Raw genomic sequence first — 72,089 nt, 5'->3', positions numbered from 1 at the left:
GTTTTAGAAAATGCTTTTGAAAATGTTTAAGTGTAAGATTGGCACTAAGTGTAAGTTTCTAAAGCACTGTTGGGAATGTTTTATGTGCATTTTATGGTCGTGAAGCATTCAGAAGAAGATTTCATACGGTTTGTAATTACAATGTAAATTGGTCTCGATTTTATCAGGACAGTTACTTCTGAATAAGAGTATAAGTAGTAAAACCAATTATTTCTGTGGACTGGAGAAGATTGTTCCTATTCCTCTCCATCCAATGTATTTCTTGGTGAACACCATTGTCATAAGAAAAGGGCATTATGAAGTCTACATCCACAGGTACTGGAGGAAAAACCTGGTAAGAAAAAGAGTATGTAAATAAAGCCCCCAGTACCTGAGTATTCCTAGAAGGAAAGCCATTACCTTTGCAATTCTGACTTAGTAGAAAGCTATCTAATCTAATCACCCTGCTACCCAAATGGTTTATCAATCCTACCAGAATGTGACTATATTTCAGAGGCATTGTGATGGCCACTGTCATTTGCATTTTGGATACCTAACGGCAGCATTAGCCAAATAAGCCTTAGTGAGAAGAAGACAATCTTGATGATCCCACTCCAGCTGCTATGGCCACTTTGTACAAGGTCCCACTGAACATGAACTGTGGTGTGTGGGGAAAGAGGCTGAGGGGCATTCACAGAGCCTGATGCCTCTCCTCCTCCTGACTCTTGAGAGCCTCCCAATGTATGCAGGTGTGGCTAGAATTAGTACATATGCATGAACGTAAAGGTTTATGACACTGTCTGGATAGTTTATGACTTTGTAGTTTCAGTAAAATGTGAGAGTCTCTCAGCCTCCTCTGCTAGCTGAGTGACCTCAAAATGCATTGTTTATCCCTGCTTAACCTTAGTGTGAGCCACTTACTTCAATAGTAGTCTTTGGGGGTATATAAGTCTGTTTTTATTCCAAACTCACTCTATTTTATTTCCCAAGATGAAAGTTCCTAATCCTGCACACTTTCTTCAATATCTCTGCCTGATAAGTTTCACACATGACCTCCACTTTGAAGAGCGCAAACTTTTCCCCTCAGACAAATAGATTAAAGTCGATGAGTTGGGATCCCTACTTTGGCATCTTTTTTTTTTTTGATTTTCAAAATATTTTTGTTTAATTAATTTCATCCTGTGAAATATAAAACTTTAATTGATATATATTTATGTTGCTGGTTATTGTCTATCTTGGTGAACATACTATGTGCACTTGAAAAAAAATGTACTCTGCAGTTGCTGAGGGGAGTGTTCTCTAAATAGTCATTAATCCCCATTGGTGGATGGTATTAAGCCTTCTATATGCTTGTTATCTATACATTCTATCAATTACTGAGGAACACTGAAATCTCCACTAAAAACAGTGATTTAGTAGTGGCTTTGGAATTCTCATATTTTTTAACTTATGTACTTTGTTATTTTTTTCATTTTGTTAAAGTTATATTGAAGTGTCATCCATTTACAGTGATGTGATACTTTTTGCTACACAACAAAGTGATTCAGCCATACATATACTCCACCATCTTTAAGTTTCAATGAAAACACTCACCTTACATCGTCCCCCGGAGAATGTAATATTGCACTTTGTTCCTGTCTCAGCGGAGAATATCAGGGGAGAGTAATTTATATCTGGTCACACCTTTGAACACTAATCCTAATTCCAAGTGGCAGGGACAGGGGACTGAAATGAGGCTTCGGTTTTATTCTGTATATCTATACCCAATACGATTTCTGGGTCTGGGGAAGGTGTGACCAGCTATATGACTGGTCTTTTTGGTCCTACTGAGAGATACACACTGGGAAAATTATCTTCCATGTGGTTTCCCTGGCAAGTGTGTACCTCTGGTGCATTTCCATTTCTGGAGATGTGTCAGGTCAGAGCCAGGATCCAATAATCTACAGAAGATCTGGGTACTTCCCTTTTCTCAAAGTGGGATTACCTTCATAGCTGGCTGTTAAGCCATCCACAAGAAGCCTTAGAGAAAGACACTATAAACACTGGTTGAGGTTCAGGATCCTTCCTAAAAGGGCACTTGAACCACCATCAGTCTGTGGCTGTAAACTGGCTTAGATCAGAGAATTATATAAAAGGTTGGAATCTCCTACTAGAACACCGTCAGCAAGTTTTTATCTGTCCCCCCCCCAAAAAATGATAAAAATTATTTTTAAAAGCGGTATTTTTTTCCTCACAAGATTCATATCACCTTGGCTGCTTTCTTGTCTACTTCATTCCTCAGAAATCACATAATCCATGAGACATTTCCACCAATATCTGAGTAATAAAATATTCTGTTACCTTTTAGGTTGTCTGGTGTTTGGGTAATTTCTTCCATCTAATCTCTGAGAGTTCTGTTCTACAATATGTCTTTCTTACTGCCTGTTTGTTTATTCTGCTGAATAGTCCAGGTTTAAATTTCAGCAAAAGACAACTCACAACATGCTATTTGTAACCTCTATTAGCATGAATCTCTGCCAAAAAAAAAAAAAATAATGCCACTCAATGCTTTGATCTCCACCGGCCCTTCATGTTGTGATGCCCTTATTGACCATTAAAGTAAAACAGATGCCATGAATGCATAGGTTACCCCTGTCGCATTTATCACAATGATGGGTTTGTATTTCTAGCCTTCATTTATAAGAATAATTAAGTTCCATTGCAGTGTTTCTCTCTGGGACTACTTCTAAGACCAGCATCCCTTATGAATCTGGCAGATAGCAGAAGGCTACTTAAACTGGTAACTTTAGGAAGGGTTTAATAAAGGGGTTATGACAAAGGAATGTGTGTAGCTTAGGGAATTCTCAAGGAACAGTGTGATAACTCTGGAACTAAGAACTTCTGAGAGCTGTTGCCTCCTCTTTCCTGAAGGTGTGAGAAGAGGGAGAGGTTATGAGCACTGAAGGGAGAGTTTTGAAATGGGTCACCCAGCTGTATCTATGGTGTTGGTCCAGAGATGTGACATCTCTGCAAGAAAGGAGAGGGAAAAACCCCTCTGGCCTCACTCTCCTCCCTGCCAGTGACAGCCACGGGCTAAACAACATACTAAGCTGATCAAAAGGAGCCCAAGATGCAGTTAATAAAGCTGAGCATCCTGGAGCAAAGAGAAGGTTAAAAGGGCGGAGAATGGCTTTGGAAGGACCAATGAAAGGTATTCAACATATGACAAAAATGTCAGTGTCACTGAGCATTTGTGCTTTAATACTGGGAACTAGAGATTGGCATTTGCCATCTGCCTCTACATGGATTGAATTCGGAGCCACGGCAGCTGCCAACCCTCAACGCCTCCTCAAAGAGCTCAAGGTGGAGATCAGGAGTGAGGCATTCTGTGCACTGGGAAAACTGGAGTGTTTTCACCTCCTCATATCTAGAAAAGCACTAAAATACCTCACAACAACAACTGTTCCTTGTGACTAGCAGTAAGCTTCTCTAGCAGCAATCTTATGCACAATGCATGTTTGATTTCACCAAAGTCCTCCTTCACCAAAGTCTCATACATACTGATATTGCCCCCTTACCGCTTTGGAGTGCTGTTTTCAGAGCTATCTAAAATGCTGCCTCCCAGGCTGTAGTCCTCATTTTGCATCAAATAAAACTTAACTCTCAACTTTTAGGTTGTGCTCATTTGGTTTGGGTGATTTTGGGGGATTTTTTTTTAATCTTTTTGTCTTTAGGGCCACACCCAGGGCATTTGGAGATTTCCAGGATAGGGGTCAAATTGGAGCTGTTGATGCCAGCGTACAATACACCACAGCCATAGCAAGGCAGGATCCGAGCTGCACTTGCAGCCTGTATCACAGCTCACAGAAATGACGGATCCTTAACCCACTGAGGGATGCCAGAGATCAAACCCACATCCACATGGATACTAGTCAGGTTTGTTAACCATTGAACCACGATGGGAACTCCCTTGTGCATGTCGTTTAGGTCAACAACACAAAAATTCATACATATGAATATATATATATATGGTATATATAATGTGTGCACATTCCTGTTTTGTTAAACTCCTGTACAATCCTACAGGGAATGAGAATAAAAATTCTGACTGATTAATTTTCACCTGGGATTTGTAGTCTCAAAAAAAAAATTCTCTAATGCTAAATCATACCCAATTGTCAACATAAAGTTTGATTTAATTGTCTCATTAGTTATTTCCCAAGATCATGAAATCCTGATGGGGTTGTAAGGCTTTATAAGACTAGGAATCCAGAACTGATATAAAACATTCTGAGACAGAGCGGTTTGAATTCTCTTGAATTTTACTGGTGATGGTGTTGCTGAGAACTTTAGGTAAGTTGTCACATTCCGATGTTAAAAGTTAATGGAAAGTCATTCGAAGTGATTGTGGGAGAAAAAGAGAATGGATTCAAAGGCTGAGTCTGGGCTTTCCAAACTTCAAAGCTGGGGTATCACTGACAACACGCAGCTGTAGAAGGAGAGGAAACCAGGCATGTCAGATGAGCTGGAAACCTAGTGAAGAGAGGGTTTCCAGCAGGAACCACTGATGAACTATTTCAAATGCTGCTGATAGATCAAATCAGATGAGGAGCTAAGGGAATTTTTGGATTTGACTTTTGTGTAGACATTGACCCTACTGGGGGGAAACATTCGTGGAGTAATCCTATCAAAGCCTAAGTGGAACATCTTATATTGCTCAATATTCTACTCAGAAATAATTTATTAGGATAGCATTTTTGACACTAATACTGATAGTCTTGTAAAATTTAATGTTTTCCTAGATTCCAAAACCATGAGATATGAATAATCATGTTGTCCATGATTTTTATTGAACTGTAAAAGGAGTTAGGTTGATGGGAAGCTAGTGTGACCAGAATTGTCCCTGAAGTGTAATATGGGTGTGCAGTCACTAGATATGTTCTTGTCCATCATTTCAACTCTGAAAAGAAGAAAATGTCCATGTAATTGCACACAATATTAAGTCTCATTGTCATATTCTAACACATATATTTTTTGCCTAATTATTATCATTAAGAAAAAAACTCTTTAATAAAATATTATAAAAAATAAAAATCTAAAATAATACAAGAGTCTCTAGTACTATATTGCTTATGTAGTACACATGAACTACTTACTTCTTTTTTCTTTTTTAATATTTTTTGGCTGCACCTGTGGCATATGGACGATCCCAGGCCTGGGATGAACCTGCACCAACTGTGCCACAGCAACAGCAATGCCAGATCCTTAACCCACTGCACCACATGAGAACTTCCTGAATTAATTACATTTAAAATTGACCCTTTAGATTATTGTTGCTAATGTTTTTGGTAGAACATGCATGAAAAAGCTGATCCTATATAGACTTTTCCCCAAAAGTTTGTGTATATTCCCTTTTTTACTTAATCTTGTATTTTCTTCCACATTATATACTGTGATGAGATAAATTTATAATGGCTCTAGTTTGGCCTACTATATGGAAGCACTAAAAGAAAACTCCTAATTCTTTAAAAACATATGTTAAAAATAGGTAACATTCAGTATTTCAGATACAAATAAGGAATCATGCCATTAGCATAAAAGAAAACTGTGATTATGAAGACCAAAGTACGAGAAAATACATATTAAGTCCATCTTTCCTTTAGTTGAACAATCATTCTTTTTTTTTTGTCTTTTTGTCATTTCTTGGGCCGCTCCTGCAGCATATGGAGGTTCCCAGGCTAGGGGTCGAATCGGAGCTACAGTCGCCAGCCCACGCCAGAGCCACAGCAACTTGGGATCCAAGCCATGTCTGCAACCTACACCACAGCTCACAGCAATGCCAGATCCTTAACCCACTGAGCAAGGCCAGGGATCGAACCCGCAACCTCATGGTTCCTAGTCAGATTTAACCACTGAGCCATGATGGGAACTCCTGAACAACCATTCTTAAGAGGAAAAAATAATCAACCAAAGACAGAAATTTAGAATTGAATATTTTAAAGTCACTAAACAAGGAAACCATCAGCCTCAGATATCTTTATCTATTGGTAGACTGTGTGAGCAATCTTACAAAACTAAAGACAGACTCAATTTACTTGAACCTGAGAAAATGAAACCTAAGAACAGCCATCACAAACAGCCTGCTAGGTTTTCCTAATAAGGCAACCACTTAAGCTATGGCCAATCAGATAATTTCCTTGTTTTGCCTCGACATCTTCTCTACCAAGTCCTGTCCCCTACTTCCTGTCTATAAACAACTCCTCATCACATTTGGTTTAGAGCTGCCTGATTCAAATTGAAGTTTGATCAAAGAAACACTTGAAAATTATAATGTACAAACTCTATCTTTTAACAACATATAGTAAAATCTGAGTGGTTTTGTAGCAAAACGAAAATTCTTTCAAAAATGGACACTTACATTGCTGCATCCTAGACTTCAAGGTTTGGCAGTAATGAAATGTCCTTTGCTATGTTTTCAGCATAGAGATTCAAGCTCAACTCATTTTCTCTCCTCCTAGGTGAGATTCCCTATAGCCATGGAGAGAAGCAACCACACAGTGACTGAATTCATCCTGGTGGGATTCACGACAGACCCTGTGATGCAGCTGGTCCTGTTCGTGGTCTTCCTTTGTGTCTACTCTGTGACCATGGTAGGAAATACCACCCTCATGGTGCTGATCTGTTATGACTCCAGGCTGCACACACCCATGTATTTTTTCATTGGGAATCTGTCTTTTCTGGATCTCTGGTATTCTTCTGTCTACACCCCAAAGATCCCAGTGACCTGTATCTCTGAAGACAAAACCATCTCCTTTGCTGGCTGTGTAGCCCAGTTCTTCTTCTCTGCCGGACTGGCCTACAGTGAGTGCTACCTGTTGGCTGCCATGGCTTATGACCGTTACATGGCCATTTCAAAGCCACTGTTTTATGCTCAGGCTATGCCCATAAAACTATGTGCATTCTTGGTAGCAGCCTCATATCTTGGTGGCTTTATTAATGCTTTCATTGTTACCAAAGGGACTTTTGCCTTGAACTTCTGTAGCAACAACATTATTGATGACTTTTTCTGTGATATCCCACCCCTGGTGAAGTTGGCTTGTGGAAGAAAGGACAGCTACCAGACTGTGCTCTACTTTGTCCTGGCCTCCAACGTCATCACTCCCACTGCACTTATAATTGCTTCCTACCTCTTCATCATCACCACCGTCCTGAGGATCCGCTCCACCCAGGGCCGCCTCAAAGCCTTCTCCACCTGCTCCTCCCACCTCATCTCTGTCACCTTGTACTATGGCTCCATCCTCTACATCTACTCTCGTCCACAATCAAGCTATTCTTTGGATAGGGACAAAATAGTTTCTACATTTTACACCGTGGTGTTCCCCATGTTGAATCCCCTGATCTACAGCCTGAGGAATAAGGATGTGAAAGAGGCTCTGAATAAACTCCTCAAATAAGTCAAGATTCTTGCCTTCTCAGGACAGGCAAAGATAATTATTGATCAGGTTATTATATCTCAAGAAGAGCTCCATTGTCTTCCATTAAGATCATGAGTTCTTGGAGTTCCCTTTGTGGTTTGGCAGGTCAAGAACCTGACAGTATCCATGAAGATATGGGTTCAATTCCTGGCCTTGCTCAGTGGATTAAGGATCTGGTGTTGCTGCAAACTGCAGTGTAGGTTACAGACACGGCTCTGATCTGGTGTTACTGTGGCTGCGGCATGTGCTGGCGCAGCTCCAATCGGACCCCTAGGCTGGGATAGCAGACCCCTGGGGCCATAAAGAAAAAAAAAAGAATTCTTGCAACATAAATTAAAGAATTTGCACTCTTGATACCTGTCCATTCAAGAGACCTAAGGTGAGAAAATGGCAGCAATTTAGGAGATAAAATTTAAGGTAAAATTATAAGGATTTGAATTAAATTTCTGTTACTCTAGATTAAAAACAAAGAACATAACACCAACCTCTCTCTTCTTCCTTCATAAAGTGATAGAATAACACACTCCTTTAGCATGGGAATCTTTTGGTTGCATAGAATAATATCTATATAGTTTTTCCTAGAAATGGAAAAAAAGCTGAATTAAGTTTTTTAATATTTTACCATGACTATAAACTAGTTTAAATCATTGCTTTACATTCCTATAAAAGAATTTCTTAAGCATTTTCTATGCACTTTTTCTCCCCAGAAGCATTAACATGAAACCCAGAGTTATCTGTGAAATAATCAGTACGACTAGATTCAGCAATCACGGTATCTTCAATCTATGTCTTTTACATATGTTACTCTATTAAGAAAAAAATCAGTCAATATGATTGTAGATATGATTTGGGGAATCACTGTATAACTCCCTGGGTTCCTTTTTCAACGTAGTGAATCCACAAGGACATTTAGTTCCAAATTGTGACATTTTGAGCATCAAAACACAGTTACTATAATAGGTAATAACAATAACTATAGTGAGATGAACAACTTGAGAAATAAAAGTCTATGAGTACACATTATCCTGAAGGGAAAAATTCATAAAAGGAGTACATAAAAGTAGTGATCAAGCAGGAGAGGAGATGCAATAAGATACATATAGTTTTGCTTTTTAAATGTGAGACGTTAACGTAATTCACTTCAATAAACCTGAATATGTCCTTATTTCTATAGAGATAACCAGAAAAAAAAAAAAGGCAAGAAAGTAAAATGTAAGCAAGCAGTCCCACAAGTAGTTCCCCAAAATGTAGCAGTTCCACTCAGCAGAAAAGACTGAGCAGCAGATCAATGATACATATTAACCTGAAAATTAAATGCAATATAATATAATCACTATTAGTTTAACACAAAGTAACCCAGCAAAGACTAGGCCCAACAGTAAAATTCCAAGATGCTTGATTTAGAAAAAAATTTTTTTTTGACTTTTTAGGGCCACACTCACAGCCTATGGAGGTTCCTGGGCTAGGGGTCGAATGAAGCTGTAGCCGCTGGCCTACAACACTGCCACAGCAATGCCAGATCTGAGCCATGTCTACAAACTACACCGCAGCTCACTGCAAAGCCAGATCCTTAACCCAATGAGCAAGGCCAGGGATTGAATCTGTGTCCTCATGGATACTAGTCAGATTCATTTCCACTGAGCCACGACGGGAACTTCTGATTTAGACAATATTCTAAAAACAAAATTTATTTATGCCAACTCAGACTCTCATTTTCTGAAAGTTATCTATTACCCACTAATAATTTTTTCTATAAAATAGATTCTTTTTAAGTAATGTTAATAGATATAATTGGTGTATTACAGTGGCAGAAAAACAGTTATTTGATATCATTAAGTGAAACTAGAAAATATATCATTCCACAGGAAAATATCAGTGACAAAAAGTTAAGCTGGTATAATAAATTTATTCTTAAAACATCTTAGTATCATAAATCTTGATTTTAACAGAAAGAATACTCAAACTACTGGTCAAGAATTCTTATTTTAATCATTTTAGAAGAGGCGATCAAGCAAAACCCGTTCTCCCAATAATTATCACTATATACCCAGGTAATATAACCTTCTCTGACCCAAGTGTATAGTCATATTTTGTATATGGAAAAGTAATCTCAACTCCAAAACCAAGTCTAAATCACATTATCACAACCCTAGTAAGATGAGAAAGTATGGCTAATCTTAGGAAGACATAAAAATACATAAGAATGTAATAAAACTTTAATTAATTAAATATGTGGAATTGTTGGTTTAGAATAGGTTTCAGTATGAGTTTGGCAGTAAGTTTCTAACTGCTGGAAGTATTCCATCTTAGCTTGCAGTTGTGAAGGATTCAGAAGAATATTCAACATTAATTTGAAATTACAGTACAAATTTCCAAAGGAATTTTCTTAATTCAAATTGCAAGTGAAATCTGAAGTCCTAAAAGAAAGTAGTTTCTAACTTGTGTCTTTTAGATATATGAGTTTTAATAAACATTTCTGTAAGTACAAATGTTTGTGTTTTCCATGCAATAAAAATCTCTTGAACTTATATGATTGATTTTAAAAAATGAACTCTTGGTGGTCTTTCACAGTATAGACAATAGCAGTGGACACTTCCCAATAATAGGACTTGTGGTACCCTCAAAAGCATACTATATTAGTTTCCAATTCAGTCTTGTGCCTGGTTTAAAAAAAAAGAAGAAGAAGAAGAAGTGGATAACTGGATTTATAGAGCTGAAATTTACAAAATTATCTATTACCGTAACTTTCTACTGCTGTGGTTATAAAACAAACACTTCACTACCTCCCTTGTTGCAGGACTCTGGTCCATTCACTCTTTATCAGCACCTCAGTTGAATGAGTTACCAGTAAATTCTCCAAATTTACTTACTATTAGATCTGAATCTTCAATTATCTTGTTTTTATTTGTTTGTGGTACTACTTTGAAAGTGAAGGCCAAGTTGATGCTAAGGAATATACTAAGTCCCCTGAGTTCCAAGGATAAATCTTCTTGACCTCACTTTGTAGTACCATTCATTCCTTCTGGTCACTAGGATCAACTGCCCCTCCCAGCACAGTGATCACTGTCACATCAATGCATGAAGAGTCCAACATGGCACAGTGCAGTGCCAAACTCCAATTAATCAGAACCTTGAGGTGTTTCTTTGGAGAGCATGCCATCCCTGTGCACTTAAATTTCCAGATATACTGAGTACAAGGTAATGGGTAGGGAAATTAAATTGCCATGGGCTATTTCATGTTGCAATAGTTAAACAAGCTGGGTTACTCAGAGTTCTCCAAAAATCAGACACCAAAGTGGAATTAAATGTGCAAAACTTTTATTAGGGCAAATACTCTGCCTGTATCAGAGAAAATGGAGAGGGAGCCAGAAAAAAAAGAAAAAAAAAAAAAAGGAGTGTCATCAACATGATGCAAATCTGACCACAAGTGAAGAAGAGATGGAGGAAGGATGGAATGTTTTTTTCTTTACAAGAGAAATATCAACTTGGTTGTTTTCTCATCTACGTCATTCCATAAGAACCACCTAATCTATGAGACATTGCCACAAACACCTGAACAATAAAATACTTCGTTACGATCTAGAGTTTGTGGTATATTAGGAAATTGTTTCTATCTTTTCTCTGAGACAGAAAAATCTGGCTTTCTGGCTTCTTTGTTTCGTTTTGTTTAGTTTTTTTTCAGTTGGATAGTCCAGGTTTAAATGTAAACAAAAGCCACCTTATCATGTGATGTTTATAATGTCTATTTGGATCCAAAGAAACAGTGTAATAAGTCTAGAATTAAGAACTTCTAAGAGCTGTTATCTCCTCTGTCCCTGAAGGTGTAAGTACAGAGTGAGGTTATGAACACTGGAGAGAGGGCTTGGAAATGGGTGACCTGGTGGGAGTTATGGTCTAGGTGCAGGAATGCAGCCATCTGAGGTATCTTTGCAAGAAAGAGGAAAAGGAAAACTACTCTGACCTCACATCCTTTCCTGCCATTGGCAACCACTGGATAAACCTCTTAAGTAGGCAGAGTGCAAAGGAGCCCATTGATACCATTGATACAGCTGAGCATCCTGAAGAAGCAAAGAGGAGGTTAAAACTGTAGAGAATGGATTTGGAAGGACAAAGGAAAGATATTCAATAGAAGTAAAAATATCAATATCACCAAACATAAGTGCTTTAATCTGAAATATGTGCATATGAATATATGCAGTATATAAAATAAATGTGTGCACTTAGATATATTTTGAATTCTATGCAATTTGAGAGAGTGAGAATTAGAATTCTGATTATATTTCACTAGGGAATTGTAGTCTCAAAAAATAAAGATTCTCCATCATTAAATAGTAACTAATTGGTCAACATACAAATTTATTTAATTGTCTTGTTAGTTATTTCCCAAGCCTATGAAATCCTAAGAAGCTGCAGGAATCTAAGACTCTGGAGATTCAGAAACGGATTTAAAAAAAAAAAAAAAGATTCTGGGGCAGGAAAATTTGAACTCTGTTGAAGTGATGGCGTTGCTGAGAATTTTATGTAAGTTGCCTAATTAAGATGTTAGATGTAGATGAAAAATTTTATTTGTTCCTCAAAATCAGTCTTAAGGTCATTTAAATACTAAGATATAATATGTCGATTAAAATTGCCTCTTTGGAAATAACTCTCCATTTTCCTATTGCAATTTCTGAAACTGCTAAGAGTTCACATGAAAAATAAGTTTTCTATTAGAGACAAAAAAGAAAAACTAATATACAAAAAAGGACAAGGGATGGGGGAAACCCTAAATGCACACACCCACACCCACACACATGCATGTGCACATACACACACACACACACACAACAAACCAGCAAGCTACCATCAGGAGCCACTTACGAAAAACCCAGCATTGGTAATATCCTGAGAGCAACTAAGGTAACTGGATAAAGTAGCAGTGATTACTAGAAATTATTATTCTAAAGACCAAAAGACATAAAAAATGTATTAACTTCTTTCAGTTTAATATGCCTTAAGGAAGCACAAAGTCATATGGTATTTTTGAGAAGAATTCCAGATAAGAGGAACTTATTTCTAAACACAAAATGTTATATTTTAATAATTTTGGTAGGAAATGTATTATTTATCCTAAAACAAAAATATATGTCCTGATGTTCAACATCCATAATTATTAAAGAAATGCAAATCAAAACTACTATGAGGTGCCACTTTATACCAGCCAGAATGGCCATCATCAAAATGTCTACAAACAATAAGTTCTGGAGAGGGTGTGGAGAAAAAGGAACACTGTGACACTGTTGGTTGGACTGTAAATTGGTACAACCACTGTGGAAAACAGTATGGAGATTCCTCAAAAAACTAAAAATACAATTACCATATGCTCCAGCAACACCAGTCCTGGGCATCCATCCAGAGAAAAACATGACTCAAAAGGATACATGTACCCCAATATTCACTGCAGCACTATATACAATAACCAAGACATGGAGGCAACTGAAATGTCCATTGACAGAGGAGTGGATAAAGATGTGATACATATACCCAATGGGATATTACTCAGCCATAAAAAGGAATGAAATAATGGCATTTGCAACAACATGGATGGATCTAGAAATTATCATGCTAAGTGAAATTAGTCAAACAGTGAGACACAAATGACATATGCTATCACTTATATGGAATCTTAAAAAAGGATACAATGAACTTATTTGCAGAACAGAAACTGACTCACAGATTTTTTGAAAAACTCATGGTAACCAAAGGTTGTGGGGGAGGGATAGGCTGGGGGATTAGGATGGAAATGTTGTAAAATTAGTTTGTGATGATGGTTGTACAACTATAAATATAATAAAATTCATTGAATTTAAAATATATATATATATATAAGTCCTAAGGAAGAATAACATGTTTGCTGGTTATTAAGTACAGCCAATTTACCATAGTGTTATGCTTCTGATTAAAAATACAGAAACCATTTCTTCAAGGGTATCTCTGCTCAAGGAAATGTGTGAGCCATCTTGTTTAGAATTGGCATTAGGTTTTAAAATAGACCTATTGATAGTTCCTCTTTTTAAATACAAACATTATTTTGTATTTTTTTTCCTTTTTTAGGGCCATAACCACAGCATATGGAAATTTCCAGACCAGGGGTTGAATTGGAGCTGGGAAGAAGGATAAAGACACAACTGACACTTATTGTAGCATTTTTCAAACTTGATCCTCAGACAACCTGCATAACAACCACTTGGGCTGCTTTATATAAGCTGGTTCCTGGACCCCACATCTAGCCTCCTGAATTAGGAACTCTGAGTTGGTCCAGCTGAGTCTTTTATGCACCACTGGTTATTTGAGAATTTATGATGTGCCAGGCTCTGTGCTTAGTCTTTTCTTAAGTTATCTCCTTTACAACAACACTAAGGAGAGATGAGTTATCATTGTTTTGCAATTAAAGAAGTGTAGCTTTTACAATGTGGACTAGTAATGGAGAAGTTGAATTCTTGTTAATTCCCTGAAAATTAAATGCTTTTTCCATGACACCGCAGCCATCTTTGGTTTGAGCAGTCAGTTCAATTTCTGAGACCTGCTTCCTACCCATCATGACATATAATGCCAGAAAATCTGTGCTGTCATGAAAAACATCTTCTTCACTGATGACAGAAATAAAAACACACAACATGAGAGCTATGAGTTTCATTTTTATCAGGGGGGTACATACTAGGACTATAGCCTGGGAGATGCCCTGTCAGATAGCTCTGAGGAACAGCTCTGAGGAACTGCTCTGAAGAGGTAAAGGACAGCAGGGTCAGCACATATTTGATTTTGGAGAAGTGGTACAGGCAATTAAACATACAGCTTGGCAGAAAGTTTGTGATATTCATGAGGCACAGATCTCTTAGTCAATGATTTCAGTGCTCTTCCAAATATGAGTTGGAAGAAATTGTGTTCATAAAATTTTCTCCAGAAAATACCACACTATCAGAAGGCCTGTTCTGCCAGAGCACAGAGCACAGAGTGCCTCACTCCCAATCTTCACCCTGAGCTCCTCAGCATGTGTTGAAGGACAGTGATAGCAGTGGCTGATGACTCAATCCTTGTAGAGCCAGATGTGGAGTGACATTCTTTAGCAGGCATCACAGATGCACTCCTTCTGGATGAATAATTACTTGGTAAAGCTATCTTGCAGGCAGATTTCTTTGTTCCTTCCTATTCCTATCTACAGGGAACACAAATGACCTGGGATTACTAGTGTCAGGAAAAACATATGAGATATTAGACACTTCTGACAATTTAAGGATAAAGTGACATCATTAAAAGCCACCTAAAAAATTGATATTATTGGCTTGTTTCTCTTCCCAACTCATTCATTCATTCTTGTTTATTCTTTCATTCATTAAATATGTATGTATGCCTACTATAACCCAGGTAATATTCTAGGCACAGGGTATATATAGTAATGAATGGAACAAAAATTCTTACTCTCATGGAGTTTACTTCCTAGTTGGTTCCTATCTCTGTGTGACTCTAGAGACCCAATAAAGCCATAAAAAGCTGAATGGAGGACCACATTACCACGGGTAATCTTACCACTCAGGGGTATTCTCCAGTTATTTTATGTTGTATTTCTTCACATAATTCCTAGAAGAATTTAATGAAGAGTCACAAACTAAAATACAAAGTTGTGGAGTTTCTCAAAGAAGTGATAACATCCTTTTTTTTAAAAAAAAAAAAAACTTTTAAGACCTCACCCATGGCATATGGAAGTTACCAGGCTAGGGCCTTAATTGCAGCTGTAGCTGCTGGCCTACACCACAGCACACAGCAATGCTGGATCCTTAACCCACTGAGAGAGGTCAGGGATCAAACCTGAGTCCTCATGGATTCGTCTGATTCACTTCCACTCAGCCGCTATGGGAACACCAGATAATATCCTTTAAGAAACATTTTTTTTTAAATAAGCAGTTGGATTTTTAACAGTCACAAATATCAGGGACCCTCCTGACCATAGTATGTAGTAGGCAAGGATGAAAATGTTTTGCATCCATGGAATAGTCCCACCCAAAGAAAAATGTCCCACCCTCTAAATCCAGGGTCTAGGACATTTATGATTGGAAAAAAGGTCTTTATAATTATGTGTTTACCACTTTACAAATAGACACAATTTATACTTTGCAAGGTTTTGCTATATATCTACTAGTCTAGGAATTCAAAACTGAGGGAAGATTGTCATTTTTTTTGTTTTGTTTTGGCCTTTATCAAGAATTATTCACCTTGTCAGAAATCTCATCAACAATATAAATGCAATGCTTGATATCTGAGTTACTAACACATTCATAATGATTTTATGTATATGTGTATCCATTGCACTAAGTGTTCCAGAATTTACATGTTGAAATTCATGTTATTTTATAGTAATCTTATCATTATTACCATGTAATAATGGTGCTATAAGCTATCTTTCTGTCTTACCACCTTTATATTAGATTTAAGATATATATATATATGCATATATATTATTGAGGCAGGTAATTGCAAAATTGTGATTTAAAATGAAAATATTTTTGGTCATCCAGATGACCAAATATATTTTTCCTACATATTTTGTCTTTTTCCAGAGTTCCTGGCTCACAGCTCTTAAAACTCTGGGAACTATCTAAGTGTTGAGAGTGATTTTTTTTAACTCTGGGAACTATCTAAGTGTTGAGAGTGATTTTTTTTTTAAAGTGTCTTTTGTTTATGTTAATGAGGTGACTTCTGGAAATGACTTAAAGATAGGGGCTGGTTGTCAAGGAAGCCAGTCTTGTGACCTCCAGGGAGGGGAAAGAAGCAAAAGGTTAAATTCATCACCAGTGGCCAGTGATTTGAACAATCTTTCCTATGTAATGAAGTCTCTATAAAAACCCAAAAGGACAGGATTCAGAGTGCTTCTGCGTTCATGATCAAAAGGAGGTGTGGGAAGGGTGGCATTCCTGGACATGGCATGAAAGCTCTGGGCCCTTTCCCCAGGCCTTGCCCTGTTCATCTCTTCTGTCCACCTGTATCTGAGTTCTACCCTTTTATAGTGAACTGGTGATCTAGCAAGTAAAACATTTCTCTGAGTTTTGTGAGTTGCTCTAGCAATTTAATCAAACCTAAGAAGAGACTCTGGAAACCTCTGATAAGCAAGTTGGTCAGAAGTACAGGTAACAAACTGGGCTTGCAAGTGGTATCTGAAGTTCTGTTGTGGGGTTGAACCTTTTCCTGTGGAACCTGACACTATCTTTGGGTAGAAAGTGTCAGAATTGAGGTGAATTCTTGGAGATTAGACAGCAAAAGACCTACAGTTACTTCCTTTTTTAATTTGACATAACCAGATGTATTAATTTGTTGGTCTTCACTCTGACACTTCACCCTGATTCTTAATTTGGTTTTATCTCTGGAATTTGTGATAAATGTGCCAAAGCCTTATGGTAAAAACACCTGCAGAATAACCAAGGGATGAATTTCTTCCATGACTGTGGAGGAAAACTGTGAAGGGGGGCAAAATTTTACCTTAAGAGTGTTTGGCTGAGCCTGAGAATTAAATTGACATAAAACAGATCCACAGGAGAAAAGCATGCAAATTTATTTAATACAAGTTTTACATTACATGGAAGCCCTCATAAGGAAATAAAGACCCAAAATGGAAAAATCGAAATGCATTTATACGGGTTGTACAAGGAGAAGCAATTTTGGAAAAATAACAGAAATACAGGAGGAAGAGAAAGGAAGACAATATTATTTTACAAAGCAGAGCAGGAGTTCCCATTGTGGCTCAGTGGGTTAAGAACCGAATGTGGTGTCCATGAGGATGCAGGTTTGATTCCTGGTCTCACATAATGGATTAAGGATATGGAGTCGCTGCAAACTGCAGCGCAGGTCACAGATGGGGCTCCAATCCGGTGTTGCTGTGGCTGTGGCATAGGCCTGTAGCTTCAACTCCAATTCAGCCCTTAGTGCAGGAACTTCTATACATCACAGGTGCACCATAAAAAGAAAAAAAAATTAAAAGTTAGAATAAATGAATTAATTAAGGACAAAGTTGAAGGACTCACACATTCCAATTTTAAAATTTACTACAAAGCTACAGTAATTAAAACAGAAAGGTACTGGCATAAGGATAGATGTAAAGATCAATGACCTAATGGACAATCCAAAAATAAACCCTTAGGTTCATGGTTTTGGTAGGTAGGCTAATGCCTTCAAAAATGTTCACATTCTAATCTAATATTATTCCAAAGAAGAAAAACAAATAGTCAATAAATATACGAAAAGATGCTTAACATTATTAGTCATTAAAAATCCATCAAAAACACAATATTATGACGTTTTAAACACAAAAGCATCAATAAAATCAAAAAGATAGACAATTTGTTTTGAAGAGAGTAAAAGAAAATTGGAATCCTCATGCCTTGCTAGTGGGATCGAAAAATAGTACAGCTAACGTGGATGGTAGTTTTCAGTTCCTCAAAATGTTAAATAGAGATTCACCATATGACTCAGCAATTCAATTCCTAGTGTCTACACAGGGCAAATGAAAACACATCTCCACACAAAACTTGTAAAAGAATGTTCACTGAGGTACTGTTCATAATTGCCAAAAAGTAGAAGAAACAAAAAACCCTTCAACTGATGAATGATGAATGAATGGGTAAACAAAATATGGCATAACTATATAGAGGAATATTAATAGGCAATAAAAAGGAATGCAGTAATGATACATGCTGCAATGTAGATGGAAAGGAGGAAAAATAATTGTTTTAACAAGGTCTCTTTTTGTAGAATTCTTCTGGTCTCATTTTCCTGTCTTTGAAAAAATATTTCTTTTTTCCTGGTTTTGGGAGGACAGCTCTCACACAGGAATTTTATCTCCTATTTTCAGGAAGAAAGGGGGGGTTCAGAGTGTTCTTTAGGTTTCTGCTGGGTTTTTATGCTTTTAGTTCAAAATAATTCTTATGTCAAAGTGGCATATGTTAGGGTGGGCTATTCTACCGCCTTTCACATGTCGCCACCTTCCAAACCATGGGGACGTATCCACATCTCTGGGCTCTGAACAACTTTTTCATTTGTAGCTAGAAAATGGGAAATAGATTTTTCTTCTCTGTCTAAATTTAACTAGCTCCTTTCCCAGTTTCTCTTCATCTAGTTTTCATTTCTTAATATCAGCCAACATGAACTCAAAATATTTATATACTTATACATTTATTTATTATGTAGTTTCCTTTCTAAATAAAGGCTTCATAGAATAACAGTCAGCTCTGTTAGCCTCACTGCCATATCCCAATGCCTGGACATCAAGGGCTCAAGAAATATTTCCTTAGTAAATGACTAAATCCCCAAACAGCATTAAGGTTTCATATTACTAAATGCATTTTGTTGGAATAAATATGGAAAGACTCAAGAAACTTCCATCACCGGCCCAAATCACACAAGCTTCCTGCCCAGATCTTTCTTACTCTAATAACAATAGCCTTGACCATATCTCATAGTCTTGTAGAAGAGAATGCCCTTTGGTATTGGTTGAGATAATTAAAGACATTGCTCTTCCATTTGTAGGTGAGGTCTCTTTAAACCATGGAAAGAAGCAATCACACTGTCACTGAGTTCATCCTGGTGGGCTTCACAACAGACCCTGTGATGCAGCTGGTCCTGTCTGTGGTCTTCGTTGGTATCTATTCTGTGACCCTGATAGGAAATACCACCCTCATGGTGTTGATATGTAATGACTCCAGGCTGCACACACCCATGTATTTTTTCATTGGGAATCTGTCTTTTCTGGATCTCTGGTATTCCTCAGTCTACACCCCCAAGATCTTAGTGACCTGCATCTCTGAAGACAAAAGCATCTCCTTTGCTGGCTGTGTAGCCCAGTTCTTCTTCTCTGCTGGGCTTGGGTACAGTGAGTGTTACCTGTTGGCTGCCATGGCTTATGACCGCTATGTGGCCGTTTCCAACCCCCTGCTTTATGCTCAGGCCATGTCAAGGACACTGTGTTGCTCTCTGGTTACATATTCCTATGTTGGAGGTCTTGTCAATGCAATAATACTCACCAGCAACACATTCACCCTGAATTTTTGTGGTGACAATGTGATCGACGACTTTTTCTGTGATGTCCCGCCCCTGGTCAAGTTGGCATGTGATGTGAAAGACACCTACCAGGACGTGCTCTACTTCCTCCTGGCCTCCAATGTCATCACCCCTGCCGTGCTCATCCTGGCCTCCTACCTCTTCATCATCACCACCATCCTGAGGATCCGCTCCACCCAGAGCCGCCTCAAAGCCTTCTCCACCTGCTCCTCCCACCTCATCTCTGTCACCTTGTACTATGGCTCCGTCCTCTACATCTACTCCCGCCCGAGTTCCAGCTATTCTCTTGAGCGGGACAAGGTGGTGTCTACATTTTACACTGTGCTCTTCCCTATGTTGAACCCCATGATCTACAGTCTGAGGAATAAAGACGTGAAAGGAGCCCTGAAAAAACTCTTCAGGATTATACAAACTGAAGGGTAAATTGACATCTCTCTCTCAAATCAATGCTCCGTGAAAGCAGACTACTTCAGGGGAAGCTTGAGGAAAAGTATTTTAAAACACTTGTTCTTCTATTTAAAGAAATCCAATGAGAAATATAATGTTTCTTACATTCATCTATTTTGCTTTAGGGATAGTGCTATAATATGCTCTACATGATAGATTCAAATTAATAGTAACATAGTTTTTTAAAAAACAATATAAGGGTTTAAGGCAGTATGAACAGTTTATATCACTTCTGGAATACCAAATGATTAAATTTTACTTTACTATCTCTCTTAGATAGATCCAATGTTTTTTTCCCTATAGATAAGCATTAAAGAATTGGGAAGAAACTCTTCCATGGTAATGGAAAAATGAGGAATGTGAAGAATTTTGTGATGGAACAAGAGAGGGTGTCGAGACATTAGAATATAAACAGAGATGATAAATAAAATTTGAAATGACGGAGCTAGTACAAATGGTGAACCGGCTACAACTATGGGTTCTACAATTTTTATTTAATTCCATTTTATAAAAGTGCTCGTGACAACAATAGCTATAATTGTTCAATAACAAATTCTAATTTATGAGGTACAAGCTGCTTATTTGTCACATGTAGCTAATATTCCATAATTTTTAGTGTTGTTATAAAGAATGTTTTCAAACATTAACCATTTCTAAGTGTTTAAAAGGTACAAAGGAAATAAAGAATGAAAAAAATTCAATGTGCATTTTCAATGCCATTTCAAACTATTTTCCTTGCAATACTTATCAAGGGATGTGTTTTAACTTATGTTCACAAGAAAAAGGGAGTGCCTCACTTTCTCTGGTTTTCCTCCCTCTTTCTTCATCCAATTATTGACTGTTGGAAGAAAATTTCCCACTAGCTAATGATCTCATGGTATAGTCCATAAATACAGATCTACATATACCACTTTCAAAATATTTTAAAAGCTACTTTTGTGAATATACTGTGTATGGGGAGGGGAGCAGAGCAATCAACCAGAAAGTTTGAGCCAACACCAGGACATGCTCAAATTTAGGGTAATATCCAGAGGTGGATGCTACCAATAAATTACCTTTTGCTTGTCATGCAAATTCACATTGGGGTGGAAGTCTGATTTGGACTTACTCTCTTTTTTCAAGGTACAACATAAACTATTTAATGCAAATACCAAAGATTGAAAGAAAAAAAAAGGTCAGGATAAGAGTGTAATTTAATAACCTACGTCAGATGCTTACGACTCCAGGTAAGAATCATAGTTTCTTTTTTGCACTTCTCTAGCTATCATTTATGCATATAAGTGGAAATGAAAACAGACATTCAAGGATCTTCTATAACAAATGACTTCGTATGTCTCAGAAACATTATATGCAATTTATAGTTTATAGTGTCTATAAACTATGTTTATAGACATGAAAGTATTTTTGAGAGTCAACATCAGATTAGAAGCAATAAAAGTAAATATCTGGGGACCAAATGTCCACTACCTTTGTCATGAATATAGATGAATCCCTACTCTTCCAAAAGAAATGAAGCTTGTCATTCCTTACAATGATTTAAAGTACTATATATGACAGGCAGACTCAATTTTCAAAAAGAACTGTACATTACACACAAGTTATGAAAAAAGATCAACTAAACCTGCCATGTTTTACATATGGAGCTGTAAGTTTCTTGGTGGTTAAAATCTTCCATGCATGTCTATAGGAGTGAGAACAAGCATTGAATCTAGAAAATGAAGGGGCTTTTGTTGGTTGGTTGGTTTGTTTCAGTTTGTCCCACCCGATGATATAAATGTCCCACCTGAGAAATAAATGGTGTGTGACCAAGGGCTGGCATGGCAGACTCTTCATTCTACATTAAGTGATTGCTCTTTTAAGGTGACATGCAATCCTGAAGTCACATTTTAGCTATAGATTTAAAAAGGTTTTTTTTTTCATAATCTAAAAAACTTAAACAGTTTGCCTAATATTACATTGCTGTAGAAGATACAAAATTTCCAAGGAAATAATATACTCAGTTAGAGCTTTATGAAGGAGTTTGAAAGAATGCCTTATTAAAAATAAATAATTGTCAAGTTCTGAGTAAATTTCCAGTAGCTTAACAATTCTAAATCTTATTTCTCAATTAATGAAGTTTGCTCAACAAGAGACAAAGCCAAACCATGTACATGAAAGCCATCCAAATCCACTTTTTCTTTTAAAGACCTCCCCAAAAACAAACAAATAAGTTTTATGTAAACCTCATACCGAAAAGTAGTAAAATACAATATTGTAGAACATAAAACAACCCAATATTATAGGTTTAAAATAGTTCGAACAATAAAAATGGTTTGGTCAAGTTTTCGTTATGTACAATATGTTGCATTTACTTGAAAGGTTGCAATGTTATAAACTTATTTATAAGCCACTAATTCAGAAAATGCAACGAAAGCATTCTGCCAAAAGGTAGCCTTCATCTCTGAGGTCTTATGATCTGAGTTGTTTTCCAGAAGGCCTTTTTGACATCTTCATTTCTCACACTATAGATGAGAGGGTTGAGCAGTGGGTTGACCACAGTGTAGAACAGGGCAGCCACTTTGTCCCTCCCCAGGGAATAGGCGGAACTTGGCCTTGAATACATGAAGAGCAAGGACCCATAGAAGAGCATGACCGAGATGAGGTGTGAAGCACAAGTGGAGAAGGCCTTACGTCTTCCTGAGGCTGTGCGGATCCTCAGAATAGCCAGAAGGATGTTGAAATAGGAGATCAGGATGGCAAGAATGCTGGAGAGGACCGTGAAACCCACCAGGCACATGAGGATCTTTTCATAAATGTGGGTGTCTGTACAAGACATCTTTACCAGTGGTGGTGCATCACAGAAAAAGTGGTCAATGATATTTCTGCCACAGAAACTCAGGCGAAAAGTATTGGCAATGTGGGCTGTGGCATTCAAGAACCCACCTATGTAGGAGCCAGCAGCAAGTCTAGTACAGAGAGAACTGGACATGGTACTTGAATAAAGTAAAGGGTTGCAAATTGCCATGTGGCGGTCATAGGCCATGGCTGCTAGGAGATAGCACTCAGTGTAGGCTACAGTACAGGAAAAGAAAAGCTGGGAAGCACATCCAGCCAGGGACATACGCTGATTTCCTGAGACACAATTGGCCAGGATTTGGGGGTTGTACACAGAGGTGTACCAGAAATCTAGGAAAGACAGATTGCCAGTGAAAAAATACATGGGTGTGTGTAGGTGAGAATCAATATAGATTAAGACAACAAGGGTCATATTCCCTCATAAGGTGAGCAAATAGAACACTAGAAATATTCCAAACAGAATCAACCTCCACTTGGGATCTGTAGAGAGACCCACTAGGATGAATTCTGTCAGGATGGTATGATTTCCAACTTTCATGTCCACAGAGTAGAAAGCCTAATAAATATCATGAGGGGAAAAAAAATCTCTTAATAATGTTTTGTTGAAATAAATTAAGGAACAATTAAATCAGCAATTGCTAGGAGGCTTGTGGACTTTTGTCCCTACTCTCTAGAACGACAGAATTTCACTGAGACTTGGGAACCCCTGGACTTGGAGTTAGAACCTCATGTTGAATGTAGAGCTTTCAATTAATTGCTTAATGTAGCAAAAGATCCTAATTCCTACCAAATAGGTGAGAAAAACCATGACCCCCTACAGATTGTCTGATATATTAAAGAAAATACACTTGAGAGGTGTGTCCAGTATGGCAGAATTGGAAGACCCTGAGCCCACCCTCCCCCATAGTTACAATTGAAATTGCTACTATTTACTGAGCAACTATCAATGACAACAATCTGAACACCAACAGACTATATTTGCAGCTGTAAAAAGGTCTCAAAAATTTTCAAATATTTCAAGTCACAGAAAGTATATTCTCTGACTTCAATGTAATTACATTAGAACCCAGTAATTGAAAGATCTCTGGAAAATTCCCAAATATTTGAAAAATAAATAAAACCCTTCTAAAGTGACCTAAAAGCTAAAGAAAAAATTTAAACAATCTTAGAAATTATTGAGAGAATGAAAATTAAAATGTAACATATTAATTAGTGGGAAACAATAAAGTATCATTTTACAGGGAAATTTCTAACACTTACCACCAACAAAGAGAAGATAAAATGCCTTTAACCGGTGATATCAGCTTTTAAGTATGGATGGGGAATGACCAAGGTGGTGGAGTAGAAGAACCCTGAGCTCAACTTCTCCGATACACATACCTAAATTATAAATATTGACAAAGAAACTATGGATGAGAATAGCACCAAGATGAGAAGAAAAGATTTTCCACAACTGAGCATCTTAAGAAGAAATAACTATGAGATGGATAGGAGGGTAACGATGCGATAGCGTCAAACACACACCCTCAAGCAGGTGACCGCAAGGAGGAGGGTAATCAAAATTGCAAAGATTCTTCTCAAGGAATGAGGGGTCCAAGTCCCACATAGTGCTTCCTAAGCTGGGGGTCCTGCATGGAAAGATGAAGTCCCCCCGGGACATCTGGCTTCAAAGACCAGGTAGGTTTGCATTTGGGAGAACCAGAAGGCTGTACATAACAGACACTCCACTCCTAAAAGACATCTGCAAAACCTATTATTCTCTGAATCCATTTTAGGGAGCACATTCTACTAAAAGGGTACTCACTTAATAAAGGCAGACATAGCATAAAGGTAGTAGATCATTACCTCTAGCCACAGTAAATGGGTAAGGAATATATCAAGCAAAAGTTGTAAAATATGATGTCAAAAACATTAAATGTGAAAGGGTGGAGAGGTACAACTGTAGGGTTATTAGAATACAGTCAAATTTAAGAGATTATCAACTAAAAACAATAATAGTTAATGACATATATCATGTATACATAATATATATAAATCTCATGGCAATCACAAACCAAAACCTAGAGTAGACACACATACAAAAAAAAAGGAGAGAATCAAAACATAAAAGTAAAGATAGTCATCAAATCACGAGAGCAAAAGAAGAAGAGAGAAATAAAAAAGGCAACTACAAAAACAATCCCGCAGCAATTAATAAAATGGCAATGAGAACATACATAGGAATACCTATTTTAAATATAAATGGGGTATATTATTAAATCAAAAGACATGGTGTTGCTAAAATCTCAAATAAACAACCTGCCAACACACATAAAGAAACTAGTAAAATAATAAACCAAGCCCAAACTGAGTAGAATGAAGAATACAATAAAGAACAGAGCAGAAATAAGAAAAGTGAAGCCTAAAAAAAGACAATAGAAAAAAATTACTGAAACCAAAAATTGTTTTTTTGAAAAGATAAACAAAATTGATAAATTTTTTTTTGTCTTTTTTTTGCTATTTCTTTGGGCTGCTCCCGCAGCATATGGAGGTTCCCAGGCTAGGGGTCGAATCAGAGCTGTAGCCACCAGCCTACGCCAGAGCCACAGCAATGCGGGATCCGAGCCGCGTCTGCAACCTACACCACAGCTCACAGCAACGCCGGATCCTTAACCCACTGAGCAAGGGCAGCGACCGAACCCGCAACCTCATGGTTCCTAGTCGGATTCGTTAACCACTGCGCCACGACAGGAACTCCCACAAAATTGATAAATTTTTAACCACACTCATCAGAAAAAAAAGAGGGAGCATTGAAATAAATAAAATTAGAAGTGAAAAAAAAGTTACAACCTATAGCACAGAAATACAAGCAATCATAAGAGAATACTGTGAACAGTTACATGCCAACAAATTTCAAAATCTACATGAAATGGATACATTCCTATAAATGAGCAATCTTCCAAGATCAAGTCAGGAAGGAATAGAAAATATGAACAGACTCATTGTTGGTAATGAAATTGAATCAGTACTGAAAAACTCACAGGAAATAAGTCCAGGGCCATATGGCTTCACAGAGAAATTCTACCAAATATTTAAAGAGGTAACATCTATCTTTCTCAAATTATTCCCTGAAATTGAAGAGGAGGGAACACTTTGAAGCTTATTCTAGGTCAGCAATACACTGCTACCAAACCCAAAGACACCACCAAAAAAAAAAAAAAAAAATACAGTCTTATATGCTTAGTGAACATAGATGCAAAAATTCTTCAACAAAATTTTAGCAACCACAATTACACAATATATTAATATACTAATATATTATTAATATTAATATACATGATATATTAATATATTAATATACATGATACTAAATGGTAAAAATATGAAAGTTTTTCCTCTATGATCAGGAACAAGACAAAGATGCTCAGTCTTGCCACCTAACTTTAAAATAACATTGGAAGTCCTAGTCTCAGCAATCAGACAAGAAAAAGAAATAAAAGCCATCCAAACTGGATGGGAAGAAATAAAACTGTCACAATATAGGAAGCACTATATAGAGAAAACACTAAAGACTCCACCACAAAATACTATTAAATCTAATAAGTAAATGCATATACAGACATCTGTTGTGTTTCTATACACAAATTATCGGAAAGAGAATTTAAGAAAATAATCCCAGTTACAATTGTGTCAAAAAGAATAAAATACCTAGGAACAAATCTAACCAAGGAAATTACAAAAGACCTTTATTCAGACAACTACGCGATGTCGATAAAATAAATTGAAGACAATGCCAACAAGTGGAAATATATGCCATGCTCATGGACTGGAAAAATTAATATTATTCAAGTGGCCATACAAATCAAGGTAATCTACAGATTCAGTTCAATCCCTATCAACGTATCAATGGCATTTTTCACAAGACTAGAACAAATAATTCTAAAATGTATATGGAAACACATATAAAAGGTCCTGAAGAGTCCAAAAGGTCCTAGAGAAAGAAAACTGGAGCAAAGCTGGAGTTACCATACTTCCTGATTAGAAACTATACTAAAAAGCAATGGTAATCAAAACTATATGACATTGGCACAAAAGTAGGCACATATATCAGCAGAACAGAATAAAAAGTTTAGAAAATGTACCCACACTTACATGTCCAATTAATCTACAACAGACAAGCAAGAATATACATGTCAGAAAGATAGCTTCTGAAATAAATGGTGTTGGGGAAGCTAGATGGGTACAAGCAAAAGAACCAGTCTGGACAACTTTCTTTACCATATACGACAACAAAAAACAAACAAAAAAAAACAAAAATTAATTAGACTTAAACATAAGACCTGAAACCATAAGACCTCTAGAAGGAAACATAGGCAGTATATTCTTTGGTATCAGTCTTACTAATAGATTTTAAAATCCATCTCTTCAGGAAAAAGAAACAAGAGCAGACATTTAAAAATGGGACATCAAACTAAAAAGATTTTGCACAGTGAAGGACACTGCCAACCAAAAGGCATTCTACTGAATGGGAGAGAATATTTGCAAATAATATATCCAATAAAGAATTAATATCCACTATATACAAAGAATTTATACAGTTCAACATCAAAAGAAAAAAAACCCAAACAACCCAATATTAAAAAGAGCAAAGTGGAGTACCTGCTGCAGGGCAGCGGGTTTATGATTCAGTTTGTATCTGTGGACGTGCCAGTTCAATCCCTGGCCTAGCACAGTGGTTAAGAACCATTGTTTTCCATAGATGCGATGTAGGTCTCAGCTCCAGCTCAGATTCGATCCAAGGCCCATGGACTTCCATATGAAATGGGTGTAGCCAAAAAAGAAAATAAAATGGGCAGAGCACTTGAATAGATATTTTTCCAAAGAAGACATATAGATGGCCAATGGACACATGAAAAGATATTCAACATTATTTATCACAGGAACATAGCAAACACTTTGAAATTTTCAGTATCTTTCATATATCATGAAGAACTCACATCAGGCATTCTCTCTGATAGTTACACAAATACCAGTATACTATACTATTCTCGCTACTATTAGTACAAGTAGAAAAAATATACATATATATGAATAGAAATATATAAAATATATATATATAAATTATATATACATATACACACATATGCACATATACTAATAGAGAAACAAACTCACTATGTACCAGTTAAGAGTCTAAGCCCGAATCTTAACCTACTTAATCCTTTCCACAACTCTATACATGATCATCATGTATTTTAAGAAACATTTCCAAGGTCACAGAACTGGCCAGCAGGACAGTTGGTGTTTGAACCCAGAATTCTCTTTATCAAGAGCATATACTCTCAACCGTCAAGCCATTTATGTCTTTTATAGAAGAATTATTTTCTTTCCTGTTCAAGCTAAAGTAATACTGCAGCCCCTGAGAACCTGATTTCTTTACCTAATAAAAGATTTTTTTAATTATTTTTAAGGAATGCTTTGTTTTCCACTTTCTTCCAGGTGACATGCAATTTATATATGTATTTGAAGCATTTTTTTATAAGATGGCTGAAAACCGTTAGAAAGAACTCAACTTTGTATCAAGCATTCATTCAGAAAGCATGAATACTTCAAAGTTTATGTCTCAAAGCTCTCAGAGACAAGCTAAAATGAGGTATTTAATTTAAAACACTACAGGGCTGATGCCCCAGTAGCTTAAGAGCTGATGCCCTCTTAGCTAAAAAGGCAGTGGGAGAAAGCCAAAACCCACAGAGGATTGTGATCTACCCTGATGTTTAAAACATTTACTTTGGAGCCAATTCAGAGTCAGTGCTGCAACCTGATTCTTTTACCTGGAGGTCTAGTGCCTCTGCTTGCTAGGAAGTAAGGTATGGATGTCTGAATTTTTCTCATGTAGCCCATGATATTAAGATAGATTGTGACTCCATGGATGGCACTGTGGTAAAAGCAGCTTGAAGTCTTGAAGACCATTCTCTGCTCCAGCTATTACTATATAATGAACATTTTCTTATTAGCACACAAAGCACGAAAGATGCTTGTCATACAGCCAGTTTCATAAGCCAGCTTTGATTTACTTTCATAAGCCCTTTCTCGCTATGACTCTTCAATTATTGAGGGCCTCAACAAAGTAAATTACTCAGGCGATTGATTTCCCAAGATTAACCTCACACATGCTAGGATCTTCACAGGTCTAGTCCTATGATCTCATTCATTTCTACAAAATATAGTCTTCTTCTAAATCTACTCAAGCTTGAGTAAATTATCTTGACAGCAATGTATGATTTTTATATTGATAACCTACAAAATACTGGGTTATAGCCACCATCTCAACAGATATTACAAACTTTCTGTGCTATGTAATCACTTCCTTACACAGGGAAAAATATTTGAGACTAATTAAGCTCTTTTTAATAAAATATAACTGAGGGGGATGGAAATAGCTGGATCGAGCCAATTACTATTCTTATACTCCTACCACCTAAAGAGGTAAATAATGGAAAAAATAAATTTTCTACTCTAAACTCAGTCTTCTCAGAAGACAAAAATATTTAAATGACCCCAAAAAGTGAGTTCAAATGCCAGCCTATTGCAGGGGGAACCAGAAAGGGGAGGGCATTTCCACGAGAAGAAAGAACATAAATCACCAGAGAAAACCACAATTCAAAAAGATACATGCACCCCAATGTTCATTGCAGCACTATTTACAACATCCAAGACATGGAAGTAATGAAATGTCCATTGACAGAGGAATAGATAAAGAACGTGTTGCACATATATATGAGGGAATATTATTCAGCCATAAAAATGAATGAAATAATACCATTTGCAGCAACATGGATGGACTTAGAAATTATTATGGTAAATAAGTCCAACAGATAAAGACATATATCATATTTCATATGTATGGAATCTTAAAAAAAATACAAAATAACTTGTTTATAAAATAGAAACAAACTCACACATTTCAAAACCAATCTTTTGGTAACCACAGGGGAAACTGTGGGTGGAAGGGAGGAATTGGGAGGATGGTAGTAGCATATACACACTACTGTATAAAATAGATGACTAACGAGCACCTACTGTATAGCACAGGAAAGTCTGCTCAATAGTTTGTAATATCCTGTGTAGGAAAAAAGAATGGGTGTATTTATATGTGTGACTGATCCACTTTGCTGTACACCTGCAACTAATGTAACCTGGTAAATCAACTATAATCCAATAAACTCAAAAATTTGTAATGACTTTTTTAAAAAAGAACATATATCGGATCCCTCACATGAGTGAGAGTCTGGTGAGCAAAGAGGCTGAGAAGTTAACTGACGATGGGATGGATGAAGGAGCCAGTGGATGGGCCACCAGAGTTATCAGCTCACAAAGCTTACTGGAAGCCATAATAAGGCTTTTAGTCTTTCAACAAATGGAAACACTGCCATGAAGAGGAAGTAGCATAACGATGTTTATATTTTTAAAGCTGACCCTAGCTGTGGCTCACAGAATGGATGGAAAAGGAGCAAAAACTCCCTTTTAACAGAAATCTCTCTGAAATCCCCAATCCACTCTTTGCTCAAGGTTAGGGCCAGTTCTCTGAGAAAGGCAGGAAAGAGGTATTCAAACCTCTTGAGAAAATTACAAGGAATTGTATAAACTGAGACCTTATCTTGACAGACATGTCAAGGCTCTGTTTCAATTTCTCTTCTAACCAGGAATGTGTATTTATATAGTACTTTAACTACATAGTACTTTAACCCCAAGTACTTTATATAGTACTTTATATAGTACTTTAACCCCAAGATACTAGAAATGTTTAAAAGCAAGATCCTCTCCAAGTACTGTTGGGTAACAAAAGCATTCCTTCTATATGTTCAAACAGGAAGCTACAAAATCTTGGGAAAAGTAAATAAATTTAATGAAAGCTTTAGAACATTCTGTTAAAAGACAGACAGTCATCATTCTGACTTTTGCATGAAACAGAATTGTGTTGGAAATTCACCACATGATATTTTGTAACAAAACTCTAACAACTTTTTGTTTTTTTGTTTTTTTTTCTCCGTAGGACTGCATCCACCGTATATGGAGATTCCCAGGCTAGGGGTCGAATCTGAGCTGTAGCCACAGGAATGCCAGATCCAAGCCGCCTCTGCAACCTACAGCACAGCTCACAGCAACGCCAGATCCTTAACCCACTGAGCGAGGCCAGGAATCGAACCTGCAACCTCACGGTTCCCAGTCAGATTAGTTTCTGCTGCGCCATGATGGGAACTTCCAAAACTCTAACATTTATAAGAGAAAGAGGATAAAACTAAACCACAAACAAAAGAACCAAAAGAATAAAAAGAATTCTTAATTGATTTCCTGATTTCAAAAGTAGATTCTATTTTTCTACCTTTGATGTCTAGGATGGCCATGTGGTTTGTTTAGGCAAATAGTTTATGGCAGCATAGGCAGCACCCTGTGGATGCCAAGCCTGAGCCTCGAGAGGCTTTGCATGTTTCCCTTCTTATTTTTGAAAACCTACCACTACCATGTAAATAAACCTGGGTTAGCTTGCTGGATAATAAGACATCTGGCTGCATTCTCTTTATGACCTCAGCTGACAGCAAGCTAGACCCCAAACATGTGAGTGGGTCCATTCTTCATCCATAACCCCACCTGAGCTAATGGCTAAACACAGACATATGAGCCAGCCTAGCTGGAAGCAAACAGGACTGGCATAGGCAGTCTTGCATAACTGCACAATTGAGATGACAGCTGATTTCAAATCCTGATTCCATCCCTTGGTAGCTCTGCAATTTTTTTAGCCTCCATTCCTCATTTCTCCAAGTTTAGAAAATTTAAAAAAAGAAAAAAAATCAGTGCTATACATATAAGATGCATATCCCAGTGCGTCACCAGAAAATATTGCTAACTAATGGGAGCTATTTTTATTCTGAGAAAAATGAATAAGACCTGGCTCAGTTATAAAAGCTGAGCATGAGAAAAAAATATGCAAACAAAACCATGTTTTTTCCCAGAAGACGGTTTAAGCCAGAATGGTACTGTCCTTCAGAATTTTTTCCTAAAATCTTGAAGGTTAATATTTTTGTTACTTATTCACATACAATTTGACAAAGGAGTGCAAAGTCCACTGGCCTGGAATTGAGGAATCCTGTCATAGGGACAGAGCCTGACACTAATTACGTGTGTGTGTGTGTGTGTTTAATTGAGATATGATTGACATAACACTTGTGTGGTTATAAGTCACCTGTAAGTTCTGGAACACAAGGTTACCCACATGAATAATTTGGTTGAGCCTTTTTCAGGAACCTTCCGTGATTTCAATATGTTAACACTTAGAGAATCAATCACAAATATAAGGATAGATAACCTCACCTGCAACAATGCAGCATGCAGAGAAAATCAACAACCTTTACATATGCATATATCTTTGGCGACATTAGACATTACCATCCTCTTGGCTTAAGCAAGAGAGAAAATATAGTCTTATTTTAACAGTAAGATTTGCACTGTCACACTTGTTTCAACAAAAATCAATCAATGAGCTTGTGCACACATTAATTTTTTCATCAAGAAAATGAGTAATTGCTCTTCAATTTGTGGAATGCTGGATCTCTTCAAGAACCAAAGGCAATGCACCTTCTCTCCAACATTCAAAACTGCACATATGTTTAAACAAACAAAATTTGAGTTCACAAATCCCCATAAATCTATCCATAGGTTTCTTGGTTATGATTCTTAATGAAAATTCTAATACTAAAAGATGCCTAAGTTCCTTTCCAGTGCTAACATTCTATAATGATAAGAGTTGAATACTAAATACTTTGAACGTCCCATGCTTATACCTGAATTCCTAATCTTCAGCCCCACATGTTGATCTATCTGCTCATTTCTAAAATTAGGTAATAAATTCTATTCTTCTAGTTTCTCCAGCCACAAACCAGGAATCAACTTACTTTCTTTCTCTGCTGGCCCCTCTTCAACATCCATCCAGCACCTGAAAATGAGTAGTAAGGAGTAAAGATATCACACTAGCAATGTGGATTGCACAGCTACTAGAAGCACTAGCATCAAAAAGTGTGTCACCTTTTTGGTCCTCTTGTTTTCACCAGGATAACAGTTAATATATGATAATCCAGTGTAACTACTAGACTGAATTTGAATTCTAGATGAGAGTTACACATATGGAATTCTATTTAGAAGATGGTGTGTGTGTGTGTGTGTGTCTGTGTGTGTCTGTGTCTCTGTGTGTGTTTAGCATAGGACAGAATCTGTGTCTCTCTTCTTATTTCAGCTGAGGTCAGAGAGAGGACAAACCACTTCACTGCCCCTGATCCCAGTTGCTTACCCTGGATTAGAAAGGACACTCCTGGAAGTGATACTCGTTTCCCCCTCCTCTGATAATTTGGCATGCTTTATTAGACCCTATGCATGTAATCCTCAACAGCCCTTTGGGATTCCTTCCACCCAGTAGCCCAGAAATATGTACTTCAGTCTCTAAAGATACAATTACAGTTCATTTGGAGTATGGGGATGATATATTAATTAGGATATGAAAATAATGAGGAGTATTTAATTAAAAGTTGGCTCCCTTAGTTGGTCTAAGTCACAATACGATTTTTTTCCATATTGAAATTATGAGACATGTGCTAGTTTATTTTTCTTTATTTTTCTTTTTTATTATAGTTGATGTACAATGGTCTGTCATTTTTTTCTGTACAGCAAAGTGATCCAGTTATACATTTATATACCTTCTTTTTTCCACAGTATCCTCCATCATGTTCCATCACAAATGACTAGATATAGTTTCCTGTGCTATACGGAGGGATCTCATTCCTTATCCACTCCAAATGCAATAGTTTGTATCTACTAACCCCAAAACTCCCAGTGCATCCCACTACCTCCCCTTCTCTCTTGGCAACAGAAAGTCTTTCTCCTGTCCACGAGTTTGTTTCTTTTCTGTAGGTAGGTTCATTTGTGCCACATATTAGATTCTAGATACAAGTGATATCCTACAATATTTTTCTTTCTCTTTCTGACTTACTTCACTTAGTATGAGAGTCTCTAATTCCATCCATGTTGCTGCAAATGGCATTACTTTGTCTGCCGTGGGTGCACCCCTAAAGAGACAAAAAGACAAAAAAAATTTAAAAATAGATTAAAAAATTTAGAACACCTGTTTGAAAAAAAAAATAGCATTTTACTTTAGTGACCAGCGTATAATCTTTACTATAAAATGTAGATTCAATTTAATGTTAATATAGTTTTTAAAAAGTAGCATCCAGATTAAATGCAAAATAGAAGTGTATATTTTATATCTGGGATCCCAAGGGCTTAAATTACTTTACTATTCCCCTATGTTGACCCAATTGATTTTCCCTACCTTATGGGATTTATGGGAATATATAGAAAACATTATATTGAATTTGGATATTTGAGGAATACATCCTTCCTCTTTCTTGTCCAATACTTACAGAAATTCAGTGTAAATGGAAATATAAGGAATATTAACAATATTGTGATGAAAACAGAGAGGGCAATGGCATGTTATTTAATGAATGCAGATGAAAAAAATCAGAAATGTCAGAGCTAGTACAAATGGTGAAGTGGTTACAATTACCCATTTTACATTTTTAATATAAATGCATCTTATACATGTACTCACTGCAACAATAGCTATAATCATTCAATAACAAAGATCTAACTTCAAGGCACAAGCCACTCATTCATCATATGTAACTAATAGTCCCTCATTTTCCATGGTGTAAAGACTGTCGAAAAATAAAAAGCATTTTCATGTACTGAAAATGAAGCTATAATTTTCTCTGTACTTAAAAATCTTCTGGTAGGAGAAAAAAAATGTGTCTAGAATAGAGTAGCGCTTACAGTTGTTGGTTCATTTTTGCAGTTTGTTCCACTGGATGTTATTCTTCTTTATGGGAAAGAGGAGGTGTATGAATTGAGGAAACATATGGCAGACTGAGTCTCTGTGAGAGACCTCTTTTTCAGGGCAATACATTATCGTAGAGGCACCTATTTCTCCATGATTTACAATGATGTATGCTTGTTTTCCATCTAAATAACTATTAAACATTTTGCCTAATATTAAATTGATGTGGAAGATACCCATTTACAAAGATATTTTCTATATGCTCATCTAGAGCTTTATGAATGAATATGGAGGGAATTCCTTACTAAAAATAAATGTGCATAAAACCTTGACTAAATTTCTGGATATTTAGCCATTCCAAATCATTTCTCCATGGAATAAAATTTGTTCACTAAGAGTCAAAGTCAAACCATGTGCACAAAAACCATCTAATTCCTCTTTCTCCTTCTACAACCTTCCAAAGATGATCAAACAGATAAATTTTATAAAAATCTAGTACTGCTGAGAAACACAGTATTGCAGAACACCCAAGAGCCAAATATCATGTTTAAAATAATTTAATCGGAGTTCCCGTCGTGGTGCAGTGGTTAACGAATCCGACTAGGAACGATGAGGTTGCGGGTTCGGTCCCTGCCCTTGCTCAGTGGGTTAACGATCCGGCGTTGCCGTGAGCTGTGGTGTAGGTTGCAGACGCGGCTCGGATCCCGCGTTGCTATGGCTCTGGTGTAGGCCGGTGGCTACAGCTCCGATTCGACCCCTAGCCTGGGAACCTCCATATGCCGCGGGAGCGGCCCAAGAAATAGCAAAAAGACAAATAAATAAATAAATGAATAATTTAATCACAACAAAATAATAACAATAAAAGTGATCTTATCAATGCTTCATCTTTTAAGATTTATGTATTGCATTTACTTGAAATGTTGCAATGTCTACAAACATGTTTATAAGCCACTAATTCAGAAAATGCAGCATAAGCATTCTGCAAAAAAATAAACTTCATCTCTGAGGCCTTATGATCTGAGTTGTTTTCCAGAAGGCTTCTTTGACATCCTTGTTTCTCACACTATAGATGAGAGGGTTGAGCAGTGGGTTGACCACAGTGTAGAACAGGGCAGCCACTTTGTCCCTCCCCAAGGAGTAGGTGGAACTTGGCCTTGAATACATGAAGAGCAAGGACCCATAGAAGAGCATGACCGAGATGAGGTGTGAAGCACAGGTGGAGAAGGCCTTGCGTCTTCCCGAGGCTGTGCGGATCCTCAGAATAGCCAGAAGGATGTTGAAATAGGAGATCAGGATGGCAAGAATGCTGGAGAGGACCGTGAAGCCCACCACTCCCAGGAGGACCTTTTCATAAACGTGGGTGTCTGTACAAGACATCTTTACCAGTGGTGGTGCATCACAGAAGAAGTGGTCAATGATATTTCTGCCACAGAAACTCAGGCGAAAAGTATTGGCAGTGTGGGCTATGGCATTCAAGAATCCTCCCATGTAGGAGCCAGCAACGAGTCCAGTACAGAGAGAATCAGACATAGAACTTGAGTAAAGCAATGGATTACAGATGGCCACATGGCGGTCATAAGCCATGGCTGCTAGGAGATAGCACTCCGTGTAGGCTACAACACAGGAAAAGAACAACTGGGCTCCACATCCAGCCAAGGAAATGCGCTTATCATCAGAGACACAATTGGCCAGGATTTTGGGGGTGTACACAGAGGTGTACCAGAAATCCAAAAAAGACAAGTTGCCAATGAAAAAATACATAGGTGTGTGCAGGTGGGAATCAATACGGATTAAAATAACTAGGGTCATGTTCCCTGATAAAGTGACCAAATAGAGAGTTAGAAATATTCCAAATAACATCATCTGCCACCGGGGGTCTGATGAGAGGCCCACTAAGATGAATTCAGTCAAGACAGTGTGATTTCCAACATCCATGTCCACAGAGGTGAAAATCTGATATGATAAGGATAAAAAAAATTAGTGCTTTCTCTTTTGAAAGAAATAAACAGAGGTATCAATTAAGTCAACAATGACTAGAAGACTATCCCTCTTAATCCCTTACTATCTTAAAAAAAAACAACAAAAAAAAAAGCATAATTTCAGTCCGTGACTTGAGAAGCCCACTGGAAATGGAGTCGAGATCTGATTTATCTATTTATTTATTTATTTTGTGTCTTTTTAGGGCCATGCTCACAGCATATGGAGATTCCCAGGCTAGGGGTTAAATCAGAGCTATAGACACTGGCCTATGCCACAGCCACAGCAACCCCAGATCCAAGCTGCGTCTGTGACCTACACCACAGCTCATGGAAATGCCAGATACTTAACCCACTGAGCAAGGCCAGGGATCAAACCTGCATCCTCATGGAGAAGAGTCAGGTTCATTAACTGCTGAGCCACAACAGGAAATCCAAGATCTGATTTTAGAATTAAGGTTTTCACTTGCTAATTGCTTAATGCAGTGCAAGTACCTTGTCTCATCAACAGCTGAGCAAAATGATGACCTCTGACAGTTTATTTGATTGAATTTAGATCATATTCAGGAAAATATCCAGCCAAATATCTTACATGGGAAGCACTCAAACATTTTCAGTGTTCTGTATGTATTATTGAGAATTTTTTATATGTCAGGCATTGTGTTAATAGTTACACAAATACCAATGCACTGTACTACTCTTGCCACTATTAGTACAAATAGAAAAATATCTGTATTACTCATTATGATCAGATAGCATCCTAAGTCCTATTATTAACCCACTTCATCATTTGCACAATTTATAAGATAAGCATTATAATCTTCGCATGGTTTAAGAAACATTTTCAAGGTCCCAGAACTGGTAAACAGCAGATCTGGTATTTGAATCCAGAATTTTTTTTTACCAAGAATACATGCTCTCGGTGTACCCATTATGGCACAGCAGAAACAAATCATACTAGTATCCATGAGGACATGGGTTTGATGCCTGGACTCGCTTAGTTAGTCAGGGTTCTGGCGTTGCCATCGTGACCTGCAGTATAGGTTGCAGATGCGGATCCGATTCCAAATTGCTGTGGTTGTTGTGTAGACTGGCAGCTGTGGCTCCGATCTGATCCCTGGCCAAATAGCCTGGGAACTGCCATATGTCATAACTGCAGCCCTAAAAAGCCAAAAAAAAAAAAAAAAAAAAGCTCTCAACTATTAAGCCATCTCTTATAAGCAAATATATTTCTCTCACATTCCCTAATTAAGGCAGTCCTGTACTCCTCTGACAACCTGAATTTCTTTATCTATTAAAAAAGCTTTATAGGTCACAAACACGGCTTGGATCTGATGTTGCTGTGGCTGTGGCATAGGCCTGCAGCTACAGCTCCGATTTGACGCCTAGCCTGGGAACCTCCATATGCCACAGGTGCAGCCCTAAAAAGGACAAAAGACCAAAAAAGAAAGAAAGCTTTAAAAAATTCTTTTTTTAAGTGTTTTTATTCTGCACTTTTCTTTAGTTGATGTGAGATTTATATATATAGTTGAAGTATTTTTTGATATAGCAGATGTTGAATATTAGGAAAAACCAAATTTTTGGTGCCAAAGATACATTAAAAAATCATGAATCCCTCAAGGTTTATATCTTGACTTTCCAGAGCTCTCAGAGAGAAGCTAAAAGAAGGAATCTAATATAAAACACCACAGCATTAGAGCTAATGCTCCAGTAGCCAGTTGACTTTCCCCCAGAGACAGTGAGAGAAAACTAAAACTAAGAGGGCTATGATTTACTTACATTTTTGAGATAAACTGGAGACAATGCTGTTACTGGAATGCAAATCCAAGTTTTCTCCCTTAAAGTCTATTTTTTCCACTTGTTACTTAGAGAACTATCCTAATCTTTTAAATGTAGCTAATGGCTCTGAAGAAGACACATGAAAAAATGCTCAGCCTCACTAATTATTAGAGAAATGCAAATGAAAACTACAATGAAGTACCATCTCACACTAGTCAGAATGGCTATCATTGAAAAGTCTATAAATAACAAATGCTGGCGAGTGTGTGGAGAAAAGGGACTCCCCCACATTGCTGGTGGGAATGTAAATTGGTACAACCACTATGGGAAACAGTACAGAGATTCTTTAGAAAACTAAAAGCATAACTGCCATGTGATCCAGCAATCCCCCTCCTGGCCATCTATCTGGACAAAACTATAATTTAAATGTAGCTGGTGGCTTTAGAGAACATGTGACTTGATTGATGATATTATGGTTAAAAAAAAAAGTAAAAAAAAAAGTTGGAATCCTTACCAGTATAGAATGGATCTCTTCTTTTTTTTTAATACAGACTTTTATTTTATTGAATATTCTATGATACATTTAAATTTTTTATTTCCCCAATGCATTATTTTTTTTCCACTGTACAGCATGGTGACCTAGTTACACATACAAGTATACATTCTTTTTTCTCACATTATCATGATCCATTATAAGTGACTAGACACAGTTCCCAGTGCTACACAGCAAGATCTCATTGCTAAGCCATTTCAAAAGCAATAGTCTGCATCTATTAACCCCAAGCTCCCAATCCATCCCACTCCCTTCTTCTAATTAAGACACAAAGCACAGATGCTTTGGACATACATCCGAGGTTCTATAAGCTGACTTTACTTAAGTTTTTATAAACATGTTTCTCACCATTTGTCTTCACCTACTGGAACTTCAACCATACTTTATTGCTCACATAATTGATCCCCACACATCCTAGGAGCTTCGCAATTATCATGCTATATTGTTATTCTTTTGCATGATACAAGCTCTTTCCACACAATACAAGTTCTACTCAAGCTTGAGTAGAATTATCTTGGCAGGAATTTGGGGTTATTATATTGATAATGTGTAAAATTGATTATAGACACATCTCAATAGTTAAAATAAAGTATCTCTGCTACGTTATCACTTGTCTAAAGAATAAAAAATATCTGTGACTTATTAAGCTCATTTTTAATGCAATATAATTTGGGGAATAAAACAAATATGTGGACAGAACCAATGACTACTCTTCCGTAGTGCCCTCTAAAGAGACAAATAACTCAAAATGATAATAATAATAATGTTCTAGTCTAAACTCAAAGTCTTCTCAGAAAAGACAGTTAAATGAGACCTGAATAATGCGTCCAGTGATGCCCAGTGTCAGGGGTGATGAGAGAGCATTTCCACGAGATGAAAGAACACAGATCCACCGATCAGTGAGAGAGGCTGATGAGCTAAGAGGCTAAGAAGGTAACTAAAGATGGGATGGAGAAAGAAGGAATGGACCACGAGAGTTCTCAGCTCACAAAGCTTATCAGAGGCCATAGTCAGGGTTTTGGCCTTTAAAACAACACAAATGGAAACATCGTCATGATAAAAAAGTAATAGGATCAGATTTACATTTTCAAGGTTTACTCTGGCAGCAGATAAGATAATGGATTAAAAGGGAGGAAATGTTCCCTTTTAACTGGAATTTCTCTGAAATCCTTAATCTTTCATCACCTGCTGACAAAGGCAGGAAAGAAGTATTCAAACTTCTTAAGAAAATTTCCAGGGATTATGTAAACTTGGAATTTATCCTAATAAATAAGACTCAAAGGCTCTCAGGCTCAATTTCTCTCTAATCAAGAATGTATATTTAGGTAGTAATTTAACATCAAAATATTAGACAAATCTTAAAGACGTCCTTTCAAGGTATTAGATGGTAATGAAAGCATACCCTCTGTGTTTTTACATAAGAAACTATAAAATCCTTAACAGAGTAAGTAAATAATTTTGGTGAAAGTTTTAGAACATTCTATAAAAAGGCCATATCATACAGTCACCATTCTGACTTCTGCGTGAAACAAAACTGTATCAGAAATGCATCCCATTTATATTTTGTACCAAGCTTCTAATATTTAAGAGAGAAAGTGGTAAATTAACCACAAATCAATGATCTACAAAATATATATATTTTAAATTACTGGGATTCTTTACTGATTTCCTGATATCAAGTAGTAGATTCTGTCATTCTCACCTTTGAACTGGGAGAGTTTTGCAATTTGTTTTGGCCAATAGTTTGCAACTTAAATAGCACCACTGCAGAGGTCTATCCTGGAGCTCAAGAGCTGCTGCATGCGTCTCTTCTCACTTTTGGAATTCTTCCACCAGCAGGTATATAAGACTTGGTTAGATATTGAAACATCTGGCTGCATTCTTCCCAACCCCAGATGACAGCAAGCTGGCCCCCAGACATGTGAGTGGGTTCATTCTTCTTCCACCAGTCCTCACTGAGCTAACAGCTAAACACAGACACATATGCCAACCCAGCTGAGCGCAGATGGGCCTGGCTTAGGCAGACTTGCTTAACTGCCACAATTGAAATGGAAAATCCTGTTCAAATCCTGATTCCACCCTCTGGTAGGTCTGAAATCTTGGGAAAGTCTTTTAACAATCTCCAAACCACATTTCATCACTTTTAAAAAAGTAAGAAAAATACCAGTGCCATATACAAAAGATACATACGCCCGTGTGTCAACTGAAAATATCCCTAACGGTAGCTATTTTTACTCTGAGAAAGATGAGTAATACCTGACTCATTTTTTTAAATTTGAACTCAAGAGAAAAAAACAGTAAGGCCAAGTTTCCTCAAGGAGACAGCATAAGCCAGAATAATGGTGTCCTTCATTTTTCTAAAATCCTGAAAGTTATTTTGTCACCCATTCACATGCATTTGACAAAGGATTGGCAGGCTTCAAAATGCGATTTTTTTTTATACTCTCTTTTTTATTCAAAATAGAATTGGAAGTACTGGCCCCAGCCATTAGGCAAGAAAAAAAAAAAAAACACATTTAAAGAAGAAGTACAACTGTGTCACACTTTGCAGATGACATGATATTGTATACATAGAAAACGTCAAGGACTTTACCAAAAACCTATTAAAACTAGTATACAAAATTCAGTAAAGTTTCAGCATAGAAAAAATATACAGGAATCTGCTGCATTTCTGTACACTGATCATGAGCTATCAGAAAGAGAAATTAAGAGAAAAAAAACCCATTTACAATTGGATCAAAAAGAATAAAATACCTAGGTTTAAATTTAATGAAGGTATAAGACCTGTACCCTCAAAGCTATAAGATACTGAGGAAAGAGGAGTTCCCGCTATGGCATAGTGGAAATGAATCCAAGTAGTATCCATGAGGATGCAGATTCGATCCCTGGCCTTTCTCAGTGGGTTGGGGATCCAGCATTGTGGAGAGCTGTGGCACAGGTCACAGATGCCAAAATGCAATTTTTATTGATTATGGATTAAAATCATGTAATAGAGGCAAAGATAATCACCCATTTATTTTTCTTTTCTTTTCTTTTTAATTCTTTGTCTTTTTTTTTTCCATTTACCACCTCACCTGTGGCATATGGAAGTTCCCAGGCTAGGGGTCAAATCAGAGCTGCAGCTGAGACTTACACTATAGCCACAGCAATACCAGATCCAGGCTACCTCTGCAATCTATGCCACAGCTTGCAACAACACCAAATCCTTAACCCACTGAGCAATGCCAGGAATCAAACCTGCATCCTCATAGAGCAAACATCAGGTCCCTAACCCATTAAGCCACAATGGGAATGCCTTTTTCTTTCTTTTTTTTAATTGAAGTTACTTGATTTACAATATTATGTTAATTTAAGGTGTACACCCTAGTGATTCAGTTATTTTCAGATTATATTCCATTATAGGTTATTACAAGATATTGCATATAATTCCCTTTGTTATACAGTAAATCCTTGTTGCTTCTCCATTAGGCATATGGACTTAACAGACACAGGCCTATATGCTTTTAAGAGTGCCAAGGTCCTCCCTGGAACAAAGTCTCACTCACATGAAAAACTGGCTGATCCTTTTCTAGCACCCACCTTCTAGGATTCCAACTTGTTAAAGCCCCTTAGAGAATCGATCAGAGATATAAGAATAGATAATCTCACCCACAACAATATACTGTGCAGAAAAGATTAACAACCATCACACATGTATGTATCTTTGGAGACATCAGATATTATTATCCTCTTGAAGTGAGAGATGAAATATATTCTCATTTTCACATCAAGATTTGCGTGGTCATACTTGTTTCCAGAAAAACCAACCATGTGAGCTTGTACATGTGCCTTAATTTCATTATCAGGAAAATAATTAATTGTTTTTAAATTTTTGGAATGCTGGATCTCTTTGAAAATCTAACAAAAGCAATGTATCTTCTCTCCAACATCCAAAACTGTACCTAAGTTTAAACAAACAAAATTTTAGAGAGATGATGAAGCCCCAGAAACCTATCCATGGATTTGGTGGTTATGATTCTTAAAACAAACAAACATACAAACAAACAAAACCCCACACTAAGCGTTTCCTAAGTCTCTTCCTAGTGCTAACATTCTATACTTACATAAGAGATGAGTAATAAATACTTGTCTACAGCTGAATTCCTAGTCACCACCCCCCAAAATTGATCCATCTGCTCATTTCTCACATAAGGTAGTAAATTCTACTCAAGCCACACACTAGGAATCAACCTATTCTCCCTCTCTCCTACTTCCTCTTCAAACTTCCAAGAAACCCTGGTGTCCCTGCCTTCAACACACATCCTGAATCTGAGCACTTCTCATCACCTCCACTGATGCCACCTGGTCCAAGCAATCATCATTTTGCCAAGAATACTGCAAAAATCCTTCTAACTGGTCTATATACATATTCCTCTGTAATGTGTTTTTAATATATCAGTCAGTATGGTTCTTTACCACAAAAAAAGGGCAATATCACTACTGCTCTTAAAAAAACAAACAAGGAGTTCCCGTCGTGGCGCAGTGGTTAACGAATCCGACTAGGAACCATGAGGTTGCGGGTTCGGTCCCTGCGCTTGCTCAGTGGGTTAATGATCCGGCGTTGCCGTGAGCTGTGGTGTAGGTTGCAGACGCGGCTCAGATCCTGCGTTGCTGTGGCTCTGGCGCAGGCCAGTGGCCACAGCTCCGATTCGACCCCTAGCCTGGGAACCTCCATATGCCGCGGGAGCGGCCCAAGAAATAGCAAAAAGACAAAAAAACAAAAAACAAAAAACCTTCTAATTTACCAATTGATTTTAAGTTAATCAAAGTCCACATGGTGGACTAAAAGCTGTCTATTACCTGCATGTCTTTATTGTTTAAGACTCGCCACCCCCTGATTTCTGTTCCAGCCTTGATGACTTTCACTGTTTCTCCCAAACAGCAGCCTGTTCCCAGCATCAGAGATATTTGAACTATCTGTTCCTCCATATGAATATTATCCCCCAGAACATTTGCAAGGCTCACACCCTCATCTCCTTTCAAGGTCAATCAAATGTCATTTTCTGACATTTCTGCCTGTCCACATCATTCCAGTTTAAATTCCAGATCCTCTTCCCACCAACAATCCCCATCCTTCTTATTCTGCCCAGACTCTGCTCTATTTTCCCCAAGACTTACACGCATCTTCTAACACTTGTTTATTAAATTGTATGTTTTTCCCAACTAGAATGCTTTAGCTATGGGGCAGAAAGATTCCTCTGTTTTGTTTACTGCTGTATCCCAAAGTATAGGACACTTCCTGGCATCGAATTGGCACTTAATAAGTATTCCTAAAATCAATTAGTGGGTTATTACCTTTACACTTTGAAGCTATTTTTCCCAAATTATTGTCTATGGCTATCCTAGCTCAAACTATTCAGGACAAATCTCCCCTTGAGTAGACTCCCCTGATCAAAAGAAGGAGGAAGACAGGACGCATAACCATCAAGATGGACTAAAGTGACTTCTGAATTTAATATAAATTGTAATTTGCAAGTAAACAAAATGAAAAACAAAGAGAATGTCAGAGGCAGTCCAGCTGAAACATGTCACATAAAACAACTTTAATTCTGTCCCTTTCTCCCTACACTGGAGTACTTAAAATTCTGGGAAGCCTACACATATCCCCCCGAGCCCCTGAAAATAAGTACCAAGAAGTGAAAATACCACACATTGCAGTTTAGTGAGTAGACAGATGATGATCCAGTGTAACCACCAGACTGAACTTGAATTCTAGATGAAGGTTACGTACATCATTAATGGAATTCTATTTAGAAGATTGCGTGTGTGTGTTGGCATAATAAGGACCCTTTGAGAGCCGCGTCAGACTCTGCCTGAGGCCACAGCTCAGGTCACAGAGAGGCCACACTGCTTCGCTCCCCCTGATCCCAGCTGCTTACCCTTGATCAGGACCAATCACTCTTGGAAGTGAGACTCTCTTCCCTCTGACGTCTGGGCATGCTTTGTTGGACCCAATATATGTATTTCCTTAACAGCCCTTCCTTTGGGAACTCTTTCACAGAGCAGCTCAGAAGCATGTACCTCAGTCTCCAAAGACACAGTTAGAGTTCATTTGGGGTACGGAGAAGATATACTAATGAGGTTAGGATGAAAAGAACAGCATTTCATCAAAAGTGGACTCTCAAAATGAATTATGTCACAATATAAGCAAACATGTATCTAACAATAGAAACTCTCCAAATTGTACTAATTAGAGTTTTCTAGAAGCTATCATGTGATTCATAATGTTTTTCCCTGACCTGTGCTCCTCTATCTTCCTGGGCTATGCTTTCATGTCTCATTCATCAAGAAAACTCCCATCAATCCTTGGTGCCATGGCTTGAGTCGTAACACTCCAAAATTCATACGTTGAAGCCCTAATCTCCAGAAATGTGGAATGTGACTGTATTTTGAGATAGAACCTTTATAAAGGTGATTCAGTTAAAAGGAGGTGGCTAGGATGAGCTCTAATCCAATCTGACTGGTACCTTTATAAAAACACAAAAAGTGGGAATTTGGACACAAAGAGATATGAGGGGTGCTTGGGCACAGGAAAATAGGCCATGTGAGGAGAAAGCAAGAAGGTGGCCATGTGCAAGCAGAGGAAAGAGGCATCAGAACAAATCAACCTTGCTAGCTCCTTGATCTTGCCTTTTAGATCTAGAACTATGAAAAATAAATTTCTATTGTTTACAACATCCAGAATCTGGCATTTTGTTATGGCAGCCCTAGGAAACCAACATACTTGTTAATCAATACTAGGACTTTTTTATGTTGATAAACCTCATGTTTTATATGTAAAAAGACTACTTAAATTAGGAGATGGAATATATCATAATAAGGCATTCTTTAATTTTCCATTAATTCATATATATAACTGAACAAAGAAATACAAACACCCACATGATCTTAATTGTTATCAATTACTGTTTACCTCGTAGAGATTTCCACTCTGAATCCTCTTTTGGATGCAAAGCTTTTTGAAGTGTCTCTGTCTCTCTACTTATCTATTTCTATCTACGTCTCCATTTCTGTCTGTTTCATGCAGCAATTCTTCTTCTTTTGACCTTGATTTTTTTTTTAACTATTGGGAAATTATTTATTGGAAGCTTGCAGTGACTCTAAATAAAAGTATTTGTTCTTTCATATACATATATGCTTTATTTAACAATACATATATTGTCAAGGAAATCTCTCTATCACAGCAAGCACAAATATGAAAATCAGAAAGAAAAAATAAATTTATTTTGAAGGGCATTTTATGGTATATATTTTATTTATGACCTGCTAACTAACGCACTGTCCTAACAAATGAGTAAGTACCCCTGGAGTTATCAATTCTGAGTTTGTATTCTTGTTTTCTCACCTACGAATTACCTGATTTGAAGCAAGTCATTTCATCCATCTAATCATGACAAAGAATCCATAATGAATATTATTATTTTATATTATAGATTATAGTACTATACTTTTGAGCAACTTATGAACTGTGAAGTGTAATAAAAAAAAAGAGAAAAAAAAAACCTCTTACAACCTTCTCAGAATCTCAGCAGTGCTACTGACTCTGTTCTGAGTTAGCATGCATGGCAGTTTTTCCAATTGACCCAGACTCATTTATTTTAAACACATATTTAAAGACATTAATGCAAAATTAAAAAGACAAATGTAATATGCAATTTGTACATTATTCAATGACTTCCTCTTTTGCTCATTTTATTTATTTCAGAGATTTACAAGCTGTTATCTGTTATCCGTGACATCGAAATTAATTTTTTTAAAAATAATAATAGGAGTTCCCATTGTGGCTCAGCAGAAATGAATCTGACTAGCATCCATGAGGATGCAGGTTCGATCCCTGGCCTTGCTCAATGGGTTAAGGTTCCGGCACTGCCATGAGCTGCGGTGTAGGTCACAGATGCAGCTCAGATCCTGCATTGCTGTGGCTATGGTGTTGGCCAGCAACTATAGCTCTGATTCAACCCTTAGCCTTGGAATCCCCATGTGCCATGGATGTGGCCCTAAAAAAAGAGACAAAAAATAAAAATTAAAAATTAAAAAAAAAGAATACATTTTTTTTTACCAAAATCTTTGTTTAAGATACTTTGCTCTATCTATCATTTTCCTCAGGGCATCTTTAATATCTTTATTTCTTAAGCTATAGATCAAGGGGTTCAACATGGGAATTACCACTGTGTAGAACACTGACACCACTTTATCCCTTTCCAGGGCATAGCTAGTACTTGGTCGGGAATAAATAAAGAGAATTGAACCATAGTACAAGGTTACAGCTGTCAGGTGAGAGCCACAAGTGGAAAATGCCTTGAGGCGACCTTGGGTAGAGCGAATCTTCAAGATGGCAGCAATGATGAAGAGATAGGAAGCAAGAATAAGCACGGTGGGAGTGATGACATTGGAGGCAAGTATGAAATAGAGCACAGCCTGATAACTTTCCTTCACATCACAAGCCAACTTGACCAGGGGTGGCAGATCACAGAAGAAATCATCAATGATATTCTTCCCACAGAAGCTCAAGGTAAATGTTTCGCTGGTGATGATGGTTGAGTTCACAAAGCCACCAAAGTATGAAGCTGCAACAAGACTGGCACATACCCTTGGAGACATCACCTGGGAATAAAGCAAGGGGTTGGAGATGGCCACATAGCGGTCATAAGCCATGGCAGCCAAAAGGTAACATTCACTATAGGCCAGGCCAGCTGAGAAGAAGAACTGAGCTAGACAGCCAGCAAAAGAGATGCTTTTGTCATCAGAGATACAGGTCATCAGGATTTGGGGGGCATAGACAGAAGCATACCAGAGATCCAGGAATGACAGATTCCCAATGAAGAAATACATGGGTGTGTGGAGCTGAGAATCAGCACAGATAAGAGAAATCAGGGTGATGTTTCCCAACAGACTGATGACGTAAATGCTGAGGAAGGTGTAAAAGAGAACGCTCTGTAACCATGGGTCTGTCGTGAACCCTAAAAGTATAAACTCCTTCACTGTGGTGAAATTTTTCTCATCCATTGATTTTAGGTTTCTTTGGTTCCTCTCTGTGAAAAGATTAATCCGTAGGTCATGATTTAAGACACTGGTAGATCAGTTTCCCCATCATTTGCCATTTGACGTCATTGAAATAATCCAATGGGTGCCTATGCATTGTTCATTTTAAGAAATGCTTATGCTGAACTGGGTACAATTCCTGTTGGAAAACTGGGAACTTATTCTATGGTGCCTTAAAAGATCCGCTATTATGTATATAACATAACATGTGTCACCTTATATGTTTAATCTAATTGTCCTCCTTTTGAGAAATTATGATTTGTTCATCTTCTCTTCTGTTTGTACTTAAGGTGATTGGGGACCATGTGGGAGAAAGGAGAAAGGGAGTTTGTTTTCTCTTCAAGTCCTTGAATCCTTTGGCTTTACTAGAGAAATACATGAAGAAATATACTTTTATTATTCTAACCGTATTTTGAGATATCCTTGGAGGTGCATTTACACTAATTTCTTCAAAGGCAATAATTATATTTTATTCAACATTTTATCCACAAAACCAAGAACATAGCTGTACATAAAATTTAAAAAAAAAGTGTAACTCAGATAATAGGTTTACTTAGATCATAGGAATTTGAGACCACAGCTATCTGTATGACACTCAAATGTATGCTGAAAGGAAGAGAAAATATTTATCAATGGATGATGTGGATAATTGTGTTCAAAATGTAGTTGAATTCCCTACAGACTCAAGAGTTTAAAAAATAAAAAATTAACCCGAACCAGCCAAACCGAATGGTTTGGGAGAATAAGGTACACTGAATATGGCCCATAAAGATATCCAAGTTATTTTTTTTAATTGAAGTGTAGTTGACTTACAATATTACATTAATTTCAGGATAAGTATTCAGCATTTTTACAGATTATACTCCATGAAAAGTTATTACAAGACACTTACTATAATTCTCTGAGCTATACAATAGATCTTTGTCACATATCTATTTTATACATAGCAGTTTGTATCTCTTAATCCCACACCCCTAAATTGCCCTTCCCCCTTCCTTTTCCCCATTGGTCACTACTAGTTTGTTTTCTATATCTATGAGTATATTTCTGTTTTGCATATACATTCATTCATATTGTTTTTTAAATTCTGCATTTGAGGGATATCATACAGTACTGGTCTTTGTCTAGCTTACTTCACTAAGCATAATATTGTCTGTGCCATGTTGTTGCAAATGGCAAAAGCTCATTCTTTTTTATGGCTAATATTTCATTGCATATATGTTTTATATACATGCATATGTGTACATGTACATACACACATTAAATATACACACATATATACCACATCTTTATCCCTTCATCTGTTAATGGGCACTTGGATTGCTTGCCTATCTTGGATGCTGTGAACATTGGGGTGCTTGTATCTTTTCAAATTAGTGTTTTCCTAATTCCTGGAACCTTGGGATGCTACTTTATGGGAGAAGAGTTATTAAGTTAAAAACATAAGACATTTGAGAAAGGAAGAGTATCAGGGTAAGCCCTAAATACAATCACAAATATCCTTATAAGAAGGAAATAGAAGGAATTTTGACTATAGATACCCGGGAAGGAGGCACCAGCCATTGAAGCAGAGGCTACAGAGATGCAACCACAGGGGATGCTGGTAACCCCATTAGATTCTCCACTGGGTAGAGTGTGACCTGCTCACATCGTGATTTTAGCCCAGGGGTCTTGAGTTCTGACCTGCAGAACTGAGAAAGTTAATAAATTTGTGATGCTTTAAGCCACCAGGTTTATGATAATTTCTTAACACATGAAGTGATGGAATCCAATCTCTAACAGTCTTCTTTCCTTCAGACACAGAAGCAGGAGACTGAACTGTTCCCATTGATGGCAGAAGCACCATCTCCACTCATCTATGTTACAACCCACAGGGACTGTACTGCAACACAGCATGATCAAAAAAGGGCTAAGTTAGGATTGTCTGTCAGGGTCCCAAACAGGCGAAGATATAACATCTATGCTATTAGATCCGAGGCTTTCAAAATCTCATATGCTTGAATAAAAATAGAAGGTTTTTTGTTTAGGTGATGGACTTAAGATAGAAAAATAAAGAATTGGTCTTTTGGAACTGTGTATTTTCAATGGATGGAATCCATAGTTTTAAACTGTAAAATAAATATGAATGCTGCATTTATTATCAAAGTAGAAAGTACTGATAATAAGCAAAGGAGGATTGGAATAAGTAACATTTCAATTCCCTTAGAATATCAAGACTGTCATGGGCTACAGTCATTTGTAACAAAGCATATTCCTGGAAGCAGCTTAAGATCAGCAATGGGGTCCTACTGCACAGCACAGGGAACTATGTCCATCTCTTGGGATAGAACATAATGGGAAAACAGTATGAGAAAAAAATGTAAATATGTGCATGAGTGGGTCACTATGCTGTACAGCAGAAATTATCACATCACTGTAAATCAACTATACTTTAATAAAAAATTTTTTTTAATTTTTAAAAAGATCAAGAATCAACAGATCTGAGTTCTGATCTGAGTTGACTGCTGCCAATTTTAAATGAAAACCTCTAAAACATTATTTTCTCATCTGCCTTTCTTAGTTCAATCAGACTATGAGATCACAAATGTGATTACACACTGAAAACTAGAAGTGAAAACTATGTATTGCATTTCCTATAACTTCATGATTTCTTCATCTCTGTCCTTCAGTTATATTTGCTTTACCTTCCAAGGATTTCTAGTCACACCTATGCTGTCTTCCTAGAGATTCACGTGTTTTCATGCAGAAACTTCCCCATCTTTAACGTATGGCTTTTGTGCAAGCTGCGAAATTGTAGAGCTTATTTGTAGAATTACAATTGGGAATGTAAACTTCAAAAGATATTTCTTCCCTAATCTCTTATTTTCCTCTATAATCATTGAAACATAAACTAGACGTATGTATGGATGTCTACATATATGACATATACATCAATGCTTTTACAAATAAAAAAGGGTTGAATGAGGGAGGGAGTGGGAGGGATCGGGAGCTTGGGGTTATCAGATACAATTTAGAATAGATTTACAAGGAGATCCTGCTGAGTAGCATTGAGAACTATGTCTAGATACTCATATTGCAATAGAACAAAGGGTGGGGGCAAAAATGTATACATGTAAGAATAACTTGATCCCCATGCTGTACAGCAGGAAAAAAAAAAAGGTTGAAGGTGTCAGCGTGAGACATAGGGTACAGATAAATAGCATAAGTTAAGAAAACGGAAAAAGAAAAACAAGCCCTGGGCATAGTATGGAGGTAAAGATAAAAGCCGGTTGAATACCAGCAGGTTCTACTTTCTGCTCTGTGCAGACCATAAATTTGACTTGAAAGTTTAGCAGCCCGTATATATAATTAGTAGCATTCAAAAGACAAGTGAATCAATCAAAAAATTGGGCACAACATTACCATTCTTGATATTAACTTTGAAATAATTTCTCTCAAGTGTCCCTGCAAAGAGAATGAGCAAAATATAATGCATAACATACTATGTTGAATAGAAGTCCTACATGCGTGCACGCGCGCACACACACACACACACACACACACGAGCTTTTTTGAGCTGCCTTTACTTGCCATTCATTCATAGACTTAAAGCTGGATGAATGCCTTGTTAGATTCGAGGGACACTCAGAAATCTTCTCCCCACAATATTTCCCTTCCTTTTTTCTCAAATATCTCCCACTGTCAGGTGAACCTTTTAAGAGGTAGATGGTTCTGGGAGTGGTTATCCAAAAGGAGCTGATCTCTTAGTGATTTATCAGTCCTCTCCAGGCTCAATGCACCTGCCGTCTCTGTCATTCAGTTTGATACTTTAATCAGGCACTTCTTGAGTTAATATAATGATTATAATAGTACTGTGTGATTACAAAGACCTATCTATATTTATATATAAAATCTATCTATATATTATATATATAAATCTTAGATATTAAAAAGTGAAATATATACAGGACTATAATACATAAAATACATATGGAAATATATAGATATAATAGATATAGATACGCATATAGACATTGAAGGGTAGATAGATAGATAGATAGATAGATAGATAGATAGACTCACACTTCTTCTTTTAAAGAGCTCCTAGCACATGAACTTCCTAATATTGAAATAGAAACATTTCAAAGCCATGAAAACATTGATCCATATTAATGCCTTTACTCTAACCAACTCTAAGGACAGATAAACTTGCTGCAAGATAAAAGGAGAAGCAGCAGAGTTACACACAACTACAGAGGGTTTATAAGAATGAAAGCATGCAGTAAGGACACATCTAATTGTCTACTGAAATGAAAAGGAGAGTAAGAATTGACAAAAAGACATTTGGAGACATTTCAGCTTCATCAAATATAATTATAGGAAAGAAAACCTTACTGTATTTCATGAATTAGAATTATGTTATGATTTGTTTATATTATATTGGTTTTGGTTTTGACCATATGATGATTTCCCGACCTTTCTTAGCTGGTTAATTTGACATAATACTTACTTTGTGAACATAAATAGCTACTTCATTTCAATTTCAACTCAGGTCCAGATTTTCTCACATTACTTTAGAATAAAGAGGGCCTTCTATTCACTTCATAGGAATCCTCTTTCCAAACATAACAATATTGAGAGAAAATATAAGTCTAAGCATCCCTTTGGGATAGGCTGCTAAAAGCAAAGAAGATCTGCATGTGCTATTCTGGTGCCAAGTGATCAATTACAAGGCTCAGTTATGTTTCTGAAAAGAAGTAGGGAGAGATCATTCATCATGAATATAATTGGTCCAATTAATCTGTAAAGCCCTTAGGCACTGTGAATTTCACTAATGCATTTGTGATTAAAGGAGAATTCAGCAGAAAGGAATAGCCAACAGAACAGTCAGCACACAATAGAATTATTAACACTCCATAACGATAAAGAAAATAATAATGATAAAGATCATACAAGATCTCTTTGCTTCCAGGTCCAAGACAGAGAGTTACATCCAAGCAGAACTCAGATGGAGAGTTCAAAGACAGTGCTGGGAGGGCACATGTATACACTTGAGGAGTGGCCGGACAGTACTGGGCGGTCATGTGTATACACTTGAGGAGCAGCAGGACTGAGGACCTTTTCAGGATGGTACAGCAAGGAAGTTGAATAAAGATAGGTAAACCATGATATAAGAGCCCCAGAAGTCCACAATCAATAGAGTTGAGATGCAAGACCAGGCTTTCCATACTGTCAAGGAAGGAGTCTAAACTTTGGGGAGACAGGAATGCTGGTGCAAACTGTTCAACCATCAGCTAAAACTGGTTCTCAAATCCTTTGGTCTCAACAACCTTTATACTCTTAAAACTTATTGGAGACTTCAAAGGGATTTTGTTTATGTGGGTTATATCCATCAATACTTACAATTTCTGATGTAAAAAATAGGAGATGTTTTCACTACTTAAATAATAAACCATAACGTGTCCACACAAAAATAGATTAATAAATACATATAACTATTTTCCTTACCCCAAAATACAAAGGGAGCAGATTTTTAAGTTTTAGAAGTTTTTGTAAATGCTTGGCTTTAATAAGACAGCTGAATTCTTACATGAGTTCTGAGTTCAGTGTATGGTTAGCCCTTGAACAACACAGGGATTAGAGGTACCAACGTTCCATGGGTCAAAAATCCATGTCTAATTTATAGTCAGCCCTCTGTATATGTGGTTCCTTTGTATCTACTGTTTCCCATCTTTGAAGGATCACATTGTGGTATTTACTCCTGGAACACAAGTTCTATATTTTGGTAAAGATACATAGTGAATACATATAAGTCAATTCATGCAATTCAAACATCTGCTATTCAAGGGTTAAATGTATTGAGATATGTTGCTTCGGCCAAACCATATGAAAAAAAATTCAGTCTTAAACACATATGCACTTTGAAAAGATGAGAATATTGTCAACATCTTTGGATAATTGTCATGCTATTCTCTGATAGTATAACAAAACACAAGTAGCATTTTTAATTTCGGTGTGAAATATTAAGCCTATATCTGTAATATCTGGGTCTATCATCAAAGTGTTGACCTTATGGACCCCATGAAAGTGTCGCAAAACCCTGAAAGTTTCTTACACTGCGCTCTGAGGATCTAAACATATCCCTTGAAAGAGCCCAGAGGACATTCCTTGCACAAAGGAAATGCATTAGTGAGCAGAGCCTCAAAAATCTCTGTGACTGTTCTCAGTGGGCTGGAGATGACAGAAAGAAATGTTGCCACAAAATTCGATATCATTTTTAATTTACTTTATTTAATTATTGCATAAATTTCCGCTATGCAGCGTAGTGAACAGGTATATATATATATATATATATATATATATATATATATATATATATATATACACACACACACACACACATATATATACATTCTTTTTCTCAAAGAGAAAGACAAATAGCATGTAATAGCACTAATATGTGGAATCTAAAATATGGCACAAGTGAACCTATCCACAAAACCGAAACGGACTGAAAGACATAGAGAACAGACTTAGGGTTGCCAAGGGGGTGGGGGGGGAGAAGTGGGATAGATGATTTAAAATTAGGTTTCTTGATTTAAAAAAGAATAATGGAATCCTGGAGAGTTGCAGCTAAGAAAAAGCATGTCATCATCAGAAATAAATGGATGTGATCACTAGAAGAGCCACAGGAATATTTGCAGTTGCAGTCACCGAGGAAAAGAAATGACTATGCATCAACTGTTCTGCATCACAGAGCTAGGGACATGCAGAAATAGACATGATTCAAATCCAGGTCTTCTCACTCCAAAACATCTTCTCCCAACAACTGTAATAGCCTCCATATCTATCAGGCACATATACGTATTAAGGATTATGGCCATCACTGGGAAGAAATAATAAAAAGAGGACCTTTCCTCAAGAAAGGAATAACATAATTGGAGAAATAAGCATCTGAAATCAAATAAGTGCAATAAAATGTGTAAGAGATATAGATTTCTGTAAAAAGTAGAGCAAAAGGAAAAATAAATGAGCATTTGATATATTAAGGGAAATAAGGAAATTGTATAATAGTCCGACAAAGTTTGTCCAATGGAAGAGATACTCATTTCTACTGAAATTAATATAAATATAGAAATCAATAATAAAGTAAAAATTTATCAGTCATTAAGCTATGGCTTCTCAACTCAGACCCCACTCTTCTTTCTGCTTTGGGTGCTTTGGCTGAGACAGCGCAAACCACATTTCTTCCTTGCCAACTTCTACCTACAAAGGGAGAAGGTAGCTGGTGAGCTGGAAGAGGGTCAAAGACTTGCTCCTTTCTGCTGTTACCGTCTATGCCCATTACTGTCACCCTATAAATGCTTCTTCACCTAAATATAGAAATATAGTTTAACATTTGATTCCACCTTGCAGTTTTCCAACATTGGTTGAACCAGCCTTATGACAGCACCTCCAAGGCACAAGCCTCAAATATTTGGGGTCTCTAGACCATGTGGCAGGTGGAGAGCGGAGGTCCTCTGAACTTTGCTGAAGACAAATACTTTCTCTGAGGTCTGAGTTTCAGCTTTTCAGGATCTAAAATTTCTAAATTTTAATAAATTCAACCTTTTCCCATTTTCGCTCCAGCCCTCAGTGTTAAAACTGATTCCTTAAATTGTTACTTCTTTTACTCTCAAGCTTTTTCTTTTGGTCTTTTCAATTCTTCAACAACCAGTTAGCAATTCTCATATTCATATTTTCTCTATAAAAATAATTGCCTAGGTTTCTGTCTCCTGGCCAGAATATAACTGATGCTAAAAAAAACAAAAACAAACAACAACAACAACAAAAACACATGAATGAATGAATTATAATAGTCTTTTTCCTCAAAAAGTGGAAACGAATCCAACCAGTAACCATGCAGTTGCGGGTTTGATGCCTGGCCTTGCTCAGCATCTAGCGTTGCTGTGAGCTGTGGTGTAAGTCACAGACTGGCTGGGATCTGGCTTTGCTGTGGCTGGGCTGTGGCACAGGCCAGTGGCTACAGCTCCGATTCGATCCCTAGCCTGAGAACTTCCATATGCTGCAAGTGCAGCCCTAAAAAAAAAAAAAACAAAAATAAAATGTTTACTTTTCTATATAATTATTTATGTCCATATGTGTACAATCAAAAAATATATTCCAATTTCAGCATAGCATGGAAAGACACTTTTCTTGGAGAATTTCTGCCACCTTGTGGTGTATCAAAATAATACCACTTTTAGAGCCTTTGTAAGTGGACTCAAAAAAAACACCTTCTATTAGCCAGGCTCTCCTGCTCTAAACACTTATGGAATCCTTACCCTTCCAAGAGTCTGTGACCAATAACCCCAATTTTGTAGTATATTGTGCCAAACAATTTACATATATCGGCAGTTAGACATTTCCCTGTCTGCTGGAGGCTTGCCAGAAATGCATGTATATAGGCCATAGCGAATCAAAGAAACTAGATGGTGCTTGAAGAATGACGCTAATCTAGGCTTGCAAAATATGTAAGACTTTCCCAGACCTCTGAGGGAAAGGGAGTGAGATGGCAAATGTACATCGTATGAGTGGCTGCTTCAAAGCAAGTTGCCAAATACTCCAGATGTTGTTGCTGGAAAGCCACTGACATTCTTGTTCTCATGACCAGAACCCTAAGGGAGTTGGAGGAAAGGGTGTAATAGCCTTAAGCATAAACAATATAATCTTTCTCTGGAGGGTTAATCATTTATAGCATCTATGAATACAAAGGGTCTGTGTCTTGCATATCTGTAGCCTTGATCAGTAACACTGTAAATGACACATGTGATTCTGTACCTACAAGGAAGTAGAAAATAGCAAATAAAAATCATGACTTGGCTCAGAGGGTTGCTATTGCCTCTCGAAGGCGGTAGCCCCCTGATCCCCACTCTATTTCTTTGTCTCTTCTTTCTTAAATCTGTGGCACTGCTGACTTTGGGACCTGGGTTGACGAGCAGGTCTCGTCACCTGCCTCTTGCCTAAATTACAAACTCTCAAGAACAGGGTCCGTATTTATTTTTTCTGACCCGTGTATCATATCCCAACCCCAGCACAGCCCCCTTAGGGCACCAAGCACAGGAGCACTTGAGAAATGTATATTGAATCAGTTAATTAATTTACTGAAATATATTCACCTCAGAGTTATTTTTTCAATTTTAAAAAAGCAGTGCACATACGTGTATATAGTATCTTCCCATTTGCTTGGGTGTGCAAATATATATATATATTTTCATAACTGGATGAAAATCCTCTGGAACGAAACCCATGAACTGTTCGTAATGATCCATGTTAGAGAGGGAGCTGGAGGTCTGGACTGTGATGTCCGTGATGGCCATTACCTATTGTGTATCACTTGCCTCCTTATTGGAATATTTGCAATGAACACATATTATTGCTTAATATAAATGCCTAAACCAAACAGTAAATAGCATGGCTATTGCCAAATGCAAATTACTTGTATGTTTCATGATATAAAGGGGAGGGAATTCCACATTTTTTTAAATTTCAGTTTTTAATTGTGCCTATTTAAGGCGTGTGACATGATGTTTTGATATACAGTGAAATGATGACTACTGCCAAGCTAATTAGCATATCCGTCTCTTCCCATCATTAGCATTTTGTGGTGAGGTCACGTGAGATCTACTCTCTTAGCAAGTTTCCAGTATAATGCAAAGTAACTATTAACTATAGTCACCATGCTGTTCATTAGATTTCTTGAACCTACTCACCCTACATAATTGAAACTTTGAAACTTTTGACCAACGTCACCCTATTTCTCACATTTTCCTGCCCCTGATAACCACTGTTCTACCCTCCACTTCTATGAAGTGGACTTTTTTTAGATTTCACATGTAAGTGAGATCATGCACTATTTGCCTTTCTATGTCTGGCTTATTTCACTTAGGATAATATCCTCCAGATTCATCCATGTTGTTGCAAAATACAGGATCCCCTTCATTTTTAAAGTAAATTACAGGTATATAGGTACATCACAATTTCTTCATCCACTCATCCATCAGTGAATATTTAGATTACTCAAGGTACTGACTGCATTTTCTTTGGATATATATACAGAAGTGGGATTGTTGGATCATATGGTAGTTCTATTTTTAAAGGAACAGCCAAACTCTTTTCCATAATGCCTGGAACAATTTACATTCCCATCAAAAATGTGCAAGGGTTCTGTTTTCTCTACATCCTTGACTACACATATTTTTTGTCTTTCTGATAAAAGTCATCCCAGCAGGTGTGAGGTGACATATGTGGTTTTATTTTATTTTTTTATTTTTATTTTTTAATTGTAATCAATTGTTATTTCCCCAATACATTTTTTTTCTACTGTACAGCATGGTGACCCACTTACACATACATGTATACATTCTTTTTTCTCACATCATCATGCTCCATCGTAAGTGACTAGACATAGCTCCCAGTGCTACACAGCAGTATCTCATTGCTAAGCCATTCCAAAGGCAATAGTCTGCATTTATTAACCCCAAGCTCCCCATGCACCCCGCTCCCTCCCCCTCCCCCTTGGCAACCACAAGTGTGGTTTTAATTTGCATTTTCCTGATGACTAGTGAGGTTGAGTATACTTTTACATACCTATTGGTCATGTGTATGTCTTCTCTGGAAAAAAATGTCTATTAAAATCCTTTGCCCATTTTTTAATCAGGTTGTTCGGGTTCTTTTATCCTACTGAGATGTTTGAGTTCCTTACATATTTTGGATATTAACTCCTTATTAGATCTATGGTTTTCAAATATTTTCTCTGAATATCCAGGTTGCCTTTCATTATGCTGATTTTGTTTGCTTGCTTTTTTTGCTGTGCTGAAGCATTTTATTTTTTATTTTTTAAATTTTATTGGAGTATTGTTAACTTACAATGTTGTGTTAGTTTCAGGTATACAGCAAAGTGATATCTCCATTTTTCTCAGATTCCTTTCCCATATAGGTTATTAGATAATATTGTTTTTGGATATTTTTCCTATTTTTTAATTGAAGTTTAGTCGACTTACAGTATTGTGTTATAAAATAATGTTTTTCATTATTAAAGTTTGCAAGACATTTTTATATAAAACAAAATATATCCTTATGAAAAGGTGAACAATTTAATGAAAGGTATCTCCTCTATATCCATAAACTGAAAAAATGCTACGTGTTTATTTTCTTTGTTGTAAATGATAAAGTGTATCATTAAGTTTATTGTTTTAACCTATTTTAATAGAATAATTAATTGCTGCTATAGAAAATTCATTGCTGTTATAGAAAGTCTCCAGAGTTACCTCAGTTTTGCTGGACTTTTAGAGCATCTAAAAGTTAATTTTATTTTACTTTTTATTTATTATTTTTAGTGTCCATCTATCTAGCTAGCTATCCATTTTTGTTTTCCCATGTTATTACAAACTATTGAATAGATTTCCCTGAGCTCTATAGTAGGTTCCCAGTAATCATCTCTTTTACATAGAGTATCGCTTCTCGGCCTTTTGGCTAAGATCAAGTGTAGTATGTTTTACATAGAGTAGTGTATATTTGTTACTCATATCCTCTCAATTCCTCCCTCCCCCACCCACAGTTTCCCCTATGGTAACCATAAGATTGCTTTTGAAATCTGTGAGTCTGTTTCTATTCTATAAACAAGATTTCCTGCATTATTTATTATATTCCACATATAAGTGATATAATATGATATTTATCTTTCTGTCTTTTATTTTACTCAATATGATAATCTGTAGGCCCATCCATGTTGCTGCAAATGGCATTCGTTTATTCTTTTCTTTAGCTGAATAATATTCCATTGTATACATGTACCACACCTTCTTTAACCATTCCTCTGCCCCTGGAAATCTAAGTTGCTTCCATGTCTTGGCTAATGTAAATAATGCTGCAATGAACATTAGGGTGCATGCATCTTTTTGAATTATGGTTTTCTCTGGACATATGCCCAGGAGTGGGACTGCTGGATCATATGGTAGCTCTATATTTAGTTTTTTAAGGAAACTCCATACTGTCCCCCAATAGCAGTTGTATCAATTTACTTTCCCACCAGCAGTGTAGGAGGGTTCCCTTTTCTCCACACCCTTTAATTTGATATAGTCCACTTGTTTATTTTTGCTTTTCTTTTCTGGGCTTTTGGGCCTTATTCAAAAAAATCATTGCCAACATCAATGTCAAGAGTCTTTTCCCTTACATCCTCTTCTAGTCGTTACAGTTTCAAATTTTTTATTGTCTTTAATCCATTTTGAGTTGATTAATGCATTTTCTGTAAGGCCAGGGTCCCATATCTCTTTTGCATAATTACATAGGCCTTTTTATTGCAGCCCTGCCATGTTTATCTTAAAACTTATCATTGTGATACAAAACTATTTAAAGTTGTCATCCTATCATTTTAGGATGCCCCCCTCCCAAGCAAGTGGAATGTTTGCCTTGTCATATATTTGCCCTATGGAGTATGTTTATGTGTGTGTACAATATGCATATATATATATATATATATATAGTTTATATATATTAAAATATAAACTATATTTGCTATATCCATTCAGAAGATAATAGCAATCAAATTCCTCTCAAAGGAAAGATCCAATTTTTTTTTAAGTTATGTAGAAAAGAGAACAAAGTGGAGGTAAAGGGGAGCAAGAGTCATTATTTCAAATTCCCTTCCCCTTACTGCTTCATCAGAACATACCAGGAAGCACTGACTTTCTTTTCAAAAAATTCTCCTTAACTGCTCTGTCACAAATTTCTAAAATTCCACAAGACTCTAATTGTCTTTTTTTTAAAGGTCCTTTGGAAATAGTCATGAGTTGATCATAAAATGTTTAATATTCCCTTTCAGTGTGATTAGCTACTTGAGCTTTCTTTCCTTTTTTCCTGTTCTCCTTCTTTCCTTCTTTCTTTCCTCCCTGTTTGTAAGAGCAGGTATCTTGGTAACTGACCAGGAGAAATTGCCATCAGTATCAGGAGGACTGGGTTCTTAACAAGACTCTGCTCCCAACTAACTCCATGATCTTCCCCAGATCAATTCTTTATGTGTTAGTTCCCTCATCTGACAATGAAGGGGCTTAGCCCAGATTATCGCCAAGGTAATTTCCACTTCTAACATTTCTGTGACTCAAAAAAATCTGGCTGTGAGTTGGAAACCCAAGCAATCAGTAGTTAATTCTTCAGAGAAGCCATTACAGCAAAAAGCTTGCTTAAACTATTCACGCCAGTGTGAAACCGAGGCCCCCAAGATCCAACATTTTTACTGATCTTCTTTCTAACAAGATGCTTTGGGCATTATTAAGATTGACTGGGCACTTAGAGATGGGCAATTACTAAACTTGAAAGAAATCATTTGCCTCACTCCTAAATGAGTTTCAGAGGAACTAATTAATGAAGGCAATTTTAAACAAGGAAACTTCCAGGGTGATAATTGTTGTTCACCTCTGAAAGTTAGCTCCTGGGACCTGATGCAGGCCAGGCAGCAAAGAACCGACCCTGGGGATCGGTGATGCCTTTGTAAATTGACGTAAGGTGGGAGGGTGGCTTCCTAGCATGATTAGTTCATTGATAGATAGCCTGGCTTCTTGGAGTTAGATCCCTTGCCCTACAAAAGAAACAAAAGAAAAATGTATTCCAATTTAGCAAAAACTTGGCAAACCCAGAAGATCAATTTATAAAACCAAAAAGTTATATAAAAAGCTGTAATTTGAAATCTTTGCTATGCTGAAGAATATGTGTCTTAGTCTGAAAAGTCTATGTATTTTATTATTCTCATTACATGACATTTCAGAAAAGACAAAAATACAGAGACAGAAAAAGAGCAGCTATTGCCAGGGGTTCAGAAGAGGGTGGATGTGTTGATTAGATGAAGCACAGGAAATGTTACTATTGTGGAAAATTAGGTAAAGGGTACATGGGATCTCTCTGTATTATTTCTTACTGTTGCCTATGAGTCTACAGTTATCTCCAAATCAAAAGTTTAATTAAAAAAAAAGGAAAAAATAAAACAAAAGAACATGTGTCTGGCAGAAGGACACCTGTATGTTGAAAGGCCAGATCTGGATCTTGAGCAAGTTATTTAAACCTCCTGAGTTTCCGTTTCTTCAAGTGTAGCAGCATGTTAATGGCATCCCCAGTGGGGAATTAAGTGAGATGTGTGTTTAATGTGCCTGGAACATCATGAGAGCTCAATAATACTAATTATCATTGTTGTCCATTCACCACTATTTTATTCCCATCCTGGCTACTGCACTATCTCCTACCAGGCTCCATCACATCTGGTCACTCTTCATGCCTGACCATCCTACACAAAGCCACCTCTCCAACTGGGTCGCCCTACATGCTGGCCTCTTCTTTGAGAAAGAACAATGTTCCAACCCCCCAAAGTAACTAGACTGTAATCTGACTCCATCTATTTTTCTATTCATACCCCACAGCACACTAACTTCACAGTTCCTATAATCCCAGCTAAACACAACCCTTTATCTGTCATATCACTAGGCTCTTCCTTGTGTCATTCTCTGCACTTAGTACCATTCTTACTGTTGCCATGTCACAACCCTACTTCACTGCCACTGTTAAGGATCACCTTCTCTGTGATGGTAATTTACTGTCTAATCTAATAGGAAATTTCCTTCTTTTGCCCCTCCTCCTTCCTTCCTTTGAGTCTTCATCAGACCCTGTATTTCTCTCTTACAACTACTACATTCTGTCATCAATTTTAGTAATTTATACATTAACCATGCTTTATTTGGTTAGGAATTTCCTAAGCATAGAGACTTTCTGGTTATTTTTATTAATAGCCAATAATAAATGCCAAAAAACTGTGTAGTATTTTAACTTTAATAAATAACCCTTATATCTTTGCTCACAAATGGTTATAATTCTATTTTGTAAATCAGAAAATGAGGCCCCTCCAAGAAGCAGGGTAGCTTCTGGACATCACAGAAAAAGTTAGTGACAAAGTTTACCCTTTGACTTCCTATCCAGTGACCTTCCCAGGAAAATATTTTCTAGATCTTATTGTTATGAGACCAAGGTTGTTAATGGTTCTTATGTTCTCAGACTTCCCATATACATGCTTACATATTTGCCAGGGCACTAGTTGGATTTCTTTTTTCTTTTTTCTTTTTAGAAATGCACTTGCAGCATACGGAAGTTCCAGGGCTAGGGGTCAAATCAGAGCTGCAGCTGCTGGCCTACGCCACAGCCACAGCAACACCAGATCTGAGCCACATCTTTGACCTCCTCTGCAGCTTGCAGCAACTTGGAATCCTTAACCCACTGAGTGAGGCCAGGGATCGAACCTGCATCCTCAGAGATACTCTGTCAGGTCATTAACCCACTGAGCCACAACTGGAACTTCAGATCTCTATTTTACAAAACAAAATTATGCAAAAATGACAGGCATTTAACTTCCTCAGTCCCCTTCTCTATTCTTTATTCTGCTCCTCCCGCATCCCCCTCAACCATAGTCTTTCCCACCAGAGGGTCTACAAGACCAGAACCTCCTAAGAGCCTTTAAAAGTACCTCACCAAGGGCCAAATCCAGGCCACAGGAGCCTCAAGTTTAAAACCAGGCAAATCAAAATATGGAATGAGAATGACAAATGCTTTTTTTACACCAGGAAATGGTAAATTAAATATTTGAAGTCTCTGCAGAAGCAAGCAATGCTTAAAACTGTGTTATTGACTGATGATGAATAATAAGTTCTTTATTATTAGGTTAAATAGGCTTCTTCTCAAATCCCAGCCTCAATTAAAAATAAAAAGAGAGTTACTAGCCTTAAAAGGGACAATAGAGAATTAAGTGAATATCCTGAACAGAATTCCAGATCTTTTTTTTTTATGTAGATATTTTAAAAACATGCTCATTACAGATAGCTTGAACAATAGAGAAGCAGAGAGAAATAATTTTAAAGTCATATGTGATATCATCCCACAAATATAACTGCTACTAAGTTAGGTGGTTCATCTCTTTTCTTCCTTTTAAAAAAAATCTTTATTTATGTTTGGTGTTTTGAAAACATGTATATAACATTCTACTTTTAGTTCTCATTTAACCAGAGAATAAATAACATCTTCTGTTTTATCCATGCTTGGCTAAGGTTGGTAATAGCTGAGTAATACTTCTTTATAAAGGACATAATGCTGGAGTTTGCTGGGCTTAAATATTCAACGGAGGGAAAAGATTATTCATGCCATCTGTAGCTAGGGGCACCTGAGCCTACAATTTTTAATTTCAAGGATGAAAGTCATAAAAAGTCATTTTCAATTTATTATAAATTTTTTTTTTCTTTTTTCTTTTTTCTTAGTTGATTTACAATGTTCTGTCAGTTTTTGCGGTACAGCAAAGTGACACAGTTATACATGTATATACACATTATTTTTCTCATATTTATCCTCTATCATGTTTTTTCACAGTGACTGGATATAGTTCCCTGTGCTATATATACAGTAGGACCTCATTGCTTAACAACTCCAAATGTTTGCATCTACTAACCCCAAACTCCCAGTCCCTCCCATTCCCTCCCCATCCCCCTTGGCAACCACAATTCTGCTCTCCATGTCTGTGAGTCTGTTTCTGTTTTGGAGATAAGTTCATTGGTGCCATATTTTATATTCCATATGTAAGTGACATCATATAGTACTTGTCTCTCTCTGACTTCACTAATTATGAGAATCTCTAGATGCATCCATGCTGCTGCAAATGGAATTACTGTTTTCTTTTTTACGGCCGAGTAGTATTCCATTGCGTATATGTACCACATCTTCTTAATTCATTCATCTGTGGATGGAAATTTAGGTTGTTTCCAAGTCTTGGCTAAAAGAGTTGGATACTTCTTTAAGGCGGAACATGTCCCCTTATTCTATGGAAGTCCTATCAGTCAACATCCTTTTTAATCGTGGTAAAATACACATAACATAAAATTTACCATTTTCAACATTTTCAAGTTGAAAATTCAGTGACATTAAATAAATTTACACTGTTACACAAGCATCACCAGCATTCATCTCCAGAATTACTACCTATCAAACAATAACTGCAAACCATCCCCTCCCCCTGGTGACCACTATTCTACTTTCTGTCTCTGTGAATTTGATTACTCCTAGTACCTCATATAAGTGGAATCACACAATATTTGTCCTTTTGGGTCTGGCTTATTTCATCCAGCCTAATATCTTAAACTTCATCCATGCTGTAGCCTGTATCAGAATCTTGTATCTTTTAAAGCTGAATAATATTCCATTGTATGGTATAGCACATTTGATTATTCATGTACTTGTCAATGGACATTTGAGTTGTTTCCACATTTTTCACTAGGATGGATAGAGCTGCTATTTACGTCAGTAACATTTTTAGCCATGCAAAGACAAAGCAAAGATTTTTTGCTGAGATAAGGATGAATATGATAATACAAAGTACCAGCCAGTTGAAAAAAAATCATTCAGAGTTCCCATCATGGCTAACTGGGTTAATGACCTAATATAGTATCCATGAGGATGCAAGTTCAACCCCTGGCTCAGTTAATGATCTGGCATTGCCACAAGCTGCAGCATAGGTCACAGATGCAGCTCAGACTGGTGTTGTTGTGACTATGGCGTAGGCCAACAGCACCAGCTCCAATTTGACCCCTAGCCCTGGAACCTCCATAAGCCGCAGGTGCAGCTGTAAAAAGAAAAGAAAAAAAATCATTAGACAAATATTATTAAGCACCTACTCTGTACAACGCATTTTGCTAGGGGAACAGTGGTGAACAAAAAGAGCCATTCAGTGAGTATACAAAATGCAAGTGTGCCTAGAAATATGGCGGCAAGAATGGGGCAGCTGGCCACCCTGGTCTGGTAGGCTCTAACTATAGGTAGCCTCCTCAGGCATATTTCAGAAAGCAGCCCACACAGCGTGGGTCCCACAGAGACTACCACCAGCCTCCACTGCTCTATTCTCTGCTTTGCTGCAGTTTGCTAGTTCTGCTAATTCAGGCACCCAAACTGTCTGAATAGCCCCATTGTGGCTAAGAGTCCTGGATAGTTACATGGGCCAAGGGTCTATGGAGATGGGGTCAGGTGGGAGGTAGGGGAAACGTGGGCCTAGCAAAGTGTCCTGGCAAAGGCAACTCCATGTGGGCCCCCAAATCTGTCTTCATATTTATCAGAAATGCCTATATTTTTAAGCCGACATGTCATTTTACTGACATCCAAGCTGCACCATGATTATGTAACAACTTGTGAACATTCAGCAAATCGGGGATTCACTACTTCTGAAATACGTTCTATGTAAACGTTAGATTGGATTTGAAATCCATTTTCATAGAAATCTCCACATTGCATTTGTCAAAAAGAGAAAGTGAAGGAGAGCTTTAACACTGGTTCTTTCAATTTAATTTCAGGTCCTTTAAGTATTTGAATGATGTACAAAATTAAATTTCAAATTATTATTAAGCATTATTCCTCAGAAATTATTTGTAGTCATTTCAACTAAAAAACCTAGAGTAGGAGTTCCCGCTGTGGCGTAGCAAGTTAAGAATCCAACTTCAGTGGCTTGAGTCCTGTGGAAATGTGGGTTTGATACCCAGCCCCATGCAGTGGGTTAAAGGATCCAGCATTGTTGCAGCTGTGGCTGTAGTGAAGGTTACAGCTGCAGTTCAGATTCAATCCCTGGCCTGGGGACTTCCATATGCCATGGGTGCAACCACTGAAAAAAAAAGAAAGAAAAAGCCTGAAGTAGAACTGCTGGAAGCAAACTCAAGTTTCCCCATTCAAAAGTTTGGAAAAAAAAAATATTTGTAATGTTTAAATAAACTCAGAACATCTTCCTTTTCATTTTGTACTTTATTTATATCATTACACTATTTAAAAATAATGAATGTCTAAACAAGTCACTCTTGGATACCCCAGTCCTTTTCCAATGTCTTCAGTGTGTGAACAATTATCATTTTTCTTTATTTTATCATGGCATGAAATCTGTTGAGCTCTGTGATGGTTAATATATGTGTCAACTTGGCTGGGCCACGGCACCCAGACAGGCAGTCAAACATTATTTTGGATGTTTCTGTGTGGGTGTTTTTGGATAAGATTAACTTTTAAACCAGTGAACTCTGAACCGAGTAGACTGCCCCCCACTGTGTGGATGGGCCTCATCCAATTGGTTGAAGGCATGCATAGACTAAAAGGCGCTCTTTCCTGAGCAAGAGAGAATCTTGCTGCAGACTTTTTCAGGTTTAAACTACAACATAGGCCCTTCCTGGGTCTTCAGCCTGATGGCACTTTCTAGGAGTGCAGCATGAGGCCATGATAACTACAATACAAACCCACGCATTCAGGGATGATTATATTCCAGAGGATGTGTAAGGTGTTTAATTACACGTTACGTTTGTTAATGTTTCAGAGTATGGCATCCCAAATGTGTGTTCATTATGGTAAGTTGTTACCTATTTCAAAGAGTCTTTCATTGAGTGCCTTATTCTGAAACACTTTGCATTATTTAAAAAGAAGATTAAAAAAAATAAAAAACATTTCTAGATTTCCCATTAAGGCACAGCAGAAACAACTGCAAAAAAAAGAAAATTACAGACCAATTTCACTGATGAACAGAGATGCAAACATCCTCAACAAAATACTAGCAAACCGCATCCAACAATACATTAAAAGGAGTGTACATTATGATCAAGTGGGATTTATCCCAGGGATGCAAGGATTCTTCAATATCCGCAAATCAATCAGTGTGATATACCACATTAACAAACTGAAGAATAAAAACCATATGATCCTCTCAATAGACGCAGAAAGAGCCTTTGACAAAATCCAACACCCATTTCTGATAAAAACTAGAAAATGGGCACAGAGGGAACCTACCTCAACATAATAAAGGCCATATATGACAAACCCACAGCTAACATCATTCTCAATGGTGAAAAGCTGAAAGAATTCCCACTGAGATCAGGAACAAGACAAGGCTGTCCGTTCTCACCACTACTATTCAACATAGTTTTGGAAGTCCTAGCCACAGCAATCAGAAAAAAAAAAAGAAAAGAAATAAAAGGAATCCAAATTGGAAAAGAAGAAGTAAAACTATCACTATGTGCAGATGACATGATACTATACCTAGAGAATCCTAAAGACTCTACCAGAAAACTGTTAGAGCTCATCCATGAATTTGGCAAAGTCTCAGGATACAAAAATCAACAGAAATCAACAGCATTTCTATACACTAACAACCAGAGCAGAAAGAGAAATTAGGGAAACAATCCTATTTACCATTGCATACAAAAGAATAAAATAACTAGGAGTAAACCTACCTAAAGAGACAAAAGACCTGTACTCTGAAAACTATAAGATGCTAATGAAAGAAATCAAAGATGACACAAACAGATGGAAAGACATACCATGCTCTAGTATTGGAAGAGTCAATATTATCAAAATGACTACTACCCAAGGCAATCTACAGATACAATGCAATCCTTATCAAATTATCAAGGACTTTTTTCACAGAACTCAAACAAAATATTTTAAAGTTTGTTTGGAAGCGCAAAAGACAGAATAGCCAAAGCCATCCTGAGAAAGAAAAATGGAACTGGAGGAATCAAGCTCCCTGACTTCAGACTACTACAAAGCAGCAGTCACCAAAACTGCATGGTACTGGCACAAAGACAGACATAAAGATCAGTGGAATAAGATATAAAGCCCAGAATTAAACTCATGCACCTACAGTCAACTAATCTAAGACAAAAAAGGCAAGAATATATAATGGAGAAAAGACAGCCCCTTCAACAAGTGGTTCTGGGAAAACTGGACAGCCACATGCACAAGAATGAAATGAGAACACTCCCTAACACCATACACAAAAATAAACTCAGAGGAGATTAAAGACCTAAATATAAGACTGGACACTATAAAACTCTTAGAGGAAAACATAGGCCAAACACTCTCCAACATAAACCACAGCAATATCTTATCTGATCCACCACCTAGAGTAATGATGATAAAAACAAAAATAAACAAATGAGACCTAATGAAACTTAAACATTTTTGCACAGCAAAGGAAACTCTAAACAAAACGAAAAGACAACCCACAGAATGGGAGAGTATATTTGCAAAGGAATCGACTGACAAGGGATTCATCTCCAAAATTTACAAACATGTCCTACAGCTCAATACCAAAAAAAAAACAACCCCATCGAAAATGGGCAGAAGTTCTAAACAGACAATTCTCCAAAGAAGATATATAGATGGCCAAAAAACACATGAAATGTTCAATATCACTCATCATTAGAGAACTGCAAATCAAAACCACTCTGAGGTATCACCGTATACCAGCCAGAATGGCTATCATCAAAATGTCTACAAACTTAAGTGCTGGAGAGGGTGTGGAGAAAAAGGAACCCTATTACACTGTTGGTGGGATTGTAAATTGGTGCAACCACTGTGGAAAACAGTATAAAGATTCCTCAGAAAACTAAAAACAGAAGCAATCCCACTCCCGGGCATCTATCCAGAGAAAACCATGACTCACAAAGACACATGTATTCCAATGTTCACTGCAGCACTATTTGCAATAGCCAAGACATGGAAACAACCTAGATGCCCATCGACATCTAGAGGAGTGGATAAAGAAGAGGTGGTACATATACACAATGGAATATTACTCAGCCACTAAAAGGAACGAAATAATGGCATTTTTAGCAACATGGATGGACCTAGAAATTATCATGCTAAGTGAAGTCAGTCAGACAATGAGACACCAACATCAAATGCTATCACTTACATCTGGAAACTGAAAAAAGGACATAATGAACTTCTTTGCAGAGCAGATACAGACTCACAGACTTTGAAAAACTTATGGTTTCCAAAGGAAAGAGTTTGGGGGGGGGGTGAGATGTGCTGGGGTTGTGGGATGGAAATACTATAAAACTGGATTGTGATGATCTTTGTACAACTATAAAAGCAATAAAATCATTGAGTAATAAAAAAAAGGCACAGCAATAACGAATCCAACTAGTAACCCTGAGGTGGCAGGTTCAATCCCTGTTCTCGCTCAGTGGGTTAAGGATCCAGCATCGCCATGAATTGCGGTGTAGATCACAGACGAAGCTCAGATCTGACGTTGCTGTGGCTATGGTGTAGACCGACAGCTGTAGCTCCAATTCAACCCCTAGCCTGGGAACCTCCATATGCTGCTGGTGTGGCCCTAAAATGGAAAAAAAAAAACTTTTCGAAACAATATTCTAGGATAAGTATTGTCCTCAGTTTATACACACACAAAAAAATTAAAATAAAAATCACATGGATAATTCATTAGGGATTCTGTATTCTTATTTTCATCTCTTAATCCGAGATACAATTGAGAAAGGCATTTTCATGTCTCACTGTTTTCCCCACAAGCTGAGAGCACTACAAAGTGCAGGATACAAATATTATTTAAATCCCATTGAAGAATTTGTGGGTAAATTAACTAAACTGTTATTTCTAACAATTTCATTATTTATACAAAGCAAAAATACATGTCTTTATTCTGAAATGATTGCTGTAGGAATATAAAATACAACCCTGTGACTATGTACATACTCCCAGTTCATAGGAAATCTCAGAGTAAACTGAGAAAAAAATCATATGCTATTTGTAAAGTACTAGAGAAGAAGCATGAGGCTGTTAATACAGAATTCAAAACTGTTTACACGTAGCAATGTTTAGGGATTGTCACAGATACAAATAACACTTTAATCAATGTCACAATGATAAAAAATAGCCTACTTATTGAGAATTTATCATAACAAGGGACAACACTAGGTAGCTGACGTTTATTATCTGATTTAAATTAAAGCAGGATGCTCAAATGTCTCAGAGTTTTAGCAGAGCTCCTTGAATCATGGACAAAATACTAGGTGGCTGAATTTGCTGAATTTTGTCACAGTGTGGATACGGCCTCACTAAGGTGATGGAAATAGCCCACCCTGAATCCTCCAGCATTAGAAGATCAGATCATTCACCTCTAATGTCTCTAAACCCAGAAGGTGTGGAAAGGAGATGAAAATTTGGGGAGGATTTTTTGTGAAGGAATAGTTACTATGCCACTCTTCCCTTTACAAGCCAGAGGACAGAGCCTGCTCTTGCAGATTTTGGAAGACCCAGAAGCACCTGTTGTCCATGTGAGAAGGATATGGGCCTAATGGAAGCGGGAAGATTCTGGGTCATCTTAAAAGGAATCCCCTCTAGTCAGCATCCTGGAGGGGTGGAAGAATCACAGCTGAGGAGTGCTGCTGGATAAATGTCCATAAATGTCCAGCCAGAGGAGGCACTGGCCTCACAAAGAAGTAAGAGACAGAATGCAGAGGTCACAGGGAGTGGGGCAAGGGGCGCTCTGGCTCTGAGGACCCCACAAAAGCATCCCCTGAGAGAGAAAGAGGCAGTCATCATGCACCTGCCATTAAAAGAGGCTTTTCTGTGATCATCCATATGGGAAGAGAATCTGAAAAAGAATGGATGTGTGTATAACTTTGTTATACAGCAGAAATTATCACAACATTGTAAATCAACTATCCTTCAATAAAACTTTTAAAAAATGAAAAAAAAAAGAGGCTGAGCCAGGGTCCAACTACACCGGTCAACTTTTTCTGCTCTCTTTCCCCTCTTCTTTCCATCCTAGCATTTGATTTGGTCCTGGACTGGCCGCATACAGCAGAAAAAGAAACTATATATGCAGAATGATTTTTAAAAATAATAACTGATATTAAGTAAGATATTTTTCAGAACATAATTAGACTCTGAGGTGTCTGAGAGAATCAAAATTAAACAGACTGTGGGTAAGAACTATGGTAGTGGCATATCATACAGAAAAGATCATATACAGGGCTTAATGAATCCACACTGATTAACTAGATGAATGAATAATTGGGTGGACGAATGGCTAAAGGGTGACACCAATCCCCCAGACACATGCAAGTGGCCTGGAATCTTAGGAATCTTCACAATGAATCTATCTTCTTAGATCCCCCAGTTTCCTTTCTCGAGGAGAATTTAGGCCCTACCAAACTTCCTCTTAGCGACAGTCC

At 37.2% G+C, this 72,089-nt stretch overlaps 6 protein-coding genes and 1 pseudogene across 6 annotated transcripts in view; 3 read left to right on the top strand and 4 right to left on the bottom strand.

Annotated features, from left to right (window-relative positions):
* Nucleotides 1-6,494: 6,494 nt before the first annotated feature.
* Nucleotides 6,495-7,412, top strand: LOC125123991 (olfactory receptor 1013-like). The gene has a single exon (XM_047774168.1). It carries the CDS (start codon nt 6,495-6,497, stop codon nt 7,410-7,412), a length of 918 nt encoding a protein of 305 aa, XP_047630124.1.
* Nucleotides 7,413-19,004: 11,592 nt separating this feature from the next.
* On the top strand, nt 19,005-19,940 carry LOC125124439 (olfactory receptor 1013-like). Its single transcript, XM_047774549.1, has one exon. It carries the CDS (start codon nt 19,005-19,007, stop codon nt 19,938-19,940), a length of 936 nt encoding a protein of 311 aa, XP_047630505.1.
* Nucleotides 19,941-22,398: 2,458 nt separating this feature from the next.
* On the bottom strand, nt 22,399-23,349 carry LOC125123990 (olfactory receptor 9G4-like). Its single transcript, XM_047774167.1, is given in 1 exon segment — nt 22,399-23,349. A coding segment is annotated over 1 exon segment (939 nt). The 5' UTR covers nt 23,338-23,349.
* Nucleotides 23,350-35,658: 12,309 nt separating this feature from the next.
* Nucleotides 35,659-36,606, bottom strand: LOC125123989 (olfactory receptor 9G4). Its single transcript, XM_047774166.1, has one exon. The coding sequence runs from the start codon at nt 36,595-36,597 to the stop codon at nt 35,659-35,661; it is 939 nt and encodes a 312-aa protein (XP_047630122.1). The 5' UTR covers nt 36,598-36,606.
* A 10,458-nt stretch (nt 36,607-47,064) lies between these two features.
* LOC125124438 (olfactory receptor 1013-like) lies at nt 47,065-48,015 on the bottom strand. The gene has a single exon (XM_047774548.1). The coding sequence runs from the start codon at nt 48,013-48,015 to the stop codon at nt 47,065-47,067; it is 951 nt and encodes a 316-aa protein (XP_047630504.1).
* An 11,509-nt stretch (nt 48,016-59,524) lies between these two features.
* LOC125126624 (uncharacterized) lies at nt 59,525-59,604 on the top strand (annotated as a pseudogene).
* A 12,450-nt stretch (nt 59,605-72,054) lies between these two features.
* Nucleotides 72,055-72,089, bottom strand: part of LOC125123988 (olfactory receptor 1009-like) — a 942-nt gene continuing 907 nt past the window's right edge. Inside the window, exon 1 of the mRNA XM_047774165.1 lies at nt 72,055-72,089. This exon is cut by the window's right edge and continues 907 nt beyond it. Within this exon, the coding sequence (XP_047630121.1) occupies nt 72,055-72,089 (35 nt within the window).

Source organism: Phacochoerus africanus, chromosome 4 (genome assembly GCF_016906955.1).
Source record: "Phacochoerus africanus isolate WHEZ1 chromosome 4, ROS_Pafr_v1, whole genome shotgun sequence".
NCBI lineage: Eukaryota > Metazoa > Chordata > Mammalia > Artiodactyla > Suidae > Phacochoerus > Phacochoerus africanus.
Note: the sequence above shows the minus strand (reverse complement) of the source record. Positions and strands in the feature narration are given on the sequence as shown.

Coding starts and splice junctions, on each gene's coding strand:
- LOC125124439 (XM_047774549.1), top strand. CDS start 19,005: ATGGAAAGAAGCAATCACACTGTCACTGAGTTCATCCTGGTGGGCTTC.
- LOC125123989 (XM_047774166.1), bottom strand. CDS start 36,597: ATGGATGTTGGAAATCACACTGTCTTGACTGAATTCATCTTAGTGGGC.
- LOC125123991 (XM_047774168.1), top strand. CDS start 6,495: ATGGAGAGAAGCAACCACACAGTGACTGAATTCATCCTGGTGGGATTC.
- LOC125124438 (XM_047774548.1), bottom strand. CDS start 48,015: ATGGATGAGAAAAATTTCACCACAGTGAAGGAGTTTATACTTTTAGGG.